General features: G+C 39.6%; 2 protein-coding genes across 3 annotated transcripts; one reads left to right on the forward strand and one right to left on the reverse strand.

Annotated features, from left to right (window-relative positions):
• Positions 1–8,119: 8,119 nt before the first annotated feature.
• On the forward strand, positions 8,120–31,503 carry POC5 (POC5 centriolar protein). 2 transcript variants are annotated; one of them, XM_068177248.1, is made up of 12 exons: positions 8,135–8,279; positions 10,642–10,689; positions 12,686–12,833; positions 19,988–20,160; positions 20,535–20,711; positions 22,979–23,083; positions 23,794–23,973; positions 25,122–25,284; positions 28,047–28,168; positions 28,782–28,895; positions 29,734–29,910; positions 31,350–31,503. In XM_068177248.1, exons 1-12 carry the CDS (start codon positions 8,196–8,198, stop codon positions 31,386–31,388), a joined length of 1,530 nt encoding a protein of 509 aa, XP_068033349.1. In that variant the 5' UTR covers positions 8,135–8,195; the 3' UTR covers positions 31,389–31,503. The 2 variants fall into 2 exon arrangements, with proteins under 2 accessions (XP_068033350.1, XP_068033349.1); XM_068177249.1 differs by lacking the exon at positions 10,642–10,689 and having other exon boundaries at positions 8,120–8,279.
• On the reverse strand, positions 29,870–60,251 carry ANKDD1B (ankyrin repeat and death domain containing 1B). The gene is given in 16 exon segments (XM_068177247.1): positions 29,870–33,109; positions 33,399–33,530; positions 34,208–34,406; positions 37,068–37,163; positions 40,305–40,403; positions 44,172–44,270; positions 45,811–45,909; positions 46,841–46,867; positions 46,869–46,940; positions 48,667–48,779; positions 50,340–50,424; positions 52,277–52,381; positions 52,473–52,571; positions 54,255–54,353; positions 56,383–56,486; positions 60,035–60,251. Coding segments are annotated over 16 exon segments (1,692 nt in total). The 5' UTR covers positions 60,144–60,251; the 3' UTR covers positions 29,870–32,954.
• Positions 60,252–60,948: the final 697 nt, after the last annotated feature.

Here is a 60,948-nt window from a genome sequence, read left to right on the forward strand (position 1 = left end):
AAAGACTCATCATACAAAACAAATTAGCATGAAAAAACATGATAGAAACATATGTCATCTCTCCCTTTTTATAAATAAACTGAAATTATCTGGTCTGAGACAGGAAACATGCTCCTTTTCACTAGCATGCACCAGTTCTACTTTCTTATGACCTTATGTGAAACACACCCAAAAAAAAAATGTAGATTTGGAGGCTGCTTTAGTAGTTAGAAGGCTCAGAAGGGCTTGTCTGGATTCTGTGATTTAAGTTAGTCTTTGGAAGATATTCTTTCTCGCTCTTAGCTGAGTGCCACCTCTTAAAACACCAGATATGCGTAGAGGAGATTCTGTGACCAGACATCTTGCCATGGTTCATGGCAACAAATGCCACTGTGCCTCCTGCACTTTGCTATGAAGGCCAATTCAGTCCAGTCACAAAAAGTATTACTTCTCATGAGGCTTATTTTAGAGTTGAGGGATGATCCAATCCTACAAATTCATTGCTGTTGGGGTACAGTAACAACTCTACTACTCCACTTTGTCCAGAAATACTTTGGTTTTCTGGTTTATTGCAATATCCTCCCTCAGCTATGACCTTCTGGGAAAGCCAGCTGTGACAAGGGAAAATAAGGTATGCTTTGCTTTGGTGTGGACATTGGTCACCAATATGTGACTACAGCTGAATGACAGGTTCAGTTCAGCACTCAAAAAAGGGAACGAGACAAGGTCTGAAGCCAGTGCTCCTGCCGTCCTCACAAAATGCAGTTCCTTTTCACCCCAAATTTAACCTTAACTGGAACTGAAAATCCTATCACAGATATTTGCAACCAAATTGATTTTAAAAAACAGGTATTTCTGAAAGCACACACTCCTTCATGCTTACTAAAATCCATCTGCAAATGCAGCCCTTCCATTCTGCTTTTCTGGAAACTAACATGAACCAATGTCCTTGTAGGCCTTAATGAAACACAATGACTGCACAGTCAGTGGCTTCTCAGGCTGGAATTTTTGCTCATCAAATCATGCTGATCTTATCAGATACTGCAGTTAAAAACAGCCCCCCATTGCCACTTTGTCTAAATGGGAACTTCAACAAATGTTGAAGTAGGCTACTACTGTGTGAAAAGGCTCACTGTAGGAGACCTTAAATGCCCCTAAGAGAGGTGAAATTATTTGGTGGTCCTTACTTGCTCATCTGTTTCACAAGGGCAAAAGATTCTGGAACGAGGTCCATGTACTGCTGTGAACATTTATAAAGGGCAAATAATGAGTTAAGAATTTTGTGCCTATCTGCGTATTTTATCCCCAACCTATCTTTCTCATGTTATCAGACAAAATGTTGGCCCTATATAAGGTAAGATCTCATATTATAGAGCTTGACCTGAAGGCTTGTGGTACTAGCATGCCCAGTGCCATGCTGTAGCCAGAGTTCAGGGCCGTAAATAATTTTGAAATAATATTGCATAATTTTCAGTGTCACAGCTTGCATTACAAAAAGATCAATTACAATCTTATCAAGTAAAAAGAAGGATGGAAAATGGAAGGACTTTCTACTCCTTGATGCATGAAGTTAAAATCTTTAAAACCCACTGTTGTATTTCTTTCTGTGACAGCCTTGAGATGGCAGCAAGGGGAGTTATTTGCTTCAGGTGGTGTGTGTGACACACAGCCCTGCCACGGGGCTGGCCGGATTTAGCGCCGGAATCCTAATTGTGGCCTGTCTGCCCACACAAAGTTTTAGGGAAAGCCTGTCCTGGAGAGAAATGCTGGAAACTACAAGACTTCCTTCTGCAGCATTACTGTACAAATTGTTTAAAACCTCTGCTCGGCGACGGTTTATGGCTTCATTATTAGCATAGATGGAAGTGCTTTAGCATGAAGGAGTTCCACCACGGAATTCACTCTCTTCGTTTCCTTTTTTTTTTTTTTTTCCTTTTTAAAATCTTCATTCTCCCCAGGAATGCCCGTCAGCAGCTGCTCTCCAACACGGAGAGACCCAGGCCCCCCACCAAAGCTTTCAATCTGGCACGGCCCCCTCCCCGGCACCGCCAGAACCACCACGCACGGCTCTGGCGGCCAGCGCGGACTGGGAATGCGGATCTGCGAGACCCGAGCCCGGCCCGTCGCGGTGCCCGCTCGCCGGCACCACGGGACGGGACGGGACGGGGCGGGACGGGACAGGGAGGGACGGGACGGGGACGGGGAGGGACGGGACGGGACGGGACGGGGACGGGACGGGGACGGGGAGGGGCGGGACGGGACGGGACGGGACAGGGAGGGACGGGACGGGACGGGACGGGACGGGGACGGGGAGGGGCGGGACGGGACGGGACGGGACAGGGAGGGGAGGGACGGGACGGGGACGGGACGGGACGGGACGGGACGGGACGGGACGGGACGGGAGGGACGGGACGGGACGGGACGGGAGGGACGGGACGGGGACGGGACGGGACGGGGAGGGACGGGACGGGACGGGACGGGACGGGACGGGACGGGGAGGGACGGGACGGGACGGGACGGGACAGGGAGGGGAGGGACGGGACGGGGACGGGACGGGACGGGACGGGACGGGACGGGACGGGACGGGACGGGGAGGGACGGGACGGGACGGGACGGGACGGGACAGGGAGGGGAGGGACGGGACGGGGACGGGACGGGACGGGACGGGACGGGACGGGGAGGGACGGGACGGGACGGGACGGGACGGGACGGGGAGGGGGCGGGGAGGGGAGGGGCGGGGGCGGGGCGGTGCCGCTGCTTGCGCCCGCGCGGGCCCCCGCGCCAGCCGCACCAATCAGCGTGCGGCAGGAGCCGGCCGTCGGCGGGGCGGGGCTAACGGCATGCGCGCCCCCGACCTGCGGCTCGATTGGCTGTTTGGCCGCCCAGCCGTTCAATCGGAGCGGGCCTTGCAGCGGAGCCCTGAGCCTATCGCGGCGGTGGTTCCTCTTCCGCCACGGCGGTTTGAAACGGTCGGCGACGGCGGGCGGCGGCGGCCGGCGTCCGCAGGTGAGCGGGGGGGCCGGGGCCGGGGCCGGGGCCGGGGCCGGGGCCGCGCCGTGCCTCCCGCAGCACCCCTGCTCCTGCCCAGGGGCCGCACTGCCGCCCGCAGCCCCGCCCCGAGTTTCCTGAGGGTGCTGGCGCTCCCTGAGTTTCCTGGGTGGGCACTCCCTACCCACTGGTTGGGCTGGTTATCTTAAATGCCCTGTATAAGGAAAGGGGAATCTCTTGTTCGTAATCTATCGTATTCCCCGCTGCCTGACCACCCCGGTTTCTGTGGGACACTCAGCAGATTGTCGGTGTTTGTCCCCGGCTGCCATGGCAGCCGCGGTCTCAGCGGTGTCGGAGCTGCTGTAGTGAGGGGTTAAAAGCGTGAGCAGCGCTGCTTTGCGAGGGGGTACAGCTGAAGGGAACGAATGCGTTCTGCCTCCGCTGGCAGTAGATGCAGTTCTGTCACTGGCAGTGTCCCCCAGGGCTCAGTACTGGGCCCAGAACTTTTTAACTTGTCCATCCATTACACGGATGAAGGGGCAGATGCCTGCTCAGCAAATTCACTGAGAACACAAAGCTGGGAGGAATGGCCAATACTCTGGAGGGCTGTGCAGCCCTTCAGAAGGACCTCGCCAGGTTGGGGAGATGGACAGAGAAGAACCATCTGAAAGTCAACAAAGGCAAATGCAGGGTCCTGCACCTGGGGAGGAACAGCCTCAGGCACCTGGGGCTGACCTGCTGGGGAGCAGCTCTGCAGAGAAGGACCTGGGGGTCTGGTGGCCAATAAGCCGTCCCTGAGCCAGCAGCGTGTCCCTGTGGCCGGGAGGGCCAATGGTATCCTGGGGGGCATTAGGAAGAGCACTGCCAGCAGGTCATGGAAGGTGATCCTGCCCTTGTACTCACCCTGCTGAGGCCACACCTGGAGTGCTGTGTCCAGTTCTGGGCTCCTCAGGACAAGAGAGACGTGGAGCACCTGGAGCAGGGGAGCAAAGGCTACAAAGATGATGGCAGAACTGGAGCATCTTAATAGGAAAGGCAGAGGGAGCTGGGCTTGTTCAGCCTCAAGAAGAGACAACTGAGAGGAGGCCTCATCAATGTCTGTAATTACCTGAATGGAGGGTGCCAAGGCAATGGAGCCAGGCACCTAGTGGTGCCAAACAGTAGGACAAGAGATAGTGGGTAGAAACTGATGCACAGGAAGTTCCACCCAAACATGAGGGAGAACTTACCTCTATATTGTGCAGGTGACCATGCACTGGAACAGCTTGCTTAGAGAGTCTGTGGGGTCTCCCTCATTGGATATATTCAAGAACCACCTGGATACAATCCTGTACCATGTGCTCTAGGATGACCTTGCTTGAGCAGGAGGGTTGGACAAGATGACCCAGTGTGGACCCATCTTGTCCAACCTTACCCACTACATTATTCTCTTTCCTAGGTGTTGAGTCCTCTGATCCGAATAAAACGCTAAATTATTTGGAAAGCATCACCTTGAGTTAAAAACAAAGCCAAACCCAGAAAACTGACCACAGCTTAATTAATTCAAAATTAAGGAAGAGAACAACGATGCTGCATCAGACTAAGGTCTTTATAGCTGCATCCTGTTTCTTAAAAGTAGCAGTGTTGCTACTGCAGTTGTATGCTTATGATTTGGAAGAAATTGCTGCTGTTAGCAGGAATATTTCTTTAATGAAATCAGAAATATATTTTGGCACCTGCTCGGGTAAATTTAGAAGAACCTGATAGGCTTGAGGATGTTCTTCTCTCTTGTCTTTCACTATACTATGATTTGCAGCTTAGCAAATTAGCTTGTTGACCCAGTGGTGATCTCATAATGTCCCTTGATTTCTCTTTTAGGAACTTACCCTTGTTTTGTGGTACTTAGTGCTTGTTCACTGAGATCAAAGCTGACAAGTTATTCTTAGACTGGCTTGGCTGAGCAGGATCTTCTTCTGAAGGTAAGACAAAAAAAGGAAAGCATATGCCCAGTGGAAGCAAAGTCAGATTACATGGGAAGAAATGCAGAGATTCATCTCTCCATAATAAGGAAGAAATTAATGTGGCCAGAGCTCAGTTGGACTTGAAGCTGGCCAGTACTGTGGGGGACAGAAAAAGTAGTTTTTAAAAATATGTTGGTAATAAAAGGCAGTCCAGAAATAACATGAGCTTGTTACATGATGAGGATGATCACCTCACAAATGGGGACACAGACCAGGCAAAGATGAGTTCTTTGCTTCTGTCTGCAACATTGATGCAGTTATCAATCACAGCCAGCACGAGTTCATGAGAAGATCTGGCCTGAGAAACTTAATTCCCTTTTATGAGAAGGTGACCCACCCACTTGATCAAGAGAAACCAGTTGATGTGATCTTTTTGGATTTCAGTAAAGCTTTTCCTACTGTCTCTCCCAGTATCCTTCTGGAGAAAATGTCCAGCACACAGCTGGATAAGCACATTATGGAATGGGTAAGTGGCTCATGGTGTGAGTACAGAGGGTTCCAATGAATAGGGTGACATCAAACTGGGGACCTGTCCCTAGGGGGGTCCACAGAGCTTCATCTTAGGCCCGGTGCTTTTCAATATCTTCTTAATTGACTTGGATGCAGGCATTAAAGTAAGTTTATTGACAATACTAAATTAGGTAGGGCTGTTTATTTCCAAAAAGGCAGAAAAGCCACCTGGGACAGGGCAACTCTGCATGCAAGAACAAACTGGAAAATAAGAAGCTGGAAAAGAAGCCCCACTGAAGTGGCCTGGTGAATCCTGGTCAATTGCAAGTTGAACATGAGTCAGCAGTGCCCTGGCAGCCAGGAGGGCCAGCCGTGTCCTAGGGGCATCAGGGACAGCATGGTCAGCTGGGCAAGGGAGGGGATTGTCCTGCTCTGCTCTGAGCTGGGGCAGCCTCACCTCTAGGGCTGGGGGCAGTTCTGGGTGCCACAGTAAAAGACATTCTGCTATTTGAGAGCATCCAAAGGAGGGCAATGAAGATGTTGCAGGGCCTTTAGGGGAAGCTGTATGACTGACCGAGGTCACTTTGCTTTGTCACTTGTAATGAAGGAACCTTTTGAGTTTTGGAAGACCGGAGAGTAGTTTCAGTGACAAGTAGAGAGCTAGATCCACTTGATTGCATGTAAGGGGCATGATCTTAGAGAGCTGAAAACAGAATTCTGGACAGTGGTTGTAAGTTATTGAACAAACTTCAGTAAAAACGTTTCTTTTCTACTTCCTTGGACTTACCTGTGTTCACATTGAACTCCATTTGCCATCCTATTTCTCAGAAAAATCAGTTGTTTAGTTCTTTTGAAGTGTACTGAGAAGGGAAGGTATGACAGTATTTCAAACTTCTGGCTGCAAATACACGTGTAATTCCTGTAAGTGCTAGACAGTTGGTTCTTTGTGGTCTTCACTAATGCACGCACACATCTTTGAATAGATCCAGGATTTTTAGAGTAATAGGGATCCACAATTTGAGAAACTATTAGGAAAGCATATGAAGCTGACTTTTTAGGATTGCAGAAGTATTTTTTGGTATTGAAAGACTTTATCAGCTAAAAGAAGGTAGAGTGTATAGACCTATTTCATTATGTAGAGGCTAAAACTAAGGATATATATAAGGAGTAATTCATGTGAGAGAGGAAAGAAGAAAATTATCAGACCAAGAGGCAATGAAAAAGGCTGAGGTGATTAAGGTAGTATTTCTTCTGTCATCTACACATACTTATACAGGAATAAAAACTACAAAGTAAACCTTCATTAAACTACTATTTTTGTACTTAAAAAATGTAGTTGCTCTATGAGGGCTCAGCAGGAAGTAGGAGGATGTCTTTTGAACCTTGAGCTACAGGAAATCTCAGCATTTGAAATTGTCTTTATGCTGTTTTTTAAACATCCATCATCAGCACAGAAATGAGTTTGCCATTCTGAAAGGTGTAAAAATATCCATGGCAGAGAGGCCTTTTATGCTGCAGGAAGAATCAGTGTATAGAGCAAAAGGATAGTTAATTTCTATCTGTATTCCTATATAGAGAACTATGTGGGGGGTTTGATACTTTGAGAAACATTGATGGTGTTTAAATAGGATATTCCTGCCAGTTTTATGACAGTGCAACTAGCAACTTAAAACGTATGTTTCTGTCAAAAAATGCATCTGTTTAAAAAAAACCAAGAATATTACAGTTGACAGTTGTAAAGATCTCTCTAAAAATAAATTTTCCTTGCAAGTTGTTTACTACATTGTACAGTCAGTGAGTTCCTCTGGTTAATTATGGTGTATGCTTTCTTTCCTGACAGCTCCTTAGTCAGTGTGTCTAATTGTCTTTCATGTGATCAGGTACCTATATCACACTGCCATTCATTCATTAACAAACTCACTTTGCTTTATACTGTTTCCCCTCATTTTGTAATTACTTTCATCTTTCCCTCCCCTGCCATATCCTTTAGAGTACTTTTCCCTTTATTCTGTCAAATCTTATTACAAGAGCTTCAGTTCTTCACTGAAGGACCTATACAAGGCTGTAGTTGATTAAAAGATACATATATCTTTCACAAGATACATATATCTTTCACAAGGTCTTCAAGCTTCTTATCAATTCTTCAAAATTGCCTACTTCCCAAATATTCAAAGAATGCCTCAATGTCTTGCTAAGATATTGCTGGGATTATTGACATTTATTGAACCTAAGGTATTACTTGTCCTTCCATATCTGTTCATCTTCCTGGGCCTGAAACTCAAGAACGTGATGGGAGACTGATGTTGACCAGTAAGATTCAGGGTATTGAACAGGAGTGTTCAGGGCACTATCTTATCTTGGGCTGTGGTTGAGGTCATGTAGTGGGTGGGCACAGTGTAGCTTATGCATTCTTATGTTGCTCTGTAGGAATTTTGTACTGAAACAGCCTGATAAACTAAAAGGCAATACAGTGTGAATAAAAATGAGAGATTGACACAGGAGGTATATCTGTTACTGCAACAACTGACATTGTTGCAGTAGAGTCTTTCCTTGCTGTCTTATAAGTTAGTGAAAATATTTCCATTATTTTGAGTATGGTTTGAATCAGTTTCCAGCATTATAAGACTGTTCAATCAGTTTAGTGTGCAGAATGGGCATTGATCCAGTTGTTACAGCAGAATCTGTTTCTGGGGAAAATGTTGGTGAATATATGTTTACGTACTGAAGCTGAAAAATGAAGTTCTGCTTCTACTGTTTTATAGACATACTTTGTGCGGAATGTCATCTGATGAGAAGAAAAGCACAAGTTCAGTTTTCCCAGATGACTGTGTTCAGGACAGTTCTGTTTCTTCAGATTCTCAGGTGGGACAGAGGAAATATAAGTTGATTTACTCTCGTGGCATTTTATTTGGTGAAGGATAACTATGAGGAAATCTAACTAAATGTGCATCTTTTTTATGTTTTGCATATACAGGAAAATAATAAAAATATTAGTGAAAAGAAACAAAGTAGACTGCAAAAAATACTGATACTAAAATATGTTCAGTTAGATTCCACTTTTGTTCATTTCACAATAAATTTATGTAAAAAATCTGACCTAAACTTTAGAGTTTGATCAGCTGCAAGTAAAACAGGTAGTTTTACCTTTTTTTTCTCCTAGTGTTATTCTTTATTTGTGTTAAGTCCTATCAAGAAGCCAGAATTTGGCACAGTAGGATAGAAACCCATGACTTCTGAGAAATGAAGGGTAACTATATTTTAGGCTTTCCCTATGATTCAGTTTTATACTACCCTTGGAGTAGTATTATGGCCAAGTTAATTGCAGAAAGGAAATTACTGCTTTTTGTTTTTGTTTTTTTTTTTTTTCAACTTTCTGCATCAAATACATTAGGACATGCTGTAACTGTAATACTGGGGGTTGCCTTTTCTGTGCTCATCATGCTTTGGAGAGGATGCAATGATACTGGATAAAGTATCATTTGTACCGTTCTTTTGAAAGCAGCAGGTTTTCATAATTTAATAATTGGTTATTCCTATTTGCATAATAGATTGTGTGGTTTTTTCCTTTGGTAGAATACAGTCCCAACCAGGACAGTTTTGGCAATAACATGTTTTGCTAGTTGCCCTGTGGAAGTGCATCTCCACATTTGTCACGTTGTGAAATGGGCATATACAGCAGCAGCGCTGTTTAATTAAGGGGTTTTCTTCTTTCTTTTTTTACCATTTGGATTGACTTGTACCTTTTAAAAAACATTTTTAGGGGTAATTCATTTCTGCAGTTCATATACTTCTCTATTTGTGCTTTTATCACTTGGATAAGTTTTCATAATCTTTGTTTAGGAATCGTAATGCATCTATGTTTCCAAAGCTTTTTGTAGTCAGAGAACAAGATAAAAGCATCATGCTACAAATTTTGAAGGACCAGAATTTTCTGTTATGACCTGGTGGATTGTCATGGAGGCTCTAAGGCCACCTTGTAGAGAATGATAAACTTATATTAATGAGTGACTGTTTTGTGAATGAGAATGTGTCTAGAGAAGAATAGTTACAGTTGGAAGTGATCTATATCAATCATGTGCAAAACTGCTTGACCATTTTGTGGCTGAGCAAAAGTTAAACCCTGTTATTAGAGGGCATTTTTCAAATGTCTCTTAAACAATGACAGGCTCATGGCATCAAACAGTCTCCCTACAGAGGGAAACCCATTCAGGTGTTTGATTGCTCTCTCAGTAAAGAAGTGCTTCCTAATGTGAAATCTATCCTCCCCAACACAATTTTGAACCATTCCCACCTATCCTATCACTGGGTCCCTCAGACACGAGATGGACATCTCTTCTCACTTCTCCTGCTCAGGAGCCTGTGCAGAGTAATGAGGCCCCTCAGTCTCCTTTTCTCCAAACTAGACAACCCCAAAGCTACCCCTGGTAGGAGTTTGTTACTGTTGAAAAAGAACACTGAGGTCACAGGTGATCAATACAAATGTTGACAGGTAAGTACTCTACTCCATTTAGATAATTTTGGAAGGTCTGTTCTGTTTTGTTTGTTTGGGCCTTTTTGATGTGTTGCTTTTAGGTAGAGACCATCTTATTACTTTTTCCTTACAAAAAGATCCACTGGCTCTTAGAGAATTTCCATTACTTTATCCATTCAATTGGTTCTTGTCATATTATCTAGTAACCTTGACTACAACCCTTTGCAATATCTGTAGATTTTTATTTAAAAAATAGAAAACAATTATGAAAAAAATCTGATTTCTTTTGGTGCCATTTGTCCATTCCATCACTACATTTTCTTTGACAAAACCAAGGTCTTAAATAGTCAAAACTCCACAGACCTTCAGGTCTTAGAATTATATTCCTCTAGTTTTATACATGAACAGAATTGTTTGCAGTTGACAGAACAGCTTGAAAACTATGTTTAAAGCAGAACCACAATAATAAACCAAAGATATATTGTTAATTATATTATAGTTTTATTTTAAATGTACTGGTCAATATTGCATTCCAGTTGCAGCATACTTGTTATGGAGTATTTAAGATTGAGGTAATACACTTAGTTACTCAGTGTTTCCATACATATTCCCTCTGCTGCCTCCAGGATTATTTTTTTTTCATGTGTCTAAGTTTCTGATTACAACAGGGATACTGTGCTTGCTTTAATATTTGCCTTTCAATTTCATTTCAACAGTGTTATAATACTGTAATTTATAAACATTTATTTCCAGATTTGTCACTGGATGCTGTCTATTGACACTTTCTGTTGGCACGTAAGCGTGCATATCCTGTACAGATTGGATTCTTTGAGCTTTAATAAAAGAGTTAGAACTTGAAAGAAATTTCCTGACATAGCTTGATACACTTATTTTGAATGCTAGGTGTGTCTATAGTAGGACAGATTGTTTGATAATGAATGAATTGGGTGATTGACATGAGACACCCACTTGCATCTGACATCTAACCTACTAGGTCTTTTGAATTGACTAAGATAATCATGGAGGCAGCTGGATCAGCTCTGTCTGAGAACTAACTTGTTTGTTGGGAAGAATTAATTTTAAGTTGCTATTTGGTTACATGACCTCTTAGATCACACTTCTGTCTTCTTCTAACATCTTCTGTAGAATAATTTAATTTTTATTAGTTAAGACTAATATTGGCTTTCTTAGTCAGCTGAGATTTTGCTGCAGGGAGTTTTGTATGGTTCCATGTAGTTCCTGATTGAGTAACAGATATAAAGATACCTGTTTTCTTCTTTTGATATCTTATAAAATTTAAACTGTATACATTTAGAAAGATGTGGCTGTGGAAAAATGATAACTTGTTGATTTGCAGCTAACTATACCTTTTACGTGGAATGTGACACACTTGTGTGTCCAAAGGATAGATCACGTATTAGTAATTCTATAGCTTCGTATACATTTATTTAGGCTTTTACTTTGAACATAATAGATTACAAGATGGGAAATGGACATTTAAATGAAAACTAGAATTCAGATTAAATGTACCAAACCCAGCTTCTTAAATTCTCTAATTAGTTGAAGCACACAAAAATATACAAGTTACACTGAGAGTTTTGAAATATTATTCTTTTCAGTTGTTAGATTCAAAAATATGTTGCATGTAATTGGTACCTTTCATTGATTGTTTTCACTCTAACTTCCCCCAGGTTTAAGAGGAAATTAATTTTTGAATTCACACTTGGTTTCTGAGGTTTGACCTCATTAGGATACTGAACAGAACTAATATGATAATACTAAGTGAATATGAGATAATACTAAGTGAACAGAACTAATAATATGATAATACTAAGTGAAGAAAAAATAACTGCTAGTGACCCGGTTTAGTATTTTCTAATGGGCCTTGTTTTTCCAATCTTTAATTAGTAGATTTTATTTGTTTTAGTAAGTAACTGGTACTTGTTTAATTACTAGATTGTATTTTTAAGCTATAACACAGATTGTTTATAGTTTCACAATGAACACTAAATACTGTCATCCTGAAAATCTATTTCATTAGGAGGTTTCAAAAAAATATTAATTGGCTTACTTTGGTATATAGCATGATGTCATGTACCAGTTTAGATAGGTTTATAGCTTCTTAATAGGAAAGCTTCTTTCTGAGTTATATATACACATTTTGTACACTTGTATAATTTAAATAATAAATAATATAAGGTGAGAATAATTATATCCACTCTAAACAAAATTGTGTATAATCAAATCTCTTGTGATTTACAACTTCCTTTACAACTTTATTTACAACTTCCTTTACAACAGGCTTTACAACTTCCACCAAAGAAATTGTAATGTTACAGAAAGTGAAGTGTGACTGTGTTCAGTAGCACCTTTGTCATGGCTATAAAAATACATGTTTTTCTTTGAAGCACTACTAGCAATGATTAAAAATAATAATGGCTGATTAGTAAATTACGTGATCTGGGACTGGAGTTTTTTTCCAGTTCTTGTTTTCGATGCCTGTTATAGTATCCAGTGCTGCAATCTCGCAGTGTCTTTCTGTGTAACTATTACACTGCATATAATTGTAATCAGAAGGAATGTGGACATTAAACAAGAGAAAGTTAAGTTATTATAGTTATTGTAGGAAAACAGCTCACTTTTTCAACTTTAGGGGAAATCCTCTTTGTTTACGCCATAATAATAAAAAAGAAACTTCTCAAAATTATAGAAAATAATTTGCACTTCTTTTTACATATGCCAAATTTTTTAAAATGTAATTGTAGTTTTATAATTCTTTGTCACCACTTTGCAACAGGATGAATATAAAGAGCTGATTCATTTTACTGTAATGACTCCGAAGTTTGAACAGTGTGTCTCAAAGTTGCCAGAGCCTGCCTCAGAACAGAGACCACCTGACAGAGTTTCCAGGTTAACAGATGATGCCAGTCATCGTAATACTCCAGGTAGTATGCCTGAGGCTGTGTGTTGAGCTTACAAGAACAATGATACAACTTTGATGACTTATATTTTTAATCGCTTTAGTTTGAAAAATACATGTACCTCATTTGTAGTACCTTTGCATTTTGCACAGCAAGAAATGTAGGAAGGCATATTCCCTGAAGGGTTCCCTCTCTGGCATCACTTTCAGATGACAGTGTTGATATGCTAACAGTTCTTTGTGTTTTGTGATGCAGATGTTTAAAGATGGTTTATGTAATAACAGAAAAAGGGATACCCTTACTTACAGTATGCTTCACTGAAATTTGATGGGTCACAGATGGTTTTGCTCAAGCTGATACGGCTGTGATAGGGAAATGCACATAGAAACAACAATTCAATGGAAGGGAGAATTACCTTAAAAGGGCTTTGTGTAATGACTAATCATGTCACTGCATGAATGTAATTCTTACTTTTTTAGTTTGATCCTGTAATTCTAATTTTATTTTATTGCTTGGTATTTTATTCATCCATGTTACTAATGCATCAAGACACTACAAGACACTAAGTTTGGTGTCTTGTGATGCATTAGTAACATGGACATTTTTGATTGTGTTGTTTGCTTCTGTCACTAGTGTTTAGATAGAGAGTTTTGCTTTGCTGTTAATTTTGCTTCAGAAGAAATAGCAAACAAATACACCTGCATTATTTCTTTTCTAGGAAGTTAAGCATAACCAGGAAAAACTGACTTTAAACTAACTTCTATTCTTTATCATTCTATTTAATTATAAAAATATTTAGCTATTTTTCTGTCTTTGCTGTTATAGCCTTTGTGGATGGCTTTATGTCTGCTGTTTAGAGGAACAAGTGACATTTTTATACCTTCCAACTTGGAAGTTTGGTCAATACTATTTAAGTTTTTAGATTCTAAAGCAACTGCTAGACAATCTGTGTGGAAGGATTAAGGCTGCAGAAGATAGCAAGTGGTAGGTGATGACAGCTGCATAATGACCTTTAGCCCTTCTGTCCATCATATCTTGCCTACCTGCTGCTCTTGCCTTGACCTCAAGGCACCACTCCCAGGATACACCAGGCCTTAGCATGAGCTGTGTGTGAGCCAAAATCTGAGCAGGACTTAGGTGAACAGTTACAGCACAAGAGAATGAGTGCAGTACGCAGATCGCAGTGCAGCTGTGACTCCTGCTGCCAGTCTCTGTATGTGAGCTATCATGACACAAGCTGTCCCCAGTTGCTGTGACAGTTTGTGTGGGTTAAAGCCAGCTCAAGTCCATTGCTATGTTGAAAGTTCATTTTGCTGGTTGCTTCGTTTTTGTACTGCACTGGCTCAAGCCATGCTTGTCTGGGTAGCACAGAAGTGCGTTCAGAGTTTGCAGTTAACTAAGGCCACTTACACAACTAGTTGATCCACTCAACTGGTGCAGCCTTTTATGAAAAACAAAGGCCACCCAGAGCCCCTTCCTGTGTTGAGATAACTTCAGCTTCCTTTAAACAGCCATGGTCACTCCTTGTATTCTTCCCAGAGCTCCAGGAGCAGAGTGTTTATCTCCTGTGAATGTTCTTCCATTGTTGATCAGTCATATTATAAGTCACAGATTGTCAGGATTCAAATACACTTGCAAAGCTCTTGATTTGTAGAGTAGTTAATGTCAGCTGCTGGAACTGTTTCTCAACCTGAGTTGGTGTTCTTAAAACAGTAGAAAATTTCAAACCCAGCTATGTGGAACTATAATTTGGAGCAAATTCTAATTTGGGTATTGTCCTCAGTGCTCTCTGCTAGGAGTTTTGTCTCCCAGTTTGAGTGCAGTATTGTTTTGTAAGGGATTTTTTGTGACGTGTAAGAAAGAATATCAGAATCAAAGCACTAGACTCTTACACTTTTTTGGTACATGATTGTATACTCTATTTTCTATCATATTTGTCTAAAGAAAAAATTGTAGCCAGCCACCCAGTCTCCTGTATATCTACAACTCTTTCAGATGAATTATGCTCATACTTTTTAATTTTTTTCTGGGCTGTATTGGGTTTGCGTGGCCAGACTTTAGTAGTGGGGGTGCTACAGGGGTGGCTTCTGTAAGAAGCTGCCAGAAGCTTCCTCCATGCCTGACAGAGCCAGTCCCTGGCAGCTCCAAAGGATGGGAGTGCAGCAGGCTAAGGCTGAGGCAATTTGAAATGGTGGTAACACCTCTGTGATAAGAGATTTGAAACCAAAAAGAAGATTTGCCTAGTTGTAATTGTGACCAGAGAAGAATGGAGTGAGAATGTGTGAGAGGAATGGCTCTCTACACACCAAGGTCACTGGAGAAACAGGGACAAGGGGTGCTCCAGGCACTGGAGCTCAGATGCCCCTGCTGCCTGTGGAGGTCAGGGGGGTGCAGGGATCCCCCTGCAGCCCGTGGAGGAGACAGACCCATGCTGTCAGACAGACCCATGGAGCAGGTGGATGTCTGAGAGGGGCCTGTGACCTCATGGGAAGCCCACAGTGGAGGAAGGACCTGCAGACCTGTGGAGAGAGGAGCCCACGCTGCAGCAGCTTTCTTGGCAGGACTCGTGACACTGTAGGAGACTCACACTGGAGCAGCCTGTCTGTGGAGGACTGCACCCCATGGAAGAGTGACCCACGCTGCAGCACTTCACAGAGAGCGTTGCCCATGGGATGGACTCATGTTGGAGAAGTTCATGGAGAACTGTCTCCCATGGGAGGGACCCCATATGTTGGAGCAGAGGAAAGATTCCTCTCCATGAGCAGGAATAATGTGTGAGGAGCGGATCATAACCTCCATTCCCTGTCTCTGTGTGCCACTGGGGGAGGAGGTAGAGCTGGGAAGGAGAGACGGTTGTGGGAAAGGTGTTTTTAAGGTCTTATTTTACTTCTCATCCTACTCTAATTTTTTTTAGTGATAAATTCAATTCATATCTCTAATTAGAGCCTGCTTAGCCCATGATGGTATTTCATGAGTGATCTCTCGGGTTCCTTATCTCAACCCATGGACCCTTCATTATATTTTCTCTCCCCTGTCCAGCTGCAGAGGTGAGTGAAAGAGTGACTTTGGTGGCTGCAATTTGGCATCCAACCAACGTCAAACCATTTCATGGGGCTAAACACATAGCCTGTCAGGTCTTTGATGCTTTTTATGGCCATAGAAGTGAGAGGACAAAATTCCATTCCCTTGGTTGCTCCTCTTGAAATATTTGAACAGTGTTACCTTTTTAATATGCCTGGTGTTACCAAATTAGAATAGTCATTTGCAAGCTCTTCTTAATTCTCATGAAACAGGGGAAGAAATACTCTTATACTTGATGTTGATCAAAATTTTGCATTGTAGTTTTCATTAAAAGAGTTGTTTTGCTCATTACAAGGAACCACTCAGATATTTATTGTCTTTGCAAAAGGCAGCACCCTGCAAAATACAATTTGTCTGTTATTTTCAAAGTGGAAAAAAGTAATTAAAGACAATAAAGAAGGTGCTTCTGAACTTCCCAGAGAACACATGAGGCAAGAAGACTATTTACACAGACTCATCCTGCTTCTGTCAATTACATGCTATAAATAAGTTTCCTTTGCTTTGCTACTTTATCAAAATATCTGTTTGCTATTCAAAATATCACTATGTCTTCTCAGTCTGGGTCATACCTCCTAGAGATAGAGCTGTAGACAATCTAGTTGTAAAAAGGTTTTTTCAACTTTTAGGAAAAGATCTGATCAAAATCTCAAACTCTTCTATATAATCACTGATATTGATTGATGTTGATTACGTATTGAACTAGTTTTGGCCACAGTGTTAATGCCCTCAGAATACCTTCTTTTTTTTATGATGGTAATAACATGACTTTGAATGAACAGTGAGAAAACTGTTCAAGTTTAATACTATGCCTCTAAAGCTTAAACTCAAGCTTAATACTCTACCTCTAATGCTGATCAGGTGGGATTGTTTGTCAGGTTTTTTCTGAAGGACCGTTAATTCTTTTGTTAAACTCCATTCTTTTGGCACTGCTTGCTTGCTCATGCTAAAAACAGGCTTTTGTCATTTGCCTCTAATGCTGCTACTGTGTTAAACTAACAAAATCATAAATTATTAGGTTAGTGTTCTATAACTGTAAAACAAAATTAATGAATGTGCTGAGCATGGAGTTAAAATCTGAAAGTTTGCTGTTCTGCCAAGCTTCTCAAGTTTACAATGTATTTTCCCCTTCTCCATGTGATGGTATTGGGACCAACAGAGTTTTTAATGCCATGTGATGCCTTCTGAAATGAAGTTTTGGTTATGAAGTATTCTTTGGTCTGGATGATACCATTATGATGGTAGAACTCTGATTAATGGTAATCTCTATTTGTTGCAGAAAATTTAAGTATACTTGGTATCTTCCCTAACAGTTTTCAGTCAAATAAGAAAAGTAATTGGAATAAACATGCTGTTTTATTCAATTCAGTTCTATGTCCAAATGTTTTTAAACTTTGAAACATAAAACTTCATTTCCTGTTCTTGTTATCAGTTTAGTTGATTAAATTTGAAAATTACTAAGACTGGAGCAGTAAATTATTTGTTGCAGAGATGTGCAATGATGACTCATACCCAAAGAGTGGAAAAAATGCTTCTCTTCAAGCCTGCCAGTCCTCAGTATATATCCATTAAACTTCCTAGAACATTTTAGCAAATTGCTGTGCTCAGCTTGGGCTGCTAATAGCATGTCATGTGTGAGAACAGTGTCAGAGCTTATTTACTTAATAAAAGCAGAAAAAGTCAGATACTAGAAACACAGAAAAGCTCAACAGTAATAACAGACATCTGGATAAACAGCTAATTTCATTACCTCCATCTAGAGATTTGTTGCAGTAAATGCATGTGGAGATTATTTAATATAGTGCATTTCTATACTTATCATATCCAAATTGTTCCAGTATCCTTGATATCTTAGCACACTGTAACTGAATGACATCATATAATTCTATGGAAGGAACAGAGGTAACAGAAGGAGAGCATTAGAAATAAGAATTAAATATGTGTGTGTACAGTTAGAAAATTATGGCAATGCTGGAAGGCCAAGACGAATTTCATAAGATGATGTTATAAACATGTAATGTATACACTCGGTGGATTCAATGAAGATACACATCCTATGGTAAATGAGAGAAATGAAAGCTGTGTTAGAATAATCTGTTCATAGGGAGAATTAAGGGGAAGGGAGTGATGAACTAGTAATACTGTGATTCTCAGATTATGGCAGTTGTCAGTCTGTTTTAATATCCTGTTTTGATTGGTTACATTTTGTTCTGTTGGTTTTTGTGTGGGGTTTTTTTTTTGGTTTTTTTTTTTTTTTTCCTGAAGGTAACTTACAAACTGCTGTGTAGGATATCTTTGTAATCTAACCAAGCAGTAGAAGCAAAAAAATAAAAACAAAGCTTTATGCATTTCATGTCACAACTGAAGGAAGGAGTGACATGCAGGAATGGAGGAATGGGGAAAAGTGGTGAAGGACAGAACTGTGAATATCTGACAATGGTAACAGTACCAGATAATTTTATTGTCAGATGCTAGCCAGATTCTTCATCACAGACATTAAGTGTATTTCAAGTAATCTGGATCGTCTGTCTGGCATGTCACATATTTTGGAGAATTTTAGAAGCAACAGGTATTCAAATTCTGCCACTACTTTAGCAACACTGCTGTCATTTTCAAGAGAAATAATGACAAAAAGCTAAAATCTGATTTTAATATACTCTGTGATGGGGAATAATCTCTTTATGGTCTTTTTCTTCTGTAATAGGGTAGGACATTTAGTCTATAGAAATGGTGTGTTAGATGGCACTCCTTTAGCTCAAGCTGATGTTAATTTTATGATGTGTGGTTGTATATTACCTTGAGAAAAATATCAAAAAGCAGTTGTAACTGCTTCTGCATGACGGTTCTTCCTTATTTCCCTTTTGTTTCAGAGCATGAGTGTAGTAGTTTTGTGGTAGAGTATTAGCCAGACAGCTTTTCTCATTTCCTTATGAAAGGAGACCTAACACTAAAAATAACTGTAAAAGAATATCAACCATCGGGGTCTGCTATAAATAAATTAGAAACACGCTTTTCTAATGTCCACTGAAGATACTGCTTTGTGACAGATAAGCTTATCGCTTCTACGTTGAATCAAGAAATAGTTCTCATCAGACAATATTTGTTTTCAGAAGTGAAGATTAAAATGTTGGAGATTTTCTCTGCTTATGAAAAAAAAGAGTATTTTTCTGAAGTTGTCATGTTTGTTGTTAATATATATATGGAGATATATATATATATGTTATATATATATATATGCTATATATATATGTTATATATATGTTCCTATATATATATATATATATATGTTATATATATAGGAATCTGCTAATATATCTTCTTTCTAATTTTCTTTTATTCAGTTGTCAACTGAAATAACACATTTTCTGTAAGGAATAATTAAATATAAAACAATATTTTACTTCACAAGTTTACTTAAATATTAACTTTATTCTCAGCTCAAATGCATACAAACTAGCTTTTGGGTAGGGATTAACTTTTATTACAGTGGTGTCTAGCCATAACTCCTGAAAGTGAGGATTTATTGTATAAGGCATTATATAAATTCACGGTAGATACATCCTTTCTCAAATTGCTTGAATTCTAATTAGATTAACAAATTTAAGGCTTTAAGAAAAATGGATGCAGGTACATATTAACATTGAAAAATATCCACAGGCTACTTTGTGAATTCGTGAAGGAGCACCACAGACCTCAGGTGTTTACAGGCTCATTGAGAAAAAAGGCAAAAATTTGTAGATTGTTGACCTGAGATGTTAATTGTCAAGAAGCCTTTACTTAGAGATGTTATTTCTGGCTATATATTTAGTGCTTGTTGTGATCATTCTCTTTCAAATTAACTTATATTATGATACTGTATTTTAAGGAAGCACTACTTTTGAATTTACTAATGTTATAATAGGATTGTCAGTTTAAATATGTGTGTCCAGGGAGCATGTATTAGAATTGGATTGGTTTTTCTTACATGGGGAAAGGACGTTTCTGATGTCATAAATATTTTATTTCCTTTTTACCAATACTTGTCTTCTGACTTCCATCCAGAATGTGGACCAGTCAGCCTTTCCAGAGTGTCAGTTCTTATTCTCTTGTTTCATTTTTAGTCTCAACATCAGTGAAGCAGGCTGTTATGGAACAACCTGCTCTTCCAGAAGCAACTTCTTCCACACGTGGTCCAAGAGAAGTCGGCAAAACCACAGTGACTGAATTAACTTCACCAGATGGAAAAGTCACTCAAATAGAAAATATAGTTGATCACTGGAGTGGAAGTCTTAAGGTATTTATATTGTATGGAATTCTTAAAAATCATTCACTGACATTATTATACTGTAGAGTTAGTGCAGGAGATGTTGCAGTGTGATTGCTGGGAGAATGGCATTTTTTGTTTTTGTTGCATATTGCACATAAGCATATGTAGCACAGAATATCCTTTTTCAAGAATTTTGGAATAACTGTCTCCATTAGGGATGTTCAGATAACATGATTCCATAGTTCATTGTCTGGTAATACAGCTGTACACAGCCTGTGTAATGAAGGTATCACTGCAAATATTTGTGTCTCCTTAATTGCTAAGTGTTTTAAGATTAAAATAATAGAGAGGAGGGAATAGTTTAAACTCACTGCATTACTGTCATCCTTTTAACTTTTCAGACAAATATTCTGACTGAACTGAAAAATTGGGAACTTAATACAATTCAACATCACAAGCTTCAAATGAGACAAGAGAAAGAGAAACATGCCATACAAGTGAAACAACTGCAGAATGAGATGGAAAACCTGAAAGAGTTACTTCATACTTATGAAATCTCTATTAGCAGGAAAGATGAGGTAGTAACTCAATTTCATATTTTAACAGTTCCTTTCTGTTTAAAAATATCTACACTAAATTTTTGGTCCATCTCTTTGAACAATAATCTTTTTCTTTTTTGAAGCAAGTAACATAGAGAAGTAAATAATACATTCACACTGTATAGTAGGAAAATAATCACGGTTGCTAATAGAGTTGTCTATACTAACAATGAAAACACATCATATGTGCATACTTTGCATTGTTTACCTCTTAAATCTGGAGTCTACTCTTGTTTCTCATTTATTTGATGAAGATCACACAGGCTTAGGTGAGTCTTTTAGCTCTTACACTTCAAAAGCCTCTATATTTTCAATTATTAGATTGGTTTTTCTCAATTTTAAGTGGGCAGCAGTCTTGTAAATGTTGAGGAGCCTCTATTTTAAGATTCTTAGGAATTCTACATGCGTACATATTCTTAAGATTGGACATTTGCCGTCTCTGGTTTACACTTTCCTGCTGGCAACAGTGCAAACAACCTGAAAAATAACTAGAACTGTGAAAGTGGATATAAAATCTTGGCAGTTTTGCAATTACACAAGATAATTGACTCTTCTTACTGCCACCCTGAACATATCACCTAGTACTTGAGAACACTTAATAGAGTTTTGGTTTCTAATTCCTCCTTACATTTTCAAAAAACATATGTTACAGGAGTTAAAATGTGAATGAAGATAGTGTTCTCTGTTCATTTGGAAAACAGACTAATCTTACAGACCAAGCAAATGTAGGTGTTGTAACATTACAATAACTGGATTAGTCTTGTACCATATAACTAGTACCTTGTGTATGTACTGTACCACGTAACTAGTACCTTATTTCAGCCTATACCTTTCAAACACCTAATTCTGTTGGATATCATTGTGTGTCAGTCATAATTAATGTGCCATAATTCTCAGTGATACATTGAAAGCTCTGTTTCGTTTTCTGTTGTCAAAGAAATTATTTCTTCAGCCGATTTTACGGTTTTGTTTCTAAGGGAAAAAGCCCACATTTGAATAGAAAATTACTATTGTTATCACCTGAATGGAAGGTGGCAGTGCTTCCATGCTTCCACATTTCATTCCATTATTATGAAATCTGCGGTATCCTGATATGGACCATATAAACCAAGGTCCATCACTCTCACAAATATTACAAGTATTGGATTCTTATTTCACATTGTAAATCTTAAATGCTTTTTATTTGCAAAAATATGCTAATTAACAAAAATAGACTTAGGCTAAGTTTTCTAGTGTTTAGCAGTATGTATGCAGCATTAAAAATTGATTTTTATTACACTTTTTCAACAAAAGTAATTAATGTATCAATTTAATTTGTTTTCTATTTTAATTTTAGGTATCATTCATTTCATTGATGTATGTTCAATAATAATTACTTGTAACAAATGCAATATGATGTTAACATATGCTAGCATGTATTATCATAAAATGTTGTTCTCAAAAATATTTATGAAGTAATTAAAATAACTTTGCATTATTCCCCAAAGTCCCAAGATAGGTCACTGTTGACCATTGGAGTTGCTCATATATGGCTGATGGCAGAATCGGGCTTAAGAAGTTAGGCAGAAGTAGAGAGCAATATTCAGATTTGGTCTACCAAATTTGCATCATCCCTGGCTTACTTTTTAGTTGAGGAAACTCAACTGTTTATGTGTACTCGTTAAATTTTAGAGATTGCTGGTAAAAGTCCTCAACTGCAGTCTCTGTTCAGTATGATATCTTGCCTCTCAAATGTTTTAATTGCTATAAGCTTATATAGTATCTTTCATGAGAATTTCTAAAGAGAGTAATAATTTTTAATACAATTTTTCTGGTTTATAGCAATGGCTTAGCTTGTTTATTCTGTTCTGACAAGTGAAACAAACTTCTAATACAAATGTTTCTGTTTTATTAAAATTCTCTTTGAAATAAGAGGTTCTTCTAATATTATGCTACGGTAACATTTAATTATGAGAAAGTAGCTCAGAAATCACCAAATGTAGGAGGAAATAATAATTCAGTTGAACTTCTCCTAAAACTACACAATGGAAGTGCCACAATCTGAGTGTCAAAGCCACAGGAATTTTACTTCTCATTTGAACTCTGATTGTTGTTTCTTACTTGATTAGAGTAAGGGGAAGTTTCAGTAGAAAGGATCTGTTAAAAGCAAGTTTTTTAAGTGAAAAATAACTGAGACATAAAACACATTCTCTTTAATCTTACAGTGATCATAGATAGTGAAATAGAATTAATTAATATTTTTGCAGGTAATAATTAACTTGACCCGAGCATTAGAAAAGCAAAAGGAGAGAGCTGTGTTGATGAGAGCGTTTACACTGTGGCGGATTCAGCATGTTAAAGCCAAACAAGAGGTATGTGCACAAAATCAAAATGCAGTGAAAATTAAACCTCTGAACCCAAAAGAGTCAGAGCTGCTGCAGTTCCTGTTACAGTTTGAAGAAATCATGGTGTTTCTATTTTGATGTGTTTGACAGTGTCAAATAACAGTTTGAAAAGATCAGTTTTAAAAGGAATATTGCTGTCAGAATACTCTCTGGGATGGGAAAGAACTGTTGTCTGCTGACTATTTTGAAATAGACTAGAATAGAGTTGTTTTAAAGTAGTTTTTAAACAATCCTGAAGTCTAAATTTATTCAAAATATAAGAGTTTCATGATAACTATCTGCAATCTTTGTGACTGCAGGTTTTATATGATTCCTGCAGTGAATCCAAATGTGCCACATACCCAGCAAATGGCTTCATATGTTTCTTTATACTGTGTATATGTGAGGTTGTTGTTTGAGTGTCATTAAACTAAGAGTAGGACCACTGTTATGTGTAGCCTAGGAGTTCACAAATACGGTTTCTCATGTGAGGACAGTAATGTGCCATGGCACGTGTGCAGAGGCAATGCTGAGCTGCTGACACTGATTGTGTAACACTTCACTGCAGGACCTGTAACTCATTTAAGGGGTTCCTACTGTGGTCTTTGTAATATGTGTAAAACAGTCATCCACAGGAGAGTACTGCACTTTTTATCAACCCTCAAATTTGTATGATGTGGTTGTATTTACTTCCTAAGGAATATGCAATTAGAATGGCAGATAGACATTTCCAGACAACTTTGATGAAGAAAGTGTGGGCTGCATGGCACTCTGTTAGTGAAGAAAGACGGAAAGACAAAGTAGCAAGAGCCTGTCAGTTAAGGGCAGAAGATATGTGTGTACAGCTTGCCAATGATTGTGAAGCGAAAATTGCAGAGGTAAAATCAATTTTTTTTTCCTTCTCTTGCTCCTTGACTCCCAGCCCCTCTTCCTCCCAACTATGTCTTTTGCAGCAAATCTAACAAAACACGAGTATTTTCCAGTAGAACAGAGTATGCAAGAAGATCTGAATGGATCGAAGATCTCTGTTATGTTTTTAGACATGTCTTTTTTTCCCTTCATCTGATATAAAATGTTGCAAATCTGCATGCACAGATGAAATAAATGTAGTTTCCTGAAATAAGGCAAATCTCTGCCTACTAATGGGAATGCCATTTGTTTTCTAACAGCATTCTGTTAGTAACGGCTATACATTTTGAGGTCTTAATGAAGGAGACAATGGAAATAGAAGACCATTATTATTTTGAATGATCATGATGAGTACAGTATTTTTTTCTTCAATAACTATTTTGTTAAAGGCTGAAACTAAGTTTGATTTTTCTTTAGCTTGCTGATTAAGCTTGTTAAAGAATTTTCAGAGCTTAAGGTGAAATTGTTAATCTGTGCATTGCTGCATGCTAAGTAATCAGTTTTAAAATATCACTTTCAAGAACTTTGTATTTCAGCAAGAAATTAAACCGAAAACTTTAAGAACAGGCTTACCAAATGTGTCTTAACAGCACATAAACCATAAGTAGCAACTTGCTCTGATCTTTTCTCAGCATTTTTAGTTTTTTACAGTATCTAGAGAAGAGAGACTGGTGATGAAAATTTACCCTTATACGTAAATAATTGTCAGAGAATGCTTGCTATTCTGTTGAATGAACCCATGTCTCTGCAGAGATCTGGGTTGTGCCACATGCCAACTTCTAAAAGACAAAAACTTGCAACATATATTTCTGCTTAGGTTGAGTCTGACAGTCCTTTTGAATAGTCTTGTCTTTGATATGCTCTATTATTAATATTGTGCTGTACTACAAAGAAACTACAGCAAGCTGTTCATCTCTGGTGAAGCAGAAATTTTCAAGTGAAAACCTCTATCTTTGTAAACATAATAAATTATTTTTAAAGTTAATTGATGAATATGTTTGTAGTTTGCATTCAGAAGTAAGAAGTAAATTTTTTGTTGTAAATTTTGTTGTAAATCGTGTGTCCACTATTATGCTTTTTAATCAGAGCTCATCTGTTTCCTCATTCTGTTTCATAGTTAACTGCTGCTTTGGAACTGACAAGAGCTGAGATTCTGCGACTGCATACTGAAAGAGATCAGTATGAAGACACCGTGAAGAAAGCTTTTATGCGTGGTGTATGTGCTTTGAATCTGGAAGCAATGACCATGTTTCAAAGCACAGACAGTAGGCCAGATCCTGGTTAGTATGACTAGCAGATTTAATCTGGTACTGTGTGTGCATTTTTGTTGGATTTGTTTGGGATTTTTTTGTTTGTTTGTTTTAATGGAGTTCCTTTTCTCTTTTTTTTCTAATTTGAGATTTTTTGGCAATACAGAGTTTATTAAACTTTTATTGCTTTAAAATGTCCTGTTGAATATGTTGAGAAGTGTTGAGAACTCTGATGCTAGACTTCATACAGCTGTAGCTGAAAGGAGGAGCATGTTCTCTTCATGCCACATTGCTGGGAGAGCGGTAAACTGCAGCTGAAGGCAGAAAAGGAAGTCAAAGGTGGCAAACTCTTTAAAACACTATGTTATGGAGAAGTGAAGACAAAATCCTGAAAATTCCTTTGTACTCTGGAATCTCAGTGTGCCATGAATCAGCTTTTCTCAGACAGCTCTCCCTTCTTTCTTAATCCTGCTTTTGAATGTACAAAGGGCAAGCAAATCTCTCAGGTTCTGTATTTAGTTGTAACTCCAGGCCAGAACAGGAAACACCAGTATATTTTTATCAGCAGCATACCTGTAAAACCTACACAGGGGAGAGCTGCACATGCTTACAGATGTAATGAAATCACTCTCTCAGACTGAGACAGTCCATAGCAGTGGGAACATAATCGTGCTGGTGCAGCCAACTAGGTTAAAAAGAAAATAGCTGTGCCAGCAGGAGTGCCACAGCTATACGTGTGGCTCAACAACCATCTGTAGTGGCAGCAGTGGTTAATAGCCCTAGACAAGTAACTTCAGTTGCTAAATTTAACAGTCTTACACAGAAGTTTCTAGAGAAATTCTTCACCACAAAAAGGTAGATAGGAAGAGGAAATAAAAACCTGAAGAAGATGTAAGAGGATACTTTCCTGAGCAGCTGTCTAAGCCTGTTGAACATAAGTGGCATTTGTGCAGTTGCTTAGGAAATTAATGTGTCATTACCAAAGTGTAGTAGCTGTGTGCTAGTAAAAATTTAGAATCAGTATTTGTAGAAGGTTAAGAATGAATGATTTCTTGAAGATACTGGGTTTGGGCATTTCCCAAGTACTTTTTCACTGTGTTGCTAATTAAGAATTATACTGTCTTGAAGCATTATCTTTTATCTGTTTGTCTATTTTTTTCAAAAAAAAATGCAATAGACACCAGGTCTCCCTAATAATGAAGGTTAATTGACTAGTGTGAAAGCATTGTTTCGGTAGATCTATAAAAATGAGAGTAAGTAGTAAGGAAATTAAGAAAACTGAGCTCTATAATAGTTGTGCCCCCCAACCCTTTAGTTTCATGGACCAAAGATTTTGCTTGATTTTTACTAAGAAGCTGGAACTGATACTCTACATCAGCACAATACCTAAAGATTTTGTTGTGCTGGATGTTAGCGTACCCGTAACTCATTTCTTTGTGCGTCCACTATTAGGCTTTTTAATCAGGCTTCATAACATTTCACAGACTCTGTTGTCCTCGGTCCCAAGCAGGTCATCAGCTTCCACCACCTCTGGTACCACCTTCTCCCCTGTCCCAGGCATACTGTCTTTTGCTTACAGCCAGATGGTGGTTTTAATGAAGTTAGTTACATAATTGTTTAATATGGTTAACAACTATTGATCTGCATTCTTAATCTGGTAGAACAGTGATCAGGACACTGGAGGACTGCAAACATCAGAGAGGATGATTGTGATTTGTTTCTAGACTTTTGATCTGTGGACATCAAAACTTCCATGTGCCAGAATCAGTCAGCAATTATAAATTTATATGAACACTGCAGTGCCACCTGCTGTCATTGGACATAAAATGCAGAATTTCACCTCTTTATAAATTTATTATTAAGTTATTTTAATATACATTTAATATGCACACAATCTACAGGTAAAATACATATCAAATATCATTATAGTATATTTATTAATAGTGTGCATGTGTCACAAATTTGATGGCTTCATAATATTTAATGTCAGTGTTGATGGTGTTAAAGTTACCTGCCTAATTTGCTGACTTTTTTTTAGTTATTAGTATATTAAGATTATTTTAACCTCTTCATGTATTTAAAGGAACACTGAAGCCAAGGAATTCATCACTTTTTGCTTATAAAAGTCCTAATACAGTTTTTCTTCAGTAATGTAGATCAGATCTTACTGATCTATAACTGTGCATTGGTCCTGTCTGGGCTTAAGCTTAATGTGTGTGTACACACATAGATATGTACAAAATGCACATTCTGGTATCCTTTTACTCTTGACATCTACAAGTATTGCACAGATTTGAAGCACCTTCCTTTTATTTTTCCTACTTATTTCAGCTAATTAAAAAACCAAACGCAACTACCACACGGTGTCACTCTAGTTCCTGGAATGTGCAAATGACCTTTGTGTTTTGCTACCTAAACGGGATTTTGTCTCTTAGGATAAGAGCACCTCTTGCACACTGATTTTAGTTTTGGCAAGCAGTAGGAAGAACCTCAGTTCTTTGCTCTACAAGTAGGTGACAAGTGCCACAAGGTTGTTGAGACATAACAGAGAAACAAGCCTTTCGAAAAACATTTATAAGCATCTCAAAAGAGGGTAAAATACAGGAATGTTTGTTTATATCAGTCTACCTACCTACCTCTGTAAAGAACAGCCTGCTCTTTTTTATTTGATTATACAGAAATACCAAAGACATATTAAATTTTTTGTTGTAAATTATCTTCTCCCATATCCCCATCCCTTAGGGTTAGCTAGATTGTGTGCTTATCCCATTACTTTGTGTTTCTAATAATAGATATAGGAAGCAGGAGAAATGATCATTTCTGCACCACTGGTGCAGAAAGGCCACCTCCTTCACAATATAATCAACCATTACCAACACCTCCACCAGCAGCTGCTCTTCAGATGGAAAACATGGTAAGCATGTAGCTGGAACAGAATTGTATTTCCTAGTGACAAAAGAGAAATTCCTTGGTTTGTGCTTTTTTAAAGAGAGTCCTGGTCTAAAAGGAAACCTGCAGGTGTGTTCAGACTGCTCTGCGAATGGGGCAAAAACCTGAATTTAGTATACTCTCGAAAGATGAAAAGCTGGCTTGACTTCAGACTTCTTTTTTAGGGGGTAACACTTACAGACATTGAGGGAACTGAGCTTATTGTCTTGTCATACCAACTTAGCCAGATCATCATCTAGTAGCGTGGTTGTTTTGGACCTGCTCTGGAGTTATTCCGAAAACTTTCCCACTGTAAAATGGTATCATGCTAGAGAGTAGGTTAGAACAGAGATGATGTGCATGCCTCTCTCCTGACTTTTCATTCTAATAGTGACAAATGTTATTCACACCATTTCTACAATTTTTAGACAAATAATTTTATATTAGACAATAAACAGTAACACTAGACATAAAATATCTGCAAAGACATTGCAATTAAGAGAGTAATTGGGACAGTCAGAAAACTGGCTATCTAAAGAGTAAAACTGTATTTTCTAGAAAGTAGTACTCATTCTGTGTAAACTCGGGTTTCATTTTAGTTTTGTAGCCACCTGGCTCATGCAAGCACTCCTGAGACCAGACTAGATTCTGATTCTCCAGTTATCTTCAATAGCACAACATCAGGATCTGGTGTGACATCAACTCAAAAACTGGTAACATGCTAAAGTTAACATTTTTTCTTTTAGGGCATAATCATAATGAATATTAGTTTGGGTGTTGTTATTTTTGCATTTCTCAGAGCAATACAGGTATATAGTTGAGTACACTGCCACAGAGTTTACATAGCAGTATGAAGACACTAGCTTGAAAATGTTCATTTATGTTACGTAAACTCATTTACGCTAGGGGCAGTTTTAAATTCTTTTTGTAGGTAGGGCAGTGTGGCAAAATGAAGAATAGAAGAGTGCACTCAGGTATAGTGCAACAGGAACAATTGGTGTTTGACTTGATAACCTTTTGTTATGGAAAGTGCTTTGTCTCACTATCCTGTTCTTTGAAATTTCTCCCTCATTCCCTTTTCTGTGCTTCATGCTAAACTGCCCTTCTTTCTTTTCCTCATTTGACAGAGTTTGCTGTCAGCTTTCAGAGAAAGATGCATTTTTGTATGCATGGGAGCTTTTTTTTTATTTGCTCTGTCATTGCTAGAAAGGATTTCCACAATGATGGAAGTACTTTCAGCTGTCACTTAAGCATGCAGTCAGCAAGCAAAGCTAAACTATCCGTGCTTCTTGATTTTTGTCAAATTAGTCTTACTTCCCTCAGGACAGAAGTAATTTACTTGAAATGCTATTGCACAAGTAGAAAAACTGGAGTGAGTAATCCTGGTTGCAGCCAGGTGGAGCAAATTCAGTCCTGTGTAATGTAACTGGACTACCTGCAACATCACATGTTCCATTTAGGCATGTGGCAGATAAAACTGACCAGAAACACCTAGCATTGTAAATATTATGTTTAGAATTTTTTACTAATTAATATTTAATTTATTTATAGCCCATGGCAAAAGTAATAACATCTGCACAACAGAAAGCAGGAAGAACAATCACTGCTCGAATCACAGGCCGAGCTGATATGGGACAAAAATGCAGAGCTTCTAGGAGTTTAACAATGAGGAGAGTTGCTCCACCCATGAGCTCAGTTATTGTTGAGAAGCATCATCCAGTGACTCAGGTAAATCAGATTGCGTATTTATGTTCTTAAAGTATTTTTATTACAACACCTCCGGTAATAGTTTGAAGAAAAATTACCTTTTGAAGAGGTATTAGACAAAGCTCAGGCTTGAGGCCTGTTGACAACAGCAAACAGTACTTACTGTCTTTGTGTAGAAGGCACTGGTGATGAGATGTCATGGTTTAACCTCATGCAGCAGCCAAGCCCCACACAGCCACTCACTCGCTCCCCCACCAGAGAGTTTGGGAAGAGAATCAAAAGGGTAAAAGTTGGATAACTCATGTGTTGAGAAAAAGACAGTTTAATAGGGAAAGGAAAAGCTGTGCACACAAGCAAAACAAACCAAGGAATTAATTCAGTGCTTCCCATGAGCAGGCAGGTGTTCAGCCATCTCCAGGAGAGCCTGGCTCCATAATGCAAAATGGTTACTTGGGAAGACATACTGCATCACTCCAAATACCCTTCCCTTTTCTGCTTCTTTCTCCCACATTATACACTGAGCTTGGTGCCACATGGTCTGGAGTATCTCTTTGGTCAGTTTGGATCACCTGTCCTGGCTCTGTCTCTTCCCAACTTCCCAAGCACCCTCAGTCTGCTCGCCATCATGGCAGTACCAAAAGCAGAAAAGGCCCCTGTTTCCTGCTGTGACTCACAGCCGTGTGGCTTGCTGCACATAGTTTTCAATAATTTGGTTTCCTAAGCAGAAATTAATGTTTAAATTGTATGTTTTTAGGAGTTAGAGATTTAGTGAGGTAATTATTTCATGAAGAACAATTTCTGGATTCAGATTTCGTAACTAGTGTGATAAGGAAAAGGCACCTGAACTACTGTAATGAAAACTGACTTCCGAAAATGTAATAACTGTGACAAACCTGGAGATATATTCTGTGTACCCATTCTGCAAATAAAAATCTTAAGTCAGGTATTTGTCTTGAGTTAATTTGAGAGGGAAGGGAATTTACCTTGATTAAAAGCAGAATGACTACTGCTTATTATACTAAGGTGGCTAGTTTTATGGGCAGAAAATTAATTCTTGATAAAATTGCAAACCTTTTCTTTTCAAAGATCTTTTAGGAACTGCCTCATAGCAAATACTTCAAAAGGAAAGTTGGCATGATTAAATTAGCGCTACAGGGGAAAATTGTGAACAATATAGTAAAAACCTAAAATAAACCAACTTTGAAATAGATTGAGGTGATAATAGCTCAAAATACTTAGTTTACTGGAAGTTTAGTACTTTGTATTCTAAAAAGTGTATTACAGGTAAGAAAGGAAAAAACTTTTTCTTTTAAATGACCATTTATTTTTTCCTTTTTGATAAGTGTATTAGAGTTTGCTAGGTTGCAGGTCTTTGTTTTTAAACTACAGCTCACCTAGAACTATTTTAATGTGACTTTTTTGTGTCATTAAGTGTTTTGATGTATCTGATTATTTTTCAGCAAACCATATCACAAGCCACTGCTGCTAAGTATCCTTGAACTGTGCTTCGTTCTTCTGGCTCTACGGCTGTGAGACCTGCAGGACAAGCTGGGCGAGTGCTTCAGGGCCAAACTCATACCAGTGTTCAGTCAATTAAAGTTGTTAACTGTCTGACTGTCTTTCTCGCCAGTAGGGGATTTTAATCAAGGTACCTCTTCCCAGTCTTTTCAGATTTGATGCAGTAAGGCCTAAAGTACATATCATGTTTTTACCCTTTTCTAAAAAGGAAGGTTTTTTAAGTAAAAGTGCTTTTATAATAAAACCTGGAGGGGGAAAAAAAGAACTTGGAACTGTTGTTCTACCTCCAAACTTTTATTATTAAGACAAACACTTTTTATTTACGGAGTCTTCAGTGCACTTTTTAAATAAAGGATACAATGTGATTTTTGTCTGAATCTCTTGTTTAATCCCAATAATACTAACATCTATGTTCAAGAGAAAATGATTTTTTTTTTTTTCTTACAAACACTTCTAGTTGCTTAAGCACGGAAGTATAGCTGACATGCACCTTAATTATATGCTGCAACACTGTTTTAAATGGAGAACAGCAGGGTAGCATCCTCCACACCCAGGGTCCAGTTTAGGCTAGGTGAGGTACCCACTCCATCAAATTCTTAAACATTTTCATTTTGCAAACTAATGTTGCAGAACTTGATGAATACTGTAGGATTCCAAGCATCTGTACTTTAGATCCCTAATTCCAAAACCTTACTATTTAGTGGTCTATTCTTCATATTCCTGGGCTGCTCTGCAGCAGAGTCAAATAAGGTTGCAAACAGGAGGGCAGTTTGGAATAAGACTTCAGACTAAGATACAGATCGCCTTTTTAGTACAAACAGTAGGATTCAGCACAAAATAATGCTAGCTATATGCAAACAGAAAATGCAATTCAATTCCTCCATTACATGATAAAACTATTGCTATGTTAGAAGATCACTAAGATAGACATTTACATAATTTTTCAGATATTAAATATATTCAGTAATAATAAAACATTTAAACATATTCAGCAGGACACTGCCAAGTATTAATTCTAGATATAAACAAGAAATAAGTAAATAATTGCTAGATGTATGAAGTATTAATTATCAAATAGTCCTTTGAGGGTATGTGTACCGTGTTATGCCATGATAGAAAATTCTGCAGCCAGCCACCCATGGTGTTTACACATGACATTTTTGTGTTTCTTCACTACATAAATCAAATTCTGCAGTGGAAAGATTTGTCATAACCCTAGCAAGAATTTATAAAAATCTGAATCACAAATGAGGCCAGATGCCAACTTATTTCCCAAGTGTTAATTGATTTATACACGTAACTTTCAGTTACTAAATTTAATTTTTTTCATGTAGAAAACATCATATTTATATTTCACATCAAACACAAAGTGGCTTAATTTGCAGTTAGGTCAGGTGTAGAAATTGTAAGTTGTGAATCTTGCTTACCAGTTACAAGCTACCAGTCAGCCATTTGTTCTTAAATTTTTTACATTTCTATTTAGCAAGCATTTGAAAGAAAAGTAACCATTTTAGGAGTGCAAGTTCTTCTAGGGTGGAAAAAGTTGTTCAAAATATGGTTTTTGTTTCCCAAAAAGATATTTGAAAGCCACTTTCCATCTGGCATGTAATTCCTTCATATATGCCATGTTTTGTTGACGAACCCATGAAGCGACACATTTCCTGTAGTCCATGCCAATGCTTAATTGAAGCTCTGATCTTCTCTGCAAAGTAAGAGAAAACACTTGATTGGTGTGCTCTGCTTTGCACAAGGTCAGACTAACTGACAGTGCAGGAGATGAGGGAAGCAAAGTTTGCACGTGTCTTCCTTTGGAAACCTTATGTCTAAATGCTTTTTCTCAGGCAGCCTCACCCCTCAGGAGGGGCACTCCCAGAAAAGAAGAAAGTGTCCACCACCCCTGCCCTGGCCACAGCTTCCCAGCACCAGTAGGGACCTCAACATGGCACTGCAGTCTCACAGAGGACACTGTAATGTGCTCTGTATCAACTTACCAGCTAAAAGCTGAAGTCCTGCTTCCACCAGAGCTTTATGTAGGTGTTTAACAGGATTCTGATGAGCCAACAGTGTGCCATGTAACCAGATGAGCAACATTCTGTTCCCATGTTTCTTGTAACTTTTTTTCCCTATGCAAGACACAAAGTATTTGTTCAATGTGCTGGAAACAGTGTATTTTGTGCTTTTGCACTTTAAAAGTTCCAAGAGAACTTGGGTTTTAGACTTGCTCCTTTACTCTTACTACCTTTCTCATCTAGCAGTAAAATTAAGACTGAAGCTTACAAAAGTTTTTTAAAAAAATCTCATTTTATCCTAATATTACTGTTAAGATAAAAAAAGCACCTAATGCATCTTAAAATTAATTTTTCCTTTCATTTTTCCCCAAGCTGTGGAAATATACCCTGGAGTAGTAGTAACAAGTACAATATGTGCTGCAGAAGTACTGTGTTCCCAGCACTTGAGAGGCCTGAAACCAGAAACTCCTGTTTCATGGCAGCTGTGCAGACAGAGCGTGAGCAAAATTGCTCTGTGTCATGGGGTTCCCCAGGTTCTGACTTGTAGCATGACCCCCAAGACCATGCTGTGATGCTCACGGCTTCTAGTTTTGATCTCCCAAGAGGAAGGATCCTTCAGGCCAAGAGAGAGAGCAGAAGTGTTCTGCACTGCTACAGCACTGCTTCCCAGGAACCAGGGATAAGGCTTATACCCTCTTCACTATGGGGTACTCACATAGTTTAAAAAGCAACACTGCCTTGTGGGGTTCTTCTATCCTATATATTTTGTCTGGCCATTCAGATATTGCTACCTGTCCACTGTTCTTCAATAGCTTTAATTTGTTCATCTGTGAACTTCCAGAACATAGCCAGTTTTTTCCATGCACGGGTTTTTAACTGGTTGTATGCTAGATTCCAAAGGGAGGAACGGATTTGCTTGGTCTGTGTGCTGTGATCTTGTTTGAAGGACACACTGAAGTCTGACCCATTACCACCATGAGCTAGTTGTGTCTGAAAAGGAAAGCAGATGATAAATTGTGTAACAGAGCTGGGAACCTTTGCTCAGTGAGGTCCTGTACAGGTGTAGCTGCTGACAGATGATTTACTCAGTGCCTGTAAAGAAAGTGTATATGGCTCGTAGAAACTGAAACAAGAAGTTCCAGTGTCTGTTGCTATGTATTACTGAGTTAATTGCAAAATAAGCCACTTTCTCTGGTACTTGATACACAAAAGCAAAGTAACAGCAACTGTTGTGTCAGCACTGCTGTGCTGCTTGGTTCTGTCTATGTCATGTTTAGAGCACAGCTGGGTTTCAGGCACAGTTCTCACCATTTTCTCTTGCTTCTCAAAGCACTAATCTCTTCTTGGGGAGAGGGTAGGCACCATGGACACAGCGCCTGCTCAGCCTGTTCCTGCCTCTGCCCCGTCAGCTTCACTTGGCTGAAGTGGGGACTTCCAGATCCTTTGCTGGCACCATCAGCCACTAGGTTTATCACAAGGACTCCCATTCAGCAAAGTGTCTAAACACCAATGTGCACATGTGTGTTGAGCATGGTTCTAGTTTCATTCCTGCATAAGTAAAATCAGATAGAAACCAAAACCACATGGATTTTACCCTCCCGATTAAAAGTGATGTTGCTGCTGTATGCCTTTTGTTTGGGCATCTTGGCAAAAACCACGTCAATCAGTGATTCCAGTCCTAGCTAAGCTATGCCCAGGAACATTCCTAGGTAGGTAATCTCTAGCTATTTCTGTATTTCGTTACATTTATGTACTAGTCCTGTTTCAAATAAGTCTTCAAAGGGAAGAAATTTCTTTATTAATCTGATAAAGAATGACAAAGCAGATACTAAGCAAAAAAGGAAATGGCAATAAGTCCACATTTTAAAAATATTAAGCATAAAGTGCTTGATTCCAAATTAAATTCAGGAAAATACAGCAGGGTTATTTCCTAACCCTGAGAGAGACTTACAGAGAAAAAAAGTCACAGTTCAGTAACTAAGCATTGTCATGTATTTTTGGTTCCATTCATCTGATGCAGACTTTATTTCATGCTTTTTAACACATGCGAAGTAAAGTTTAGGACATTCTACAGGACAGCGTCAGGGTCTCTCTGATTAGATCATTTGCTTGTGATGTTTAATTAAAAAAAAAAAAACCCACAGGAAAAAAAATCTCAAGCAAAAAAAAAACAAAACAAAAAAAAAAAAAACCAAAACAAAAAAAAAAAACCTTTGCAGCAGCACAGCTTCCCTTTGCTGCTAAGTGTGTTTTGAGGCAATGGCAAGGTGGGATAGTAACAGCTGCCTTCAAATCCAGGTAAACCCAGCCTGGACAATGATAGGAAAGGGTTGGGTAGAAGTGATAAATAGAGAAGAGGCCAAACAGAGAGATGACAGTCACACTTTAGTATCATGTGCCCTTCCTCTCAGCTACATGATATTTCCTTTTGTAACTAATGCTTTGTCACAAATGACAATTCAGCTGAATGTAACAAAACGACAGTCCTTAAAATAGTGGTTCAAAATGCTGTAGTTCCAGTATGGTAACACCACCAGCATCATATTCCATAGCTGTAAGATTTAAGCTGTTCCTGCACTCTCAGCTTCAGGCAACAGGATACAAATACTTACATTTGTATTTCCCAACATCTCTGGTGCTTCTGCGGAAAAGCATCTGCTTAACACCTTTTATTCTCTTCAGAAAATTCAGTGAACAACACCAAGTGGTTGAGAATATTATGGGCTTACTGCTGTTAGATTTCTTATGTCTTCTGTGGCAGCAGACTACTTCTAATTCCTCTTTAAACCAAAAGAAACAATAATGTACCTGAAAATTCCAGCTGAACTGGTGCAAATCAAATGCACGATACAGAGTGTTCATGGATTATTTTTGCAGTAATTAATCTAGATCTGTGATTTACCAGCCCTGTAACATTAAGTGTCAGGATTTGGCCACTCAGGACAGGAGTGGAGTGGTAAAACCAGCTAATCCCTGTACCTGCTCTGAGACAGGATCAGTATGCTTATACACTTGGCTAACTCAGCAGGAAGCAGGAGTGAGAACAAAATCACAAATTGATATGGCAGTTGCTTGTAGCCCTTTAGAGAAGCCCATCACTATGCAGTGGTCACTATGCAGTGTACTTTTAAGTAACAACTAGGGAAAGAAGGTGAGAAATTCAGACAACCTAAGCCATGTCCTTCACACTTGTTATGAAGTTCTTTTCCTTCTCGTTGGTTTAATTTTATAATTAACAGAAGAGGGAGCTTCTGTTGAAGTAGCTGAGCTCTTGCTAGCAAAGGACATCTTCACTCTGCTATTTTTCAACCACAGATTTTACTGTACCAAAGGATCCAGGAATCATCATGGATCCATGTTATCCCAGCCATGGTACTGATGGCACAGTTTGGATTTGGCTTAGAATCTCTCTCCATTCCTTTATGAGTAGAACACAAGGCAGGAAAATGCTAAGATGTGCTTACAGTTTTACAGCTAGTCAGGAATAAAGCCTGGACGGGCTAGAGACTTTCCCATTCCCAATCCTAAATTTTGTTCATCAAGGCTAGTCTTGCTGCCTGCCTAAGGAACCACCTCAGTCAAAAGGCACTTCAAAATCAGAATTGGCTTTTCCCTTAGGTTATCTTGTGTTTAATGAAAGATGACTCTTACCTGTTTCATGGCAAAATACCTTTCTGCTTTAATGATCATATCTACAATGAGGACATGATGGCTCCTTGATGCTATGGCTAGTGCAGTTTTCCCATGCTGAAAGCAGAGACAATGAATCAGAACATTATCTTGGGTAAGTGTGTCATAGAAGAAAAACACAGGGGCTGATTACAGAGCCCATCCCTTTTTTATGGCTTTTGGGTAGCTACAATCAAAGTCCTATGCTCTGCATAAGCTGTATCACCTCAGCCCAGGGGTGGTCAGTTTTCTCACACACTAAACTCCCCAGAAACCTGCACTCAGACTTGCATACTTCATACCAGCTTGCACACTCCAGTCACTGTGTCCACGTTCAAACTACCACAAACACAGTCCATTCCCATGCTATGGTTAAACTGGCATTTCAGATGGACAGGCTGGCAAAGTTGGCAATCTCCAACTTACAGGACAAACCTGTGCCTTGTTTTAGATGGTAAGAGAAGGTGGCTCACAGAATAAAAAGGAAATTACTTTCTCATTACAGCTGAAAGGATTGTCTACATCTGGCAGCTGATCTTGGCAATGTGGAGTTGGTGGAAGTCCTGCTGAAGTCAGGCTGCAATCTCAAGACCACGGATAAGGTAAATTGCATTCCTCACACATATAAGGATTACATGATTTTTTGTCCTATAATCTTCCTTACAGAGGTGCATAAAGCACATGTTGCTAGCTGTGTTTGCTAAGTAAAGCTAACTACAAAGGAAGTCTTCTTTTTATATTGCTATACCTGCAGCTTGCAGAGATCTCATGGTTTTGGTGAAGAGCAGTAAAACTCCCAAACTCTGTGGTTTGAAGGATAAACACTGCTTCCAGAAACCTTTCATGGAAAAAATGGTCTAGGCTTGCAGAGGGGAAAAATGCCTGTGGTTCCTTGTAACTGTGCACCTGCAGCTGTGCTCAGTGCCAGAAGAGATGCAGCTTCACCAGGTGCAGTGATGGAGAGTTTGCCCTTTAGCACTCCTGGTCATCTCAGAATCATGGTGACATTCCAGATCCATTCAGATGGATACTTAAACCCTGAGATGATGTTCTGCCTGAAAGATAGAAACAAAAAAAAAAAAAAAAAAAAAAAAAAAAAAAAAAAAAAAAAAAAAAATTGGACAACTGTAGGATGATGCTTCATGGGTATAGAAGGAGTCACAGTTACTCAAAGCCATTGCTGTAACACCAGCTGCAGAGGTTTGCTCAGTCTACCTGAACCCATCTCTCCTATCAGCATTTTGATGCACAGACATCATGGTGGCTCTAAAGGGATTTCTCTGCAATTGTCTATTTTCAGCAGATCTGCACTGAGTGCAACTGCCTGGGATTTAAATATTAGTATTATTCTCCACATAACAAGTGCTAGTCATTTCTAGAAAAATAGATCTAAAAGAAGTCAATCCTTTAATTAGAAGGTTCATTAATGAAATTATAAGGTATTTCAGTTCTCCAGATAATATAAAGTGCCCTAATATACACCTTTTGAGTTCTAGCTCCTGGCTCTGCTCAAGATCATTCTAATTAACCTGTTTTTAGAAGAGCATCACATCAGAAGCCAAGGAACATGCATTTCATTAAATCTTTTGCATAGACATATTTTATATATGTGAAGAGTCCAGAGACCACAATAACTCCTTGGGCTCACCTCTGGAGAGGTGCTCTGCATTTCACAGAGGCAGAGAGAGGCAGTGGAAAAGGGGGGGTATTTCTGTACCCCTGTGATAGTGTAGACACTGCTGGCATCCTGCATGCACATGCAGCACAGCAGTCTTGCACAGGGGGAGCTTTCTGCGCACTCACAACAAAAGACAGCGTGCATTTCCTGACCTCTGACAGGAGCAGATGCATGGCATTGTCTAGAGACTGAGTACTCCTGCTGCCAGGGCATGGAGACCAGAAAAATACTGTGCAATCAAAGCAGGCTCCCCTTCTTCCTGTCTACTGTTCAGCAAGGACAGTAACATTTTTGGCATCGCAGCACCAATTCAGTTCAAAGGGCACTGTACTTGCATATGTTCCCAGCAGTGGCATGGTCTCAGGGGTCCTCCAGCAAATAGGCAAGGAAAAAGCTACTCCAGGAAAGAAAACCAATGCAGAAAGGTGAGTTGTTCCAGAACTTGTACTGGCACAGAGCCAAATTCTCATAACAAGCTCTATCAGTTTTGCGGTAATACAAGGGCACTGCCTCCCCCAAAGACTTGCAGGTGCTTAAGGTCATAGGCAATAAGTAAGTTTTTGTGTCTGCCTTTGAAATACAAATAGGTTGAAAAAAATTTCCCAGTGGCTAAGGTGCTGTTTAAAGTGGACAAGATTTCATTCTGGGTTGATCCCTATGAGAACTGCAGCCCTTTGGCAAGTGTAGGCATGATTCTAAATGGAAAGGCTTAACTACAATGCAGCATCTTACCTCAGCACCCCAAAACATACCAACCATGCAACCCACACTCAGAGCTCCAGGCCTTATATCAGGCTAGGGCAAAACAAGACAATCCTAATCCATAAAGCTTCAGGGACAGGAAAGTTACTTTCTAAAGTTACAAAAGGGTGAGATTTTGCTCATAATAAACATCAAATCCTTCAAGTCAGTCATACAGAATATCAAGAAAAGTGGTAACACTGTAAAAGGGAACACTCAATCTTGCAGTAATTTAGCAAAATATGTAAATACTGGGTTTGGTACTCTGTTCTTTCAAAAGTACTTCCCCAGCAACTTTGCTTTGGTACTTCTTCCAACCATTACCATTTTTGTTTCTATCTTTCAGGCAGAACATCATCTCAGGGTTTAAGTATCCATCTGAATGGATCTGGAATGTCACCATGATTCTGAGATGACCAGGAGTGCTAAAGGGCAAACTCTCCATCACTGCACCTGGTGAAGCTGCATCTCTTCTGGCACTGAGCACAGCTGCAGGTGCACAGTTACAAGGAGCCACAGGCATTTTTCCCCTCTGCAAGCCTAGACCATTTTTTTCCATGAAAGGTTTCTGGAAGCAGTGTTTATCCTTCAAACCACAGAGTTTGGGAGTTTTACTGCTCTTCACCAAAACCATGAGATCTCTGCAAGCTGCAGGTATAGCAATATAAAAAGAAGACTTCCTTTGTAGTTAGCTTTACTTAGCAAACACAGCTAGCAACATGTGCTTTATGCACCTCTGTAAGGAAGATTATAGGACAAAAAATCATGTAATCCTTATATGTGTGAGGAATGCAATTTACCTTATCCGTGGTCTTGAGATTGCAGCCTGACTTCAGCAGGACTTCCACCAACTCCACATTGCCAAGATCAGCTGCCAGATGTAGAGGGGTTTCCTGCCTCTGGAATTGAAGACACCAAATAAATGCATTGAGTCCAACTTGCTCCTAGAAATAGCATGTTCACAGGCTGAATCTAAAATAGATTCACAACAAGAGGTGACCTTGGTGAGAAAATACTGAACAGTGGGAAGTCATTTAACTTCTGCCGGTTTTGTTTCAGGCAGAGAAGACAGCATATGGCATCTCTGCAGGAAAACAAGGCAGAAGTTCCAGCTGGCTCAGGAAAGGGTTGCTGTTATGCCTCTCTAATGTACTGTAAACTAACAAGCTTGCTCTTTCTCTTCCCTCTTAAAGTAAGGTGCTTTGGACAGAGGGCTTCATGTGTCTGGCAACCCACACCCATATTATCCTCTCAAGTAAACTTTTCCCTGCTGAAATTCATGCCAAGGCAACTGGATATCCACAGTTTTCAACAGTACATTATTCCATCCATCCACAATACATCCACAAAAGAACTTTTTAGTCATCCCTGCCACAAAATGATGATACACAGCAGAAGTCTACCTGCTCCATAATGGGTTCAGTGAACATTAAACAGCAAACACACAAAAAATCCCAAAACAAAATCATTAAACAAGGCCAAACCATTAACAAGAAATGTAGCTAAAATGGCATTCACCTTCAAGTAAATCTTTGAGTCTAAAAGGAGGGTTGTGTAGTCTCAACATAGCTACATATACACAAATATGTATTTATTTATTCTTTTCTAGAAATTAAGAGTAAGAAAATCCAGATATCTGTGGGTGAAATGCAGCAGTATGGAGTAATTGTGGAAGCCCTGCATATATGGGAATGTTCCTTAGTATGTTTCTTGGGACATGTTATCCTTCTAAGCTGAATGTTTTGTGCCTGTGCTTCTCTGACATTGCAAGTTTACATTCTATAGGTCTGGTTAGAGAACTTCTTTGGCCTTTAGATCTTAATCAAAGGTTTGCACACTAAGAAACACCAGACTCAGGGTTCCACATTAAAAGTCTCACCAGTTAATTTTACAGTTTACACTATGATCACACAATGTCATGTATTTACCTTACTTTTTTATTCCCATGAATAAAAAGTATTTTTTAAATTCATACACCCTACTTTCTTTCCTGCAGAAATTTAGGGATAAGTGAGTACCTACTGTAGGCTACTTCAGGCAAGATAGAGACATAGTGCAAAATATTTCTAAGAGATGTGTTGAAGAAATTTACAGAATTCTTTGTTTTATGTGACCAGAAATTCTTGTCATTATACTTTACTCCAACCACAAATGACTGCCTCTGTCTTCCATAAAAATATGTATAAATTAATCTCTAAATGTGTATAAATTAATGTGTATTATGTGTATAAATTAATCTCTAAATAAAATGGACAATGGGAAGGGGTGAACCACAGGTTTCTCACAGACTCATCCTTGTTGCTATTGTGGGGAGCACCACTACATGTCAGGAGGGAGACCAGGCTGCATTTCCCCAGCAGTGAGCCACAGTGCCCTGAATGGGACAGTCTTTCCACTGAGATGGATGGCTGAGATGTAGGGCTGATGGGGAGGCTGTCCTTGAAGCGCCACAGGTGGCAGGCTTGTCTGTACACAGTTGGACCATTGGATCCTGTCATGGTCAGGAGCCAGTGTATGTGAGCTCTGAACAGTCTTCTGCCATATGGACCACAGGCACTGGATGTCACTGAGATTTTTGGAGGCCTAGCTGCTGGCCAGGTCACTGTAGTCCACCTCTACCACCACTCCCTCAGATATTGGATACCTTCTGTGGTAGTTTACTTGCCTTGCTGGTTTGCAGTATGTTCTTTGAGGAGACACTTTGCATTCATGCTCAGTAAAAGCCATCTCCAGAGACTTGTGAGTGGCTGCCTCTGTTATGATCCCCTTGTCAATCCCTTAGTCCCTAGAGGTGGACTCCTCTGAGCGTCCCTACATTCCCAACACCGGAGCAGTCAGGTAGCTGTGTGTTTAATTTATCTTGCTGATGGATGAATACTTGCTGCCTACCTAAGAGGTCATTCAGAGATGGATATCAGGTAGTTTTACTTCTGTTGTCATTCTTGTCTTTTCCCTTTCCTGTCCTGCTACAGGCCAGGCTGCCTCTTTTGAATCTTTCCCCTTTTGTCCCTCGGCAGGAGCTGCTGTTTCTCTTTCTAACCAAATCAGCATCTACTTCCATCATCTCTCCTTGAGTTCAGGCACAATTATTATATTTGAGGGCTGAGTCACTGGTTAAGCAAAGGAAATTCCCATTTTTACCTCCAGCTAAGTGAGTTTTCACTTACAGTGACTTCAGAACTTCTCAGTGTCCCTTTGCATGCTCCTTGACCAGGAAACCCTTGTTCTCTTTTGAGGGCACTGGATGGCAGCTCGGTAGGCAAGGGCCAGACCCAACACAACATTGGAAATCCCTGTATTTCATCAGGGCGGGCAAGGCTCCCCTCCTTCAGATGGTGTATGAATTACTTGGGCCTATATTCCTGCTAGGCATGAAATCCCAAACCACTGGAGGCAGAGCCTCAGGCACATGTCCAATTCCTTCCACACCTGAGAATTGACTGCCTCCAGGCAAATCCCTGTGTGGCATTCCCAATTAGTTAATTGTAACTCACAATAATCAAAACCACGCTCACAACATACACTAGTATGAAGAGTGTGATTATGCAAGGATATTCAAGGAACTGAGTAGGGTTACAAGAAGGTGGGAGAGACCTGTCCTGTGGGAGAAGAAGGGGCAAATGCCATTCTTTCCTCTCTCAATAAAGCACCTCTCCAAGGAGGGAAATGAAAAGGTGTAATTGCTGATTTTCTCCATGAGATGGTCACCTGAGTACACCTCAGTGGCATTGTAAGGCCCAAAAACACTGGATCAGGCACAGACTAGTACTTCTATCATCTCTCTGCCAGGCAAAGCAACACAAAGTGATATGCAACACAGCAAAAGCAGAAATGGACATTAACAATTATAGCAGGTTTTGTACAGCAAAAAAGGGATCAAGCATGACTGCACTCAAGTATGGCACACGTCAGTAGTGGATATGATCTACAGTGATCCGATCTACAGTGAACTGGCCAACAACTAACCAGGTCTCCAAAGACTACTGACACCAAGCAGGGTGAAAGAATCCTGGTTAAGGTAAGGAAGACAGGTGTAGCTGTCCGTGGATGGGCTCAAACCAGCGTCCTTTCAGTTAACAGCTCCTCACTGATTGCATCACAGAGACCTATGACCTTGTCATTCCGTGTCGCTCAGCTCTGCTCAGCTCTGCCCCCTCCAGAGCACCTCAGTCAGTTAAGGTAGGGGCACAGAGTATGAAACAGAGATGTTGATGCTGTGCAAACATTGTTCATCAACAGCTTTAACAGTGCTGTCTTTACCAGCCCTGTTTTGGTCACAAATCTAAAACACTACACGTGGTAGGTTAAAGGAAAAATTAACTTCTTTCCTGTCAAATGACATTCTGCACTGGGCTTCCCTCTGAAGCCAATACCATTAGACATTTCTGTCATTTATTACATATGAACCATAACACTTGAACAATACATTACCCAATCATTTTCTGAGTATACAGTATTGTGCTATCCTTATCTTGCTCAAACAATATTAGCACAGCATGTACCAGTGACTAATGCATATGTACACACACAAAAAGATTAGGAGGGAACTTCCTTCCTATTTTTTCGTACCCTGAGCTCATAAGAGAAAAAAAAAAAACAAATTCAAGCAAAACCCGCATAATCTCCCCTTTACCAATAAAGCTGTGTAAATTCCGAGCTTTTTTTACGTGATTTAAGGAGTTTATGTTGTGATTGGCATCCAAAAGGCTTTTTACTACTGGTAGATTATTACTGAGAGCTGCTAAATGGAGAGGGGAATTCTTCTGCTGTGGAGGGAAAATAATAAATTATTATATTTGGGAATATTATTACAAGCTCATGAAAACAAGAAAGAGGTTCTTATTGAAGCCCACCACTTGCAAAGGTGACATGCTCTAGCAGAGGCTCCACACTGCAGAAAACACACCTGGCTGTGTGGAGTATACCAGAGGTGGTAGCCTGCTCCCACCTGGAAGCAGGTAAACCAACACAGCTGAGAAGACTGGTAATGCTGAGTGCATGGGGTGTGCATCAGTGTGCCACCACTTAGGAGTACAGCATGGCACTCCTCTTAAGTGTTCCTACCTGGGATGGGCTGCCACCCTGACAACAGATATCAGGGTAATGTTTCTGCTCCTTCACAAAAGTGACCTTGCCTTTTGTTGAAACTGACTCATTCTGTATTCGGTAAACTGATATCAAAATCTACTTTCCAGGAACAAACCTTTGTCACGTGTTGCTGCTGGAAATGCTCTTCGTACTTAAGTGACTTGATGTCATATTTATAAAATACAACAAATTACAATTAGTAAGACAGAGGTTTTACTTGATTGATTATTTATTAATAGAACCAGGGCACAGATTCAACACCAGTCAAAATCCACACCAGGTTGGTAAGATCATTTTGTATGTTGAACCTGTGACTGATCAGTTTCTTGCAAAATACAACTGAAGAATAATTCCATACCAGTACCATTCATGGTGCTAGCCACCAGTTCAGCATCTTTATAATAAACACAGCCTTCAGGGCTGTGTAAAACATTTCTTCAGGGCTACAGAAAAATAAAGCAAGCTCTTATGCAGCATTGTGATGGAAATATTTGCAAAATGTGAGTTACAATTTTTTGAGCTGCTTCTGCTACAGAAATCTAAGGAGAACAAGCAGCACAACAACTATCTGACCTTTAAATCATTTCAAGCACAACATAAATTGTTATTCCTTGATAGCTTTCTGCAAGGAGTCACTGATCAGGTCATAAGTCATGAAGTCCAGATTCTATTTTCATCCTGTACTGTAGAAGTGGAATATAATTTTCTATTCATAGAAAATCTCAAATATCTGTAATATCTAAACTGAAAGAGGATTTGGATAATATAAATACCTCTTTCTTTTTAAATTACAAAGAAGGTTGGCACGCAGATTTTGAAGGCACTGAGGGTGCCTTTACCAGTAGTGTGAAAGCACTGAAATGTTTACTTACATTTTCATTATCTTTATTCAAAATTATGTTGACTCTTTGCCCATAGTATTACTACTGCTAAATTCAAGTAGGACGCTTTGCTCTTCTTCTCCGAATGCCTGGCCCTTGGCATAGTGTGGCCGTGTCTACTCTGTACTGCACCAGCCTGCTCAGGCACTCACTGGGCTGGCAACAGGATCTTGTCTCTATTGGTCTGTATGTGTTGCTAATCAGCATCTAGAAACCAAGTAATAGTGTGTCTAGGAAAAAATTCAAGGTACTACTCAATCTCATTCAGCTGTCTGAATTCCCATGGAAAGAGAGGACAGGCTGAGCAGTGGCAGAAGAGTTACTCTGATAAACTCACCTCAGGTTTAGGAACCAGGTCAATATTCTTATCAATAAGAAAAGTAACTAAGGATAGATGTCCATTCTGAATTGCAACCTGCAAAGCACTGCTATTGTTCTGAAAGAAATTTGATAGACAGAAAAATATACATTTTTATTGCTGAAAAAAACAGTATTAAAGAGAGGTATAAATATAGGATAATCTTGGATTTAAATTTGTCTTAGTATCCCCTCCGCCAATAAAACCTTTTGACAAAATGATACAAAATGAAGCACATCGGCAGTTGCCATGATATTTTTGTCAACAGCGAAGGAAATTCCCATTTTTACTATATTGCAACAAACATACTAAAGAACACCTGTATCCTATAGCCCCATCCAATTTCTCTTAAAAAAGAGACAGATCAGCATCATCATCTATACTGTGCCATGGACAACAACAATGCCAACATGTCTTCTACTCTGTCACTCAGTCTGTTAGACCCTTACCAAGCAAGTATCGTCACAATAACCAGTAAATCCATATAATAGTTAATAAATCAATAGAAAAATAAATAAAAATAAATAAATAGAAAATAATTTCTTAAAACTAATTTTTACAAAATTGTTCTGCTTAAACAAATAAGTTCTCATTCTGCTGGAATCATAAACTCCTTGCAGCAGGCTAGCTAAGGCCATTCAGCAGATATGAGTTGGACTGCAGTTCAGGAATCAGATGTAGAGAACAAGTTTGTCATCAGATCAGTCACATGCACTGCCAAAAAGGAGGATTTTCAGTTATCCAAGTTGGTCACATTTTCTAGTCATTTGTTGTACTAGTGGGCATAGAGGAAAAAAAAAGCTCCACCACAGTACTCCATCAAATAAAGCTAATGCTATTTTACTTCCACATTGGTTTTATTCTGTTCATACTCTCTACATTCCCCATTCTGATTTTTAACCTGTTTCATTTAAAAAGAAAAAAAAAAAAAGCAGAGCAAATCTCCTTTGCTGTTAAGGTCCTTTTCACAGTCTAGTATGTCCCACTAGGAAGGATACTGTGCACATACTTGTGTTGAAATATTAATGTCCCTCCCTGCCTCCAGTAAGAATTCCAGCACATTTTTCATGACCTCCTTCAAAAGCCAAGTAAAATGGGGTTTCTCCATTCTGGACCAAAAGAGACAAAATGTCTGTTCTAATTTAAGAGAAGTGCCTACAACACTGAGACAAAAAACACCTCCAGTAGGCTCCATCAGGCTCATCCAACTCTTGTATGACATGGCTATTCACCAGCAGTTACGTGGCAGATAATGTTTATCTGGACAGACATATAGAAAGGTTTACAATACAGAAAATTATTTCATAAATATTAATCATGCTCTTTTTTGGTGGGCAGCAATTGTTGCCATTCAACACCAGAAAACACCACTAGTATGCTAGTACATACAGTAATTCCAATTTCTGTCAGTGCAATGTCATGGATTTCTGACAAATTCACAACCCCAAGTGCCAGTTATAAGGAGAACTTTAAGCAGAAATAATCCTGTTGCATATTTATTTCAAATCTTTTCACACTGAAGAAGTCTCCATGTCTCCACAGCAAGTCTATAAAATGGGATACATCAGCTACACAATTATCTAATTCCTGCTTCTCAAGATCTAAAATACACAAAAGTTTAATGAAAGCTACTCTGGTGTTTCAACAATCACAAAAGAATCAATAAATCCTAATTTTTCTTTGCTTAAAATCCTGATGTTATTCTGGTAAACTTAATACATTTTAGTACATTGCTCATGTTGTGGGAAAAGAGATCTGTTCCTATGCAGATCACAATATCTCCAGCCAGAGAGGAAGGTCATGTCAAGACAGGGGCACAAGCAGCACAAGCTTTGTGTGCAGAAGCAACATTCTTAGACAAGCCTTGGAAACACGAGGGCTCCACATTTCAGAGAGGCTCATGAGCCTCGCAACAGGCACAGCTGAAAACAGCGGACAACCTGGACAAGAGGGAACTTCTCAACTCACCAGTCTGTCACTGATAAGCGAAGAGGAGGGCCTTGGGTAGGAGTTACTCATTCTGCCCCGTGGCCCAGCAGAACAAATCATCAACCACAAGGCAGGTTCCCACAGTGGGCATTCCAGCCCACAACAAAGGAAATTACCTTGCCCAGGTTGTTCCAGCTGCCCCAGAGAAGAAACAGAAGAGACACAAACCCTTTGCAAAGCAAGAACACTGAGAGGCGCAGATAGCGTGCATTTCCTTCCTCCACTCCAAGTTTAAGCCTTGAAATGAACCTCAAGAGTGCCTTAGCTCAGAGATACAACCTTCCCAGCTAATACATAATTGATGAATATGCTGGCTGAGCTCGCCTACACTAAACTGGAAAAGCAAATTGGATAGGCAGTGTCTGCAGCCACTTCTGTGCAACTGAGGTCAGATGGGCAAGATACAAATTACCTCTGCTGAGGTGCCTGTGATGGAATGTGCTTGGTATGCAAGTCAAACTGGCTCAATGAATCGGCTGAAAAGCACCAGAAGTGCTTAAAAAATGAGATGTTAAAAGGAATGGGATCACATAGCTAAAAATGCTGGATGACAGAAAGCAAGGGGGTTAAGGCCTTCCTCTGTTCTCTTCTGCTAGTAGTTATGCAAGAGCTTGCCAAATGCAGGGGAGGATTTGTGTAAGGGATAAAGGACAGAGGAAGACACTGAAGGAGTTAAGGGAGGTTAATTTATTGGACAAGGAACAAGAAACAGGATGCAAAGTTACTAGGAAACCAGCAAGACTATTGAAGTGTCCTCAGTGCCACATCTCTTCCTTTAAAATTTGATTTTTTAGAAAATTTTTCAAATCTCTAACTATATTTCTTTCAATAGTTTAGTGTGCTTACCTGATTGAGGTAATTTATTTCCTCCCATTGTTCAAGCAGAATTTCCACAACTTCACTGTGTCCGTTTTTGGCTGCTAAATGCAATGCTGTGTTTCCCTCCTTGAAATTAAAATGTCAAATAATATATTTTAAAATCCAGAACAAAGACTTTAACTAAAACCAACACAATGCCTTTGGTCTTTTACATACAAGTCTTTCTTACATATAAGGAGAGGGAGGCAACTGCACACAGCATGTACCAAGATTCAGTCTAATCTTGATCTAGTCTGTTCTGGTTGGTTGTCTGAAAACTTCAATGTATACCAGCAAAAAGATCTGAAATTCTAACTCCTAACCTAGGAACCAGAAGAAAACTTCAGGTACTGGTTCCCACAAGGGTGGGTACTACACTGAGCCCCCAAGACCACTGATTTAAAGAGTAAAAAAGCCTAGGTCAGAGTATAGAAATTTGTCATGGCTTTGATATCAACATCACAGTCTTTGATCTCTGTCACTATCAGTGCAATTTCTTTCCAGGAAATTAAGAAACACAAAACAGAAACAAAACCAAAACCAAAACACAACACCACCAAGCAAAAAACATCAACTAACAACCTCAGGCAGAGCAGCAGCTTTTGAACAAAAAGAAAATTTAAGCATACAAAATAGTATAAAAATGGCAAAAAAAAATGGGAAGAATCCTAACTCTCAGAAAAATGAGAGTCCAGAACAGTTTTTCATTCACAGTATTGAGTGGAAAGATGTGGGAATCCTTTTTAAAATTGATGGTTACAGTGTGATTTGGTCTGGCGACCCAGGAGATGAGTTTCTGTCCTGGCTTCTTACTCAATTTGCAGGACCACAGCATTTACCTCCTGGTGCTGTTGACACCTTTAACCTGCCAGATATCTGGGACAACGCAATCTTTCAAGCTCTGCTGATAAACTGCTTAGCATAGCAGAGCTCTGGGTGGCACCACAGCTTTTAAACTATTACCAGAAAAGCAAAAAATCCAACATCACTTTCTGAGTGCTTACTTACGTGGTTCTGTAAATGCAGTATCTGACATATTCACAATTTTCAATGTATTTGTCCTTACAATGCCCCAGATGCAGAGAAATACTAACTTGCTCATTCCAGAATAGTAAAGTGAGGAAAAATAAATTTAAGGGCAGACTTCAAAAATTATTGATACCTTAAAATACAGTGTCAAAGCAACTCAATCAGATTGCAACTCAATCAGAAGTGTTAAGGTACTGCTGAAGAAGAATTTATAGGTGTTTATTTTCATCCTGAAGCTTTTAAACACCTTTAAAAAATTGGTCACACAGTGACACACAGACACAGACAGACTGAAATACTGAGAAAAGTGATCTCCCAGAAGAGGCTGACTCCTTTATCACCAGGCTTCCCCACTTCTCTCAACAGAGAGCATATGCTAGTCTTGCTTTGCATAAATTACGAATGTGTACGGAAAATTTATGTCTCCTGGCAATCATCCCACTGCCTTCCCTTTATCACGAAAAAATCATCATCCTTTTATATTTCTTGGTCCCATATATCTCTGTAACATCTGTGCAGAGCACTCAGATATTCGATTGTATAATAACCACAGTGAAACAAAATAATCTTTCATAAGCACATTTGTAGTTGTACTTCTGTGGAAAAGAAACATTTACCTCATTTTTTTTCAGACATAAATAGCTGCAGAGCAATCAAATTATTTATCATGTCAATATGGCCTTTTTCAGAGGCCAGAAGAAATGGCTTTTTACCTTTCTAGAAAACAATTATGGAAAGAAACATAGTGTTACAGAAAGTAGAAATACTTTACTTCTAGTTACTAAATATATGGCATGCAGATATAGATAGATATAGATATATGGCGTGCATATGTAAATATGTATCCTACATAAAAATTTATATATCATATGAATAAGGAGATTAACACAATAGTAGATACATAGAAGAGCAGTAATTAGAATTATACTTAGTGTATACAAACAGATCATACATCTTTCATATCCTGAATAAAATATATAAAAACTGTTCAGAAATTGTAAAAAGTGGAAAATACACTCAAAATCTTTTAATTCTATTTTTTCATCAGTATGAAAATATTAATTAAAGTAACTGTCATTAAAAGTCTGAGGATGCTCAGAAACAGGCAGCAAAGAAATTACAAAATTTATTTCCATGGGTGAATTTGTTTGATCCAAATTCTGGAAAGAGAGACCAAAACTGACATGTCTCAGAAGTTTCATCCAGGAGGCCTGAATTTAGCACTGTACATTGTAGGGGGTTTTGGTAGTGTTGAAACTATCAAACAGAAACATTTCAAACCATTTACGAACTCAACTGCAGAAAGTTAACTTGACACAAAACCATACCACTGTTCAAGACATTAAGGCATATAACCAGCTAGGTAAAATGGTTTCATATCATGCCTGGTAGTGTCTATAGAAATGTCTAGAAAAAAATGCATGCACCTAGTAGAGAATTATGACGCAACCTCAAGAGGTGGTTGAGAAGGTCCTTCTTCATCTTTCCCTTCCCAGGGCCTAAACCTTCAAAGGTATGCTTTGTTAAATTAGCTCTGTTTTGTCAGACACATAATTTATAAAAAGAACTCCGAATTTTGCACCCTTGGGTCAATAAAATTCAAGAAACTCAGAAAAAATAAAGGGAGATTTGTTCTTTAGGTGTCAGTTTTCCTCATGTCAAGATGAAATATCTGACTTAGCTACATAGCATTTCAAAACAAGATCCCAACACTGTGAAAATTAAAAATAAAATCACAGAAAACCTGATGAAGACAAGGCGCTGTTGGAGAGTCTGCACCACTGCAGGATGTCTGCACAGAGTTCTATGTTCTACACTGGTGAAACATGTCCATGTTGGCCATAACTGGCATGTTTTGGTAAGGGCAGGGGTCTGTGGAGATGAGCTGTGTGGGAAGCGTCAGAGGCTGTCCTGTGCTGGTCACAGACATTTCCAGCTGGCTTCACAGTAGATCAAACTGCTCCATGATGTGCCAACATTTGATGCACCACAGAACCAAATGATGCCTCTATGTAAGAATGGCTGGGCACTGCTGTGGGAAGGATGCACAAGGGGAGGTGCAGCAGGAGACACAAGAAGATGCAAGGAAGGAGACACAGGGGAAGGTATACCACAGGTGACTGCAGCCCATGCAAGAAGCTTTCTGGAGCAGAGGAAAATAGTAAGAAGCAAAGAGCAGAAAAAAAAGGAATTGACTGGGGACTGAGCCCAACCTCCTCTGCCTCCCATTGCCTTACCACAACTGAACATCACTGATGCAGCAAAACCAAGGACAACAGAGGGTGTCTGCAGTCCAACTGAAATGGGCAAAGAGGGAGGAAAGGTGTTGCCCCTAAGTGCTTGTCTGGCTGCTTCTTTTACAGCTTGGATGCTGTTTCTCAGCATCCAAGTCAGTAATTAAAAGTATATGTAACTGTCAATAAACTAAAATTCTTTGAAATTCCCCAATATTCCCCAGTATATGTAACTGTCAATAAACTAAAATTCATTGAAATTCCCCAAGTCAAGATTGTTTCCCCCAAAACAATAGCCTCATGACATCAAAGAAATAAACAGAAACACACTGTACCACATCAGGTTTGTTCAAGTCATTCAGATGAAGATCTTGGAGGAAATAATCAACTATTTTAATGCTGCTGCTCTGAGCTGCAAAATGCAGTACATTCATTCCTTCCTGAAAAATGGTAAGTCAGTCTGTAAGAATGTTTGAATTTTTTCCTAACATAAACATGTTTAGGGTTGGTAAAAATTTGTCATCAACAAACCTCATTCTTAGCCTTTTGATCAGCACCTGCTTTAACTAATTTTCGCATTATATCCAGATTTCCAGTCCAGGCTGCAAGATGAATCACTGTCAGGCCATGCTTCAAATAAAATGACAAAGGCAGAAATTACCACCAAAATACCTCAAGCCAAATTTCTTTAAATCTTTTTGATTGATTCAGTGTATTAGTGGGTTCCAAGCTGCAGGCTTTTAGAAAAGCAATATGAACACCTGACAGTGTGGGTGGGATTCATCTCAAATTAAGCTAAATGCAATAGAGCAAGACCTAGATAAATGCTTGACTTCTTCACAGAAGGTCTGGCATTTCTAGAGAAGGACAGATTCCATTTTACAACAGAGGGATTAAGTCCTACCTGGAAATTATTTTCTCTCTCCAGAAACCATGTAGATAGATAGTCCTGGGTGTAGTGGATGACATTTCAAGTGACAATATGCAATGACTATACTTCCATGAGTCACCATAATTTTCCATTTAGACCTCTTTCTAATGTTCTCACTTCTCAAATTCTCTAAAAACTTTTTCTCTTATAGGAAAAAAATGAACCCTGTTTTGACATCTTAAAAACAAAAGGACTAGCTCAACTCTGTGCTGCTGCGGCCTCACCTCAAGTGTTGGGGGCAGTTTTGGGTGCCACAATACAAGAATATAAAGCTATTAGAAAGTGTCCAGAGGAGGAACACAAAGATGGTGAAGGACTTTGAGGGAAAACCATATGAGAAGCAAACTTGATCTGTTCAGCCTGGAGGAGACAGAGGGTAGTAGCCCTCACTGAAGTTACAACCTCCTCGTGAGGGGAAGAGGAGGGGCAGACACTGACCTGGCAGGACCAGAGAAAATGGCATGGAGCTGTGTAAGGGGACGTTTAGGTTGCATATTAGGACACCTCTTCATATACCCTGCTCTGCACTTCTAATCATTCTAGAGGCTCTGCATGGGACTCACTCCACTTTACCAGTCTTTCCCATATTTGCAGAAGTTGCAGTGGAAAACAGTGGAGGGCAATATGGAACATATACCTGGTATGCAGGCAATAAGATAAATCTAAGCTTCAGCAAAATTTGTGGTTGTGGTCTAAAAGTCTGCACTGAAAAACCTTCCAAGTTATGAATAGCTGGAGGCCAGTCACAAGCAATGCACTAGGCATCCATCCTGGAAATGCTATTAAACATCTGCATTAATGACGTGAATGATGGGCAGAATGTACCTGCAGCAAACTTGATATTAAACTGGGACAAATGGCTGATAGGCTATATTGGTATGCTGCCATCCAGGGAAACCTTGACAGGCTGGAGAAATGCCCTGGCAAGAACAAAACAAAATTCATCAGGGGGAAATGCAATGTCCTGCCCCTGGGAGGAGCAATCCCAGGCAGCAGTACTGGCTGGGGACAGCTGCCTGGAAAGCAGTTTGGCAGAGGAAGACCTGGGGGTCCTGGTGCACACTAAGTTGAACATGAGTCAGCAGTGCACTCTTGCAGCACCCAAGGCAAATAATGTCCTTGGCTGTATCAGGTAAACACTGTGACCTGGCCAAGGGAGGTGCCTTGTGATCACTCATGTATTCAAATTATCCAGTACTTTGGGCAATGTGTTTTTCTTCTAAAAATACTTTTTTTCATACAAATATGTGCAGTTCTAAGACAAACCGGAGTTTTTTACTGCAAGCTCTTAATTTTTGCACAATTAGGAGCACAAGAAAATTGTCTGGTTTTACTGAAAGGAGTTCCTATACATGTGAATCAAAACAAGTACACCAGCTTACCTGATCTGCCATGTCAAGTCTAGCTTTGTGATGAAGAAGAAAATCCACCATGGACACATGGCTTCCCACAACAGCAAAATGGAACGCTGTGCACTTCAGCTGGAATAAGCAAAGCTTTGTTTGTCAGGTCTGTAATACAGTTCTTTCTCTGTACATGTGGTCAGGATTTTGGAATTCTGATTGTTACCAAATGTACCTGTTAATACATACTTTTTCATATTTCTCCTTCAACAGTCACACTTGATCTTTATCTATATATTTTGTTTTGTTTCCTTGGATAGAATTTAGATACTGATCTTAGAGAATTCTTGTAAAAACAGAATGATTTTGTTAGTCTACATACTATTGTCCTTTCATGGAAACGTCAAAATGGGATTAAGTAGTCAAACACTGCATAGAGGAGGTGCGTGCAGTACAAGAAGCATCCTTGTTTATTATATTATTGCATGGTGTAGTTTGAACAGCTGAGGTCTATATGTACGTAGTTAGACTTGCTTTTGGTATCCTCCTTGCTTTTGACTAAACTTCTGCAATGCAAACCAAGGTTTCTCCCTCACTCAGTGTTAGTCACCTTCCCATACTGAGTCATCACCTACGTAAATGAAAGCTACCACCTTCCAAACAGTGAGTAATTTTACAGAGGTGAATGGGCTCAGTGCTTCTCAAGAAGACTTCAATAAAGTTATTAGTGGTATATATTTAAAAGGCATTTGTTAAATTGAATAAAAATTTTTTGAGAGAGTTTTGCTTTCAGTTAAAGTGGGCATAACTGGGTTTAACATTAGTGACTAATAGTTTCCATACAAAGATGTCTAAGAGATTTAATCAAATAATTTTAAAAATCAGTTTGGACTTGTTTTCTTAGCTTCTCTGAAGATTACCTGACTTGTATAAATTTAAATTTACAATCATATGCATCAAAAGGAATAAAAAGGTGGGATTTATGATATGTATTTATGTTAGAAAAACACCTCTTGTACTATAGAAAAAGTACTATCAAAAAGCTCATCTTTTGACAGCCTTTCTTATTTGACTTGAGAGTACAGGGTCAGGAATGATCGATATTAACAAAACAAATGGCTTTGCCAGCATAAGTTACATCCCTACTAGCATAATCAATCAAAGCACAATGCCTCTGCAGCCGTGCTAGTAACTCTCTCATACTATAGATCTAATTTAAGGATGACAGAGAAAAGTTTCAAACTACAGAACCGAAAATGCATTTCATTTAACTTCCTGAATTCTGGAAAGCAAGAAGGAAGAAAGAACTATTTTAAAGTGACCTTTTAGAGTGTAATTCAATTGAGACACTCGTTATTCAAGAGAAGTGTGCTCACAGGAAATGTTAGTCTCCTTGTCTGTTTCATAAACAAATCAAGGAATGCACTATACTATCTTCTAAATTCCCCAGTGAGTGAAAATGCATGTGGGCATGGGAGGCAAATTTTTTCAGAACCCAGAATAAGTAACACTGGATACTCAGGGGTAGATGATTTACATGTAGCTATTGAGAGGACACTGTTACACAAAAATCCCAGATTAATATCATGACTGCTTGGTTGCTGTTGAACTACCTCTTATGTGGAACACAGTGCTATATTTAGCTACTGTGAAGTATATATTCTCAGATTTTAGGCCTGGTGTTGAAGTCAGCATAGGAAATGCATTTTTGTATATCTAGGGTAAATCTGAACTCTGAGCTCAGGCTGGAATCAGAGGACATTTTAGAATGCTGCCACGGTTCCATGCAAACCAAAGAGTAATACTTTTTAGAAATTTGTAATGCTAGCAGCATGAATACATTCTTAAAGTGACTGTGAGGTAAAGTCATCCCACTCAGAAAGATGGAGAACTTGAGAAATTAGTCACCAAAGAGCTCTGAGGAAACACTAGAGCAGGGGCACAATTGAGAAGTCCTTAGTTTCCAATGTGATACATTGACTACTGCAAAACCTGAGAGTTAAGCTGTAACGTCCACAATGGCTGTATGAAGTGATTTCTTCATCAGGTCCTAGAGGGCACTTCTGCAGCCTCACTCCTGCAGCTGAGGGGGCATGCTAGCATTCCCCCATGCAACCCCAAGGAGTCACCCTTCACATCAGTTATCTGTCAGGCACTTTATACTCACAGTATCTACAGCATTTATGTCAACATTCTTTTTAAATAGCTTTTCCATGGTATCCAAATTGTTCATTTTAGCAGCATATTGAAATTCTCTCTCATCTGGTAGTACTGTGGGAAAACATGACGAAAAACCCCGTATTATTAAAAAGTAGCCATAACCAACATAAGGGATGATGATACTGTTTATACTTTCTGTTCTTTATACTGATTTAATGTTATAAGAATCACTTGCTTCTCATCATCAAAGCATTTAATGACTAGGTTTTTCTCCTTTAGAGACATCTGGCTGATATTTCTAGTTTCAACTTTTAAGTGAAACTAAAGGGAGACTTTTCACAACATGGATTACCAGAGATGGCATTCACAGGAACAGTTTGTTTATGAAGCTCTTACTACATAACTGCATCTCAAATTACTGTATAGGCATAGCAGTGAATGCTACAAACTTCAGCATTTATTTCCTATTCTTTGAGAAATTGTTCTGTTTTAAAACACACCACCAAAACACAAAATATGTAAAGTAGTAACCAAACAATGTGACATGACTGGAAAAAACAAACCAAAACAAACAAAACCCACTTTTAAACTGAGACCTTCCTTTAATGTCTCAATCCAAAGATTAGCATCTGTTTGGTCAGCTGAAGTAGCAACACTTATTCAGTAACTCTGAAAAATAAAATTCCAGTGTCTGATAGTAACCCTGAAAAGTAAAATTTCAGTGTCTGACCTCCTTCAGCTGGAGGTCAGAATATTTTTCATGTTCTTTCTGTAACATTTCATTAATCACTTTAAAGAAAATCATGTAGCAGTTACACCAGTTGCAAAAATATTAGAACATACTTTTAATCCAATAGCATGTCACACTTAAAATATAATTAGATGTCTTCTGTCTAGACTATTTTGGGCTGAAGGCCACTTATCCAATGATATCACCAAGGAGGCACCACTCTGTTGGACCAGGAACTACAGGAATTGTAGTTCTGGCGTTATTCCTTAGAGCCCTCTCAAGCAAGTTCATCCTACCGTATTATGTGTAAGTTCATTAATGCCTAATGAGGACACAGCCTGAGGCACTATGACTGCAGAGCATACTAAGGAAAATCAGAATGGCATTCACTTAATTGCATTTATATGTTCCCTGTGGCTATCATCCCAGGGAGAATAATCACATTTTTACTGTACAATATGAATCAGAAATTAAACTGGATACTTGCAAAGGTGTTTCCAGTTTCCCTAAGAAATTATCCTAGTGCCTCAAATAAAAGAATCATCCTTCCAAACTCACTGGGAATCACAGTGTATGTGTTATTTGTATTATGACATGCAGGCACAAGGAAAGGGAAAAAAATCATTTGCAAATAAAAATGCGCTCCTAGCATTTGTGACAAGGAGCATGGCTGACAGCAAAATCATCATTATGAACAGTGATCTTTGAAGACTAAATGCCTCAGTCCCAGTTTTCATAGTTGTTACCTTAGGAAGTACCCAACAGAGATATCTACTAACTTGATTTCAAACTCAGTTAAACCAATGGTCAAAGGATACCTTGCTCAAGGCAAATTTATGTCAAATGTGGAAAAAAAAAAAGATACAGCACTAATTAGCAGCAATTAATTACAATAAGGCCACATTCTTTCCTGCTGACTGCTGTCTTACATGAGTATGCAAAAATAAATGTATCTCTGGACAATTAGGAACAACCCCAAGACTTTACTCAACACTGCCTTCAAAAACAAGATAAAATTATGTTTCTTTACTGTATACGCATCAGCAAGGACAGTTTTGCAGTTCTAACAAAAACTGAAGTGTTCTTTTCTCTCTTGTCCAGAAGCCATGAATTGGCCATGTGCTGCTAAAGAGACCTCTTCCTCTGTACATTACATTTCTTAATAATCTCTCTTCATACTTAATGATTCAGGAGTTGAGATCTATGACAATGTAGACACACCATGACTCTGATTTGTTGCCCAAACTTTTGCAATATTTTTTTTCATGTATGAAATTACAGGAGTACAGATCTGTCAGACTAAGCTCTATGGAAGCCTTCTATCCAAGCAGGGGTCTCCAAGATTTAGCACTCTTCCTGTAACTAGCAATTACTCTATTTTCAAGTAACAGCAGCAATCAATTGTCTGTGTGTGACTGCCAGGCTCTTTAGGGGGTATTTTCTTTGGCACCATACAAAAAGTCTGGCTTATATAATAACTATATATTTATATTGTAACAATTTAATAGTTATATTCCAGAGTTTTTTTGAGCTAACTGAAATGAGTACTTGGATTTCCTCTACTGATACAGTTGGTCTCCTTCATAGAGAACCCTGCCAGCAGTATATTGAACATCCCAAGATTTTTCATCTCTTGGAAGAGTAAGGAAGTAATTAAAAGTGCAGAAAAGTAAATTGCTTAGTTGACGTCAAAACAAAAAGGTATCATCAATTCTTTTTTTTCTTTTAATGTCTTACTTTAGAGGCCTCATTCTTTCTTTCAGGAATACCACAAATGAGGATGATTTCCAATGAATTAAAAAGTGCAGCTGATGTTTCAGTACTTACAGGACAGTGAAGTGTGTATTTCTACTTCCCTGGTCTGCTTTTAATTTCCTGTTGTGATGTCCACAAGATGAAATCCAGAACTATCTTAAAAAACACATGGGAAAACAACCCCTGAATTTTAATTGGCTGAAGAGGTCCAGGGGAGGTAAAATTTAAAAAATAACAATATTTGGATTCAAATGGCAATAAAAGTACTTTTACCCTGTTGTTTCTAAAAATAAAATAATCTATTTAATGATCTGGTAACATTTTTAAAGTTTTCTCTAGGTTTTCTTTTTGCTGGAAATAAAATTACTAGAGCAATGTAGGGATCTTGTTAAGTCACTAAGATTTTTTTCTAAAATAGTAATTTTCCGTTTCAAAGAAGTCATGGGGAAAAGTACTTATTGAGTCCAATGGTGATATTTCATTAGTTATTTTCCTTTTCTGCCCTCTTTACCAGCCTGGGAGCAAGAACCACAGCCCAAGATAATGGCTCCTGGCTGTCACACTGCGATCACAGGACTGGGCCGAAGCAGGGTTTGGCAACTACCACTTAGTTTCCACTAATCACCTGTTTTCACTGTCCTCAGCTCACACCAGAGCAGTTCTTTCACAGACTGGTTTGCAGGTTGAAGGCTGGAGATCCCATCACTGGGTTGTGTTTCTGACCGCAAGATCCTCTGATTTCCGTGTGCCTCCCAAAACTGGGTGATTGCCAGTGAAACTGGTGGCAGATGCTCAGCTCCAGGGACGTGACTCAGAGCAGTTCAAAGGGGAAGTTAAAGCACAGCAGTGGGTAATTTGTAGGACTTGCCCCTGGGAACACCACATGCCAAAGCCCAGCTCCCAATCCCACATCCACACAGTCGCTGATGTCTTTTACTAGATGTATAACAGCTCGTGTTCAGCGCTGCCCTTTCCAACCCCCTCCGCTCATTTTGCTCTCCGGCCAAGGCAAGAAGCAGGTTTGGGCGGGTCCAGCAGCCCTAACGGCGCCTGACACGCTGCCTCCAGGGAAGGCACCGCGGCTGTGCCGGCCGCAGCGCGGGACCCGCGACTGCGCTGCCCGCCCGGCTGCGCTGCCCCAGGGCGGTCTCGCCTCCAGCCCCCGCGCACTCACGGCCCTCGTGGCTCACTGCCTCGGCTCCCTGCGCGGCATCCTCCCCGGCGTGGAGCAGCCGGCTCAGGCCCTTCATTGCTGCCCGGGGCTCCTCCTCCTCCTCAGCCATGGGAAAGGGCCCCAGGCCGGTGTGCCGAGGGAGGTGTTCTGCGCTGGCCCCGGCAAACCGATTCCCAGGACGCCAGCACACGCAGCCGGGCCAAACACACCCCTGCGGGCACACCTGCACAGCATGCCACTGGTGCCAGGACACCACCGCGCCAAGGGGCAGAGCTGTGGAGCAGCTTTAGGAGTTTAAGAGAAACCAAGCACTAAATACACTATTCTTGCCAGTGGCTAGGCACTGAACAGGATCATCCTTTCCCCATCCAATCCCCCGCACATCTTCCCTGGGGGCTAGCCTTATGTGCCAGGAGCAATCAGCACCCTCAAGCGCACACATCAGACAAAAGGCAGTTCCGTTGCACCAGACAACTTTTGAAAAGCCATGCCATAAGCACATGTGTACAGACACACAGAGGTATCACAGCTTGGATGGGATGCCTGGAGCCAGGTGGATCTATTGGTAGTCATGGAGCTCTCTATGCAGGTTGAAGACCATTTTTGGGAGTTATTCTCATAACTGTAACCAGTGTTCACTGGACAGGAGAGGGTGACCATCCCTGCACTCCTGCATGCTTCACACAGCCTTAGGATGTGGGACTGAAGTGCTTCTGACATAAATTTGTGCATAACTATGCACATGTGGTAGCAATATTCATCCAATCACAAGACCCTTCAATTTCAGGTAAAAACTGTTTGCATTTGCTTTTGTCTAAGTCCCATCAAAAACAAAACACACATCCCCAAAGGTTCAGGTTTTATGAGCTGACATACTGAGATCCATCTAACCTACCTATTTCTCAACTTATCTT

This window comes from Anomalospiza imberbis, chromosome Z (genome assembly GCF_031753505.1).
Source record: "Anomalospiza imberbis isolate Cuckoo-Finch-1a 21T00152 chromosome Z, ASM3175350v1, whole genome shotgun sequence".
NCBI lineage: Eukaryota > Metazoa > Chordata > Aves > Passeriformes > Viduidae > Anomalospiza > Anomalospiza imberbis.

Coding starts and splice junctions, on each gene's coding strand:
- POC5 (XM_068177248.1), top strand. CDS start 8,196: ATGTCATCTGATGAGAAGAAAAGCACAAGTTCAGTTTTCCCAGATGAC. Junction 10,690..12,685: donor CTTTCTGTTGGCACGTAAGC/GTGCATATCCTG, acceptor ACTTTGCAACAG/GATGAATATAAAGAGCTGAT. Junction 29,911..31,349: donor AGCATCATCCAGTGACTCAG/GTAAATCAGATT, acceptor ATTATTTTTCAG/CAAACCATATCACAAGCCAC.